General features: G+C 35.0%; 2 protein-coding genes across 2 annotated transcripts; both read left to right on the forward strand.

Annotated features, from left to right (window-relative positions):
* The first annotated feature begins 18,957 nt into the window (after positions 1-18,957).
* LOC127800286 (UDP-sugar pyrophosphorylase) lies at positions 18,958-44,911 on the forward strand. The gene is made up of 17 exons (XM_052334813.1): positions 18,958-19,327; positions 19,419-19,523; positions 19,937-20,053; positions 20,609-20,749; positions 21,028-21,127; positions 22,906-23,033; positions 23,123-23,194; positions 23,336-23,400; positions 24,123-24,183; positions 24,321-24,438; positions 31,187-31,311; positions 31,517-31,593; positions 39,788-39,893; positions 39,984-40,043; positions 42,609-42,689; positions 43,943-44,182; positions 44,265-44,911. The coding sequence occupies exons 1-17, from the start codon at positions 19,211-19,213 to the stop codon at positions 44,430-44,432; spliced, it is 1,881 nt and encodes a 626-aa protein (XP_052190773.1). The 5' UTR covers positions 18,958-19,210; the 3' UTR covers positions 44,433-44,911.
* A 21,139-nt stretch (positions 44,912-66,050) lies between these two features.
* On the forward strand, positions 66,051-67,575 carry LOC127800434 (probable calcium-binding protein CML44). The gene is made up of 2 exons (XM_052335035.1): positions 66,051-66,263; positions 66,419-67,575. Exon 2 carries the CDS (start codon positions 66,459-66,461, stop codon positions 66,930-66,932), a length of 474 nt encoding a protein of 157 aa, XP_052190995.1. The 5' UTR covers positions 66,051-66,263; positions 66,419-66,458; the 3' UTR covers positions 66,933-67,575.
* Positions 67,576-72,089: the final 4,514 nt, after the last annotated feature.

The following is a 72,089-nucleotide window of genomic DNA, read 5'->3' on the forward strand; positions in this document are numbered from 1 at the left end:
GGACAACACGTTGAGGACAAGCAATTATGGTGTAACCACTCTAATACACTATATTACACCAAAGGCACGTGTTGAGAGATTCATGACAAACTAGTTAATTAGAACCCTTGAAGTCAGAAAAAACCTAATTGGCCAGTTTATGTGATTGAGTTTGTTATAATTATTTTATTATTGTCGGAATATAATAATTAAAATTTATATTAAGAGAAGAGGTTCGAAAATTGGAAGAACTTGACTCAAAAATAAGACTCATCTAGGATAAATCAGTGATAGTTGTGAAGGGGCTCGATCTGTTGTTCGGGAGAATCAAGGTTTGTCTAAGAAAAATTATCTAAGAAAATTAATTCACGAAACCAAATGCTCCCTATTGATTTTAGTTTTTCCACACTCTCAACTAGAGGTCACTCAATACCACATTTTTTTAATTAATCACTAACTCACTCCTAGTGATTTTTCCCATTATTTTCTAGCTCATGTTTAATCTCAATAACTAGCGAGGGTGAACTTTGGAAGATCAAGCCAAGTTATATTAAAATTCATTTCTAATATTATTTAAATATATAATTAAAATAAAAATAATATTAAAATTTAAACAATTGACAAAATGCAATTAAAATATCTATAATTAATTTTAAAACATCCACAAAATAATGCTTTAAAATTTAAATTTAAATTAAGATAATATTTTTATGCATTTTGATAATTTACGAATTTTTCTTATGTCAAGACTCTTTCTCAAAGATCCCGCTATTAAAGGAATCTGAGAAAAAAATCTCAAAAAGATTGGTACAAATAAATATTCAAGTAAATAAATTACCCCCTTTTTTTTTCCAGAGGAAGTGTAACACCCCACTCTCTCGGGTATGTTATAACTTAGGAAATTTTAACTATATTTTTTTTTTATATAACTCTCCATGATATAATTTCAAAATTGCCCTACTACCTGTCTGTTATTAACTTTATTTACTCCATATATGTTAAGCTAGATAATCATCAAAGCAAAAGTAAGAATCGAACCTCAACATACCTCAAACATTAATAATATTACATGATCACCTCAACATAATTAGTAACACAAGATTATTCGTCACTAGTACATAAGTCCCTCAACATAACATGAAACATGACATGAGTTTTTTTTTTTTTGTTTAACATAACTTGAAAACATAACATATCATGACTTAAAGCATAACATAGCACGACTGATACATGATCGGGTCCTCATACAAGAGCTAAATGCAGAAAATAACTTCATAATGTCTTGCGTCTATACATTTCGCCCACTTCTATGTCTTCGATGCAAACCTCATCTGGAACATTTGAATGTTTCAAGGGCAAGACCCACATTAGATGATGAATCATCTAAATAAGAGTATATCATAATGCATATATATGAATGCAATGCACATAACATCATAACTCTCATGTTTGGGTTGATTGCATTTTAAGATTACCCGTCATTTTTATAGTCTCCTTGCCAAACCAGGGTGTATGGGTGCACCCTTGGCAAAGCAACGGCGTTAGTACCTAATCCCAAAACCCATGCAACATATGATCGTGAATCTCATCGTGCTCATATGCATATATCATCATTAGAAAATATAAATGTAACATACGTGATGCATAGCATACCATGACATGTCAACATGATAACTAAACCTTTCACGAATTGAGTTTTGTATTGAAAAATGCTTCCAAGTCCTTTTCATAAATTATGTCAAATTGAGTAGTATCATTTACCTTGCAAAAAGATAATTTTGCCCCTAGTGTAATTTTGCTTCAAAATTCTCGTCGGACTTCAAATCGTACTCAAATATGAGCCTTAATGTACCCTGGTATCATAATTTCTTAAGAAGATTAGATTTCTAATTTTCTCTAATTTTTCAAATTTCTCCCATTTCCTCCTATTATTTCCTCAAGATTATGAAATAAATACTTTCTCATAAAATTTTCACAATTTCTCTTCACAATAATTCCTAAAAAAATATTCCTAAACCCCAAAAATTCTCTTATAATTTTCAGAATTCATATTCTATTTATTTCTCATTTTTCCTTTGATTTTTAAGCAATTATTGCCTCAAAAATCCATAATAAATATCAATCATTCATTTCTCTTCCAATTTCATCATCAAAAATTCTAAAATATCATTATCATATTTCTAAAATTTTTGAAGAAATTTTTGAAATAATTTATCTTTTCGTGTAGCGATTCAGTATTCTTCTATACTGCGACGAACTCTCGATTTGTGTATCTAACAATGCCTTCTGCTACAAATTTTCACACAAATTACTAAACCCAGCCTATAGAATTTTTTTAGGAATTTTTGATATTTTTATCTATATTTTTTTCTATTTCTTTATTTCTCTTTTTCAAATCTCTCTCTCATTCTCAAATTTTTCTTTCTTACAACCTTTCTCTTTCAAATTTAAGTCCTCCAACCTTTGAAGTGTTCTATATTTATAGAAGATTGTATTAAGTTTAGCATAATTGTACTGACCCACTATCTTTAATTATTTTGTCATCTTTCTGAATTATTTTTCACTAAATCTCACCCATAATTTTTAATTATTTGTCCACACCCTACTTTATCTCCCACATTTCTCAATTATTTCACCCATTATCTTTGATTATTTGTCCACACCATACTTTGTCTCTCACATTTCTCAATTATTTCACCCATTATCAATAATTATTTTGTCACATTTCTTAATTATTTTCCACTAAATCTCACTCATAATCTTTAATTATTTGTCCACACCCTACTTTGTCTCTCACTGTAATATCCGAAAAACTTTCGGGTAAGAAATATGAGATTTCAAAGGAAATTGGTATCAGAAGAACCCGAGAAAATATCCGAATCGATTAGAAGGAACGCCCGGGTGCTCATATACTTAAAAAAATAGGCATATACCTTTTAAGAATTTCAAGAAATGATTTTTAGCATCGAAAGAAATTGGATCAGGAATGATTTTCAGTACAGCTAAAAATATAATTATGATTTTGACTGAAAAATTGAATCAATGCAGGAGACCTTCGAGAGGTCAACGGTACTGCAAGAAAGTTCATATTTAGTATGTAGAACAACCCTTTAGTGGTTTCAGGAAGAAACAAAAGGATTTACGATCAAAATGAATATTTGAGCCAAAGTGTAATTTCTCAAATTTGCCCGAGGGAGGTCTAAATGACATTTTTTTGGAATATTAGAGGAAGAAATGAAGATTTCTAAGCTTTACAGACTCAATGGAAGTTATAGAAAGTTCAGGGGCTTCATGGAAAGTCAAAAATGTAAAGAAATCAAAATGAAGGGGCAAAAGTGCAATTTCCAAAACTTGGAAGCTGCCATAGCAGACCAAGCTTCTGGTCACCCTTCCCATCATCGAATTTGGTGGCGAAAGACCCAAGAAAATGGCAAGGGACGTCGGGGCAAGTCCCCAGAATCGATCTTGGCCGACAATTGGCCTTGGCCTTGGCTTGGTCGAAAACGACTAAATTTTCAGCCAAAAACAACCATAATTTACCTTAAGTAAATCGACTTTTGGGCAACTTTTGGTGCGTTTTGGACCGATCTAGGGCACGGGAAGGCTTTAGTGGCTTTGGGTGAAGCAAGATCCGTCGTTTTGGGATTCGAATTTGGCTATAAATAGAAGATGTAGTGGTTGAGAGTTTTGCAAGATTTGAAGTACCTCGTTTTTGAACAAATTGAGGCATCAAACCATATGGCTTTTGTTGCCCATGAGGTGAGGATCATTTCTGGAAAGTTTGAGGAATTTTGGAGTTCATTTGAGGGATGATCGGAGATTCGCTAGAAAAATCGAACCTTATCAGAGCTGGACAGATTTTTGCTTGGACGAAGGTCTTCCAAGTGTTGTTTCAAGCTCAAATTTGGCCAGAATGATCGACTCAAGGTAAGCTATCTTCTGGTATAGTCATTTTAACTTTCTGGTGTGCCGGTGCTAGAGAAGATAATCGGAGATAATTTTTATTATTTTTAAATACTGAAAATAAAGAAAAATAGATTAAAAATAGAAATAAGAGGGATAAAATTCTAGAAAAATATCCAGAAATATAGGAAAAGAGAATAGTTTACTTTTATGAATTTTTATTTTGGAAATTTCATGATAAAATAATTATTTTAAATTTTCAAAAGGAAACTTAATTAGAAAAAAATATGAAGAGGTTTTGGAAAATTCCAAAACAATTTATGGAAATTAGAAATGTTATTTTAGGAATTTTTATGAAGAAAAATTGAATAAAATACTTTATTATAAATTTTGAAAGAATTTATGGCTATGAAAAAATAGAGGAAAAATAAGAAAAATAGAGAAAAAAAAAAGAAAAGTCTAGAAAAATTAGATTATTAATTTTTCTTGGAAATTATTGGCCAGGAAGTGATTTGGCAAAGGATCTTAACAATTTGTATTATTTTTTAGGTTAGCACACAAAATTGAGGGAAGTCGAATTTCTGTTTTGAGCTGAGTGGTTTTGTCCCTATAACTCATATACGATCTAATTATTTTTCTATGCATGATATCTACGCATGTTATGATCATCTTCATATACTGTTGCATGAGAAGTCGTGAGGTATGCATGACATAATATTATTATCATATTAAAACTCATACATGGGATTGGGATGTCATCCTAAGAGTGTAGCCGTAATTCCCCAAGGGCAATTGATGGAACAACGTTAGGATTATCCTGCAGAGGTTCGAAATTCTGCCCAGGGTTCCGTGTCGGGCTGGTAGGATAGGGAAGTTACACTAAGGTATTTATTTATAAATGTCCATGCATCATTCATTCATTTATACTTATATAACCCTCACTTGAAAATTTTCATCTTTTAATATTGGACTATGTCCCTAGAATATTCCACGTTCCAAGTGAGACAAGCGGCTGAAAGAGCAAGGAAGTGATGGAGGCATGAGCTTGATTGAAATTTGTGGCCCCCAAGTGGGGCTAGGACCATCTATTACATTCAGTTGTATTGTTTAAGGTTTTAGCAATATTTGTAATATTATGTTTGGTGAACGATGTGTATGTACCTACGTATGTTATGTTTTCAAGATTTCTTGCAGGTTCTGATCTTGCTTCCATTTATGTTTAAAGTGTATCACTCTTTCACCATATTTGGGAGTGTTAATGTATAAAGGTTATGTTGAGGATTTATTGTTGGTTTATGTTTGATGTAAAAAAAAAAAAAATCCTAGCATATATTAATGCCCTGTAAGGCGGGGTGTTACACTCACATTTCTCAATTATTTCACCCACTATTTTTAATTATTTGTCCACACCCTACTTTGTCTCCCACATTTCTTAATTATTTCACCCATTATCTTTAATTATTTTGTCACATTTCTTAATTATTTTCCACTAAATCTCACCCATAATCTTTAATTATTTATCCACACCCTACTTTGTCTCTCACATTTCTCAATTATTTCACCTACTATTTTTAATAATTTTGTCACCTTAATTATTTTTCACTAAATCTTATTTTATTCTTTCATTTAATTCATTAATTCTAAACTCATTTACTTAATCTTTCCTCTCACTAACTCTAAGCCCATTTACTTAGTCTTTTATTTTTCAGTTTAGCCCACTAGCTCTAAGCCCATTTACTTAGTCTTTCATTTTTTAACTTACCCCACTAATTCTAAGCCCATTACTTTTCTCAATTATAATATCTAATGGATGTAAAAAGTATACAAAAATTAATTATTATTATTCTCAAAATACTAGGATATTATAGGAAGCAAAATAAATATTAAAACCATAAATTCATTTAATACAAACATTATGAACTTATTTATTTACAACTCTCAAAAGGTTCAATTACTACATAACAGGTTGTGACAATTTTGTCCCTACACTTGAAATATACTCCCAAAAACCTTTTCAGTCGTGATTGCTCCATACACAATACTACCCACAAGAATCAAACTCTACAAGGTTCACCCTTAACCTTTGTTTCCCCTTTTCTAAAATGATAAGTATAATTTAAGAGATTTACTAAAGGGCTAGACGCGCTTGCTGAGCGCCTTATAGAAATAGGGCAAAAAGACAAAATTGCTCCATCAAACTTTGCAAATTTGCAAAGCACTACCATTGCCCTTACTTTCTCCTCACTCTCCTTTCATGGCAGCGCATCCGCTGCCTTCGCCTCGCCGTGGCACCTCGTTGCCATGCCGTTGTTGCCTCGCCTCCGTTGCCTCCCTGCCATCGCCGACTGTCGCTGAAAGATAGAACGACGATCGGCGATGAGAGGTAGTGATGGCAACGAGGCAACAATGACATGGCAGTGAGGCGCCACGGGGGGGCGAGGCGAAGGCAGCGAAGGTGCAACCATGGGAGGAGAGCGAGGAGAGAGCAGGGGCAGGGGCAGTGTTTTGCAAATTTGTAAAGTTTGAGGGGGTAATTTTGTCCTTTTGCCCCTTTTCTGTAAGGCGCTCGGTAAGCTTCTTGGGCTCCCAAGACTTTTTCATAATTTAAAAGGAACATGAAGCAAAAGGAATCAAAGCATTACAGAATAACTTAACACATTATGTGCACCCATGCCATACTTTTACCCAATCACATAACCTTATACATATGCACAAATGCACACATATGGTTTTTAGGGCCTACATAAGACATTTTGGCAACCAAGACCCTAAAATACAAGTAAAAATACATATCTATAAACAAATCATTAAATTATGGATCGAAATCTTTCCTCGCGTCAAACTTACACCTACAGAGCTTATGGCATAAAAACCATCAACTGTGAGCTGAAACTCCCTCGCGTCAGACTTTCATCTACTAAGCTTAAGAGTACCCCGTGAACATAGTTCGACATACAAAATAATAGATAGCAAAGTAATTATCATGCACATATATCAACTCGTAAATATATAATAAATTCGTGTATGATCACATGTTCCCAAATATTTCATGCAGGGTGACCATATATGACCAAATGACATATACACCACCATGCCCATGCTTGTACATTAACAATACACATGTAATCTCAATGATAATCAACCATAATATTAAATTAGCAAATGCGTGTATGATTGACTGATACCTATATAAAATGTAACCATACTTATTTTAAATATGAGGACCAACATGAGAGAGACATTGTTTCTTTGAAAATATAGGGTGAATCAAACCCTATTTAAAGCTTTTGGATGAGATCGTCAAGTATTCAAGTAAGGATAAAAATTTAGAAATAATAATTAATTTTTTAAAATAAAAATAAGTTTAGAAACTTGCATATGAAAAAAAATTGATATAAGAACTTGCATTTAAAAGAAAAAATAGATGTACAACTTGTCTCCGAAAATAAAATAAAAAGAAAAGAAAACTTGTCTTAAATGCTTTTTTATTATTATTATTATTGCTTGAATGGAATTGTTGAAGTATTGAAAGTAAATTTGAACTATAAAAATAAGAGAAGAGAGAACTACGCCTTATATAGACGCGGGGGAGGAGGGATAGCCAACTCCTCTTCTTTTTTTTAATATATATTATATAATATATATATATATATATACACAGACGCACACAACACCCGTGACTCCCCTGGTCTCTCTTTTGTTTTTTTTAATAATATATAATATAATAATAATATATATATAGGGCCCTCCCCCTCAAATCAATTTGCTTGCCACCGCCTTCGCATCTCAACTTCTCTCTTTTTTTTTTTTTAATAAGAATATATAATAATTTATTATAACATTATATATATATATTTATTTATATATAGATGGGCAGCTTCACGTGAAGCTGCTCTTCCCCCAATCTTTCTTTATTTTTATTTTTTTATTTTATATATTAAACTATTATTATATAATAAAATATTATATATTATATATACACACACAAAGGTTCACGTGTGAACCTTCCCCACTCCCCCAATCATTCTCCCATTTTCTGATTCTTATAATTGCATGCGCCTTCCATTGTTTTCATTTCCTTTTTTTTTTAAATTAAATAATTCTTTACCTTATTAATTTTTTTAATAATATATGTATAACTATTACACATATAATATTATATAAAAATTAATCACACCATAAGAATAATTCTCATAAATAATATTCAACTTTTTAATAATATATATTTTTTATCAACACTTTTATACTTAATGGTATTTTGATTCTAATTCTTAATGAAAGAAGTACAGTCATTTTGTTCAGAAATGATGAAATAGTGATCAAAACACTGTAAAAGGTCAACAATTCTAATTATGCATAGAAAATGTCATTAGGGTTCAAAAACCTAAATTTTCAAATTCTTCATTATTTACACTCTAGTCACTAAACTTTCACAAAATTATAAAATATGTTCAAAAATTAATTTTTATGAAATTTCACACACAATTTTGGTTGATCATATATAATCATGCATATTCTATTTTCAAACATTAAATATAGTGGCTCAAATTCATTGATCAATAAAAATGTGCAATACATGTGAAAATATTGACAAAGTGACCCAAACCCCCCCTACGGATCGTTACAACTTATTTATGAGTTGAAATATAAATAATAATTTAAAATATCAATATATAAATAATTTTTAATATATATATGACATGGGGATGTCATTAGTAGACTTCTAGATGATTGTTAAGGAACAACTAGTCGAATATGATGGTGATGATTGACAACATGGCATAGTGGATAATGGTCAGGTTGTCAAATTATGATAGTGTGTTGATCATTTGACTGGAACCAGTATGATTGTTTTGTGTATTAGTGTACGAGATTTGCTAATAAGTTGAACCATCTAATTGGGAGGTAAAAACGTTCATCTATGTAGTTCCGTATTGTTGGTATATGAAGACAGGCGCTTGGGATAAGATCAGTCGCTTTCGTCGGTATTTGATGGAGTAAATGTCCTATGTGATCTACTGTTAGTGTGACATAACAGTCCCTGGCCATAATAGATTGATTATTAGGAAATGAGTTTCCTCAAGAGTCATCTACTCACATTGATGAGGTCAGACACATAATTATTGAGTTTGTGAATTTATCCCTCTATGGTTCTCTCTCAGTCAGAATGTTAGGTGATGGAAGAATTATAGCACATGATATCGTTAGCCATAATAAGTTTACTTGAAATGAGACTTGATTGCCACCTATATTGTCCTGAGCTGCTGCTAAGCCCTTCTCAAGAACTCTCAAATTGTCATCGAAATATAGAGAGAATTTGGTGATAGGTTAAGGTGTTAGCCAATACTGAAATAAGTTTTGGTGTAACGACTCGTTAGAGGGCCCAGTGTTTATTTAGAATTATTTTGATATTTAGTTATTTCTTGAGTTAAAAGAATTTGTCAATTTAATTTTAATGTGGCAATTTAGAATAATTTTAATTGAGAAAATAGCATTTAAATAGCATTTAATTCTTTTTAAATTATGATAATTAAAATAAGGACATGTTGGTCTTTTAAGAAGTTCTTATTAGAACTTAATTAATTAATTAGAATTATTATCTTAATTAATTAATTAGAATGATTATCTTAAGGGATTGAGATATCCGAGCGTGAGAAGGCTTTGGCTTGTAGTCTCCTAGTTGTATTAGGAGAAGGAGATTGAGTTATGGGCTAGGATTTCATAGTATATATATATATATATATAGCTTGATGGCCAATAGTTCTTCACGCCGTGTGAAGAACAGAGGAGAAAAAAAGAGGCAGAGAGTTTAAGAAGCATTGGCAATATCTTGCGTAGGGGTTTTTCATTGAAATCAGTTGAGTTGATCCGTTCAAGATCATAAGACAAGTTTCTTCTCTTTGTAATCCTTTCTTACGGGAGTAAATTAGCATTCGATCTTAGTTATTCCAGATTGTTTATCAAGTTGTATCAGTTTCAGTTTCAGATACGTTATATATATATATATATATATAGGCGTATATAATAAGTTTATATCAGTTCATGCATGATTTCTTTACAGCGATTCAAGTAAATATCATCGTTGAATCATCCCTAGAATTGTTTCATGTTGATTGGGACTTGTTTTCCCAAGTTTTAATTCGGAATGGTGTAGTTTTATTAAGAGTTGTTTAAGAGCAAAGTCTCTGTGTTTGTCATTCTGGGTTTAAAAGTTGCAGACATCCGGATAGGTTCCCTCATATCCGGATGGGTTTTTCAAAGTATGTGAGTGACATCCGGATGGGCTAGAGGCTATCCGAATGTGTCAAAAAGATTTATGTGAGTGATATCCAGATGGTTCTTATTTATATCCGGATGGTCTCAGTGATATCCGGATGCTTTGTTCTCGTATCAGGATGTGCCAGTGTTTATTTTGTGAGTGATATCCGGATACATCGAGCCATATTCGGATGTGTCTATTATAAGTGATATTTGGATACCTTTCTCATACATCCGAATGTGTCGAGTTGATATCCAGATATCTTGTTTCATATCCGGATGCCCCTCTCGGAAGTTGGAATTTTTATATTCGAATAAGCTCCAGTTATATCCGAATTCCTCGTGAGATATCCGGATGTCCAGAATCCTATCCGGATATCCTATCTTGTATTCGAATACTTTCCAGTATATTCGAATAGCTCATTTTTTGTGCTTCCAGTATATTCGGATGACTTGTTTCATATCTGGATGTCTCCACTCATATCCGGATGACCTTATCCATATCCAGATGGTCTTTCCAGAATTTCAAATGGGCTTATAGTGAGTCCTAATTCAAGTTTAATTCATTAAAGTATTCAATACCTTCCAATATTAAATTCATATGCCAGAATATGACAAGTTAAACATGCCTATACCATAATTCATAAAATCTTCGTCTTCCAATATGATAGATCAGATTGCATGATTAGTATTTGATATGACATGATCAACAATATTTCGTGAGATTATGTGCATACATTTTGGTATGAGCATTGAGCATGACTTTCTATGGATCACTATATATCGTGTGCTAGCATGTATGTAAGCATTGCATTATGCGCGCCAGGCGGCTAGTCCGTAGGGATCCCACTAGTTTCAATTTTAGTTTATGTTTTGCTCGTCTAATGTCGACCAGGGAGCTAGAGGCACATTGCCTACAGTATGTGCTTACAGTTTTTATGTTTGCAGGATTCAAATCAGTCGGGATGTATTATAGTTATGTGGACCTATGAGCTAAAGTTGCATACCTGCATTTAGTTTACAGTTTATGTGCATTACATCTTGTAAATGAAATCCAATGGATATTATATCTTTCAATACAAGTTCAGTAAGTATTTTATCAGTATCGATATTCTTCGATTCAGTTTCAGTTATTCTTTCCAACTTATTACTTGCTGAGCTTTGTAGCTCACCTTGTACTCTTTACCATTCCAGGTCCTAACGGGGTAGTACTAGATGTGGGGCCTAGCAACAGTGTTCAGTAGTGTGTGTATGTGACGTCCCGTTCCTACTTACGAGTGCCACTCGTGAACAATCAACCGAATTGCTCCTATGCCCGGCCTTACGTGAAGGGTAGATAAGGGTGAGTAATTGGTTATAACCGAACCGAACCGGCCAAAAATTATGAACCGAATCGAACCGAACCATATGTAATAACCGAACCGAACCGAACCGAACCGAACCGAACCAACTGACTAACCTCAACAAACCGAACTAACCGAAATCGAACTAACCGAAACCTAAACTGTGCTAACCGAACCGAACCAAATAACCAAACTGAAACACAAAAATAACCAAGAAAATAGCCTTGCTGTTGCTACCGGCCACCTAGTTGGTCGGCGATTCCAATGATCAGAACCGATCATCGGATTCCCCCAACCACGGTGACCCACATACCAAAAAATTAAAAGCATCTAATGGTTGGATTTCAGTAGATCTAAGTTTTAAAGTTTCAATCTAAAAGAGAAGTAGCTGGAAAACTTACCAAAAAATCATCGGTGTCGTCTTCGTCTTCGTCTCCGGCCTTCATCTTCTTCTTCGCCATCGACGACGGCGATGGATGGTGGAAGGAGAGAGAAGAGATGAAGACGAAGAGCCTTCGGCCAGTGCTGATCTACGAAGCAATGAAGAGCCTTCGTCTTCGTCTTCGCCATCGCAAGATCTGTGGGCAGCCAGTGCTGATCTACGAAGCATCGAAGAGCCTTCCTCGTCGTCTTTGCCATCGCCAGACCTGTGAAAACTCGAACTCGAAGAGAGTCTTCATCTTCGCCATCGCCAGAACTCGAAGAGAAGAGAAGACGCGAGAGAGAGACAGAGAGAGAGAGAAGAATGAAGAGAAGACGAAATGGGGTGTCGCGCCCGCGTGCTAGGGGGGCGGTCAGTTTGGTTCACGTGGGAGGGGGGGTGGTGTGGCCGGTTCGGTTCGCCTATTTGCTACATATACGGTTCAGTTCGATTTTTGAGTATTTTTATCAAAATAATCGAACCGAACCGAATAACCAATTTTTAAAGAAAAATATAACCGAACCGAACCGTTTTTTATGAAAAATCGAACCGAACCGACTGTTCGGTTAGTTCGGTTTAACCGAACATTTGCTCACCCCTAAGGGTAGACTATGTTTCAACACGAAACGCTCTAGGTGGGAACTAGGCTTCATCATTCCCTTCCCTCACCCCCATGATCCACTAGCAAATTTGGGCTTTAACCATAGCATACTTGTCTATTTAATTTCCATTAAGATTGCCCTGATTGCTATTTTTATTTATTTTAATTCTTTTTCTTTCTAAGAATTCTACCAGGCTCAAAAAAAAAATCACTATTTAATCAACCCATTGATTTTTACCAATTTTTGGAGGAAAAACTCATATAATTTAAATTTCCAAAAATTTTGGTATTTCTCCAAAATACCCAAAAATCCCTTTATTTTTGAAAATTTCTCCGGGGCCCACAAACAACCAAGTCATGCCCCAAAAATCCCCATTTTTTTAGAAATTTAAAAAAATTTGGCTGGCGGGGCCTGCTGGCGCTCCCAGGGCCAACACGGGGCCTCGCAGGGCGTTTACTGCTCGGGTTGGTCGCGGGCCGTGCGCGCCCTACAACCGCTATGGCCCTGCTGCTGCTGCCTCTCTCCATTTTTCTTTCTTTTTTTTTTTTCTTCTCTTAGTTTCCCAGTCCAAATTTTCAGAAATTTAATTTAATAAATAGATCCCACTAACTTCACATTTCCAACCCCCAAACCTATTTTTTTTTTACAATACCCAAAATAATCTCAACATACATCCAAAATTTCCTTCCATTTCACAAATGAGCCTTACACAAACCTATTGTTGCTCACATAACAACATCTAAATAAAAATACAACACATGATCAAATACAACAAATAGGTTTCCCTAAGCCATAAAACCACAAATGAAATAGCCACATGCCTAGGCTTCTTTAAGCCATAAATTTACAACAAAAAAAATATACTACACCATGAGCTTCCAACCACAAGCTTGCAACTTTTCCTTTCTCTCTTGGCATAAGAACAAACTACAAGGGGAAGATAAAACCTCATGAGCCACAAAACACATTAAGGGTGCAATGAACATAAGTATGAATAAAAACATAATATGTGATGCCAAATGCATGTATGTAACATGGTTAGGGCTTTTACATCCTCACAACCACATTGGTTTGAGGCTTTAAACCTACCCTATCCCACACAACCTCATGGCCATAGGTTCTAGAACACACAAAGGAAACATGCTAATGAACACATTTGAAAGTTTAAGCAAATACTTACAACTTGCAAGCCACTATCCCATGGGGCTATTCCTTACCTTAACATCCTTCTTTTAAGCTTCAAGAACTTGCTTTGAAGACTCTTCATGCTTCCAATCCTTCTTGCTCTTTCTTTCTTACTCAAAGAAGCCTTAATCTTTTTCCTTTCATTTCCTTCTTCTTTTCTCCTCCCATTCTTTCTTTCATTCTTTCTCCAAATGGCTAAAGGGAGACAAGTCTTTCTCACTTGCCATTTTATATTAGATCTTCATTTTCAGGAATGAATCTAGACCATTCACTAAAAGCACAATCCATGTGCTTAAGGAAGACTAAATCTCAACCATCCATTTCAAACAAACCAATCTCTTCTCTTGGAGAAAGCATAATCCATATGCTCTTCTCATTTAAATCCAAGCCCTTGGATTTTTTAAGAACTATCCACCACCCTTGGATCAATTCTTCAAATCCCAAAATTAGCCAATTTCCTCTTTTATTTAATTTGACTAATTTCACCCCATCACATTTGAGAGACATAAATAATTTCTTTCCCATTTAATAAAATCTCCATATTTTTCAAACATTAATGGGTGACTAATTTTTCATTTTTTTTAGATTTATTTAATTCACCATAATCATGCTTATCATTAAATGTTTGAAAGACTACTTATCCTTTCTTTTGCACTTATTTAATTCCCTTATTTATCTTGGATCACATTAAGTCATGTGTCACTCTAAGACACCAACTTTGCCTCCCAAGTTCCATCTCATCCATCCATGTGGCATCACCACATTAATTCACCATTTAGGAAAAATTAATTATTTTCACAAATAATTGAATATCCACTATTTTCTCAATTTTTCATAATTAAATTCCTTTATAGAATTTACTCCAAAATTATCAAAATACCCTTTGTGAATCATTAATCCCTTTTATCTCCACATAAATACAAAAATGAGAATTTAATTCATTTACATACTTAATTCCACCTAGAAATTATTTCTAATTTACCAAAATACCCTTTATTGGACTTCACTATCCAAATTACCAAAATGCCCCTCTCATAGGGCACCATCATTCTCAAGAATCTAACACATTCTCAAAGGCATTTTTAGAAGTTTCTCACATTTCTTTTCATTTTCTTAACACCAGTAACATCGGGTGTTACAGTGTACTTGGAGCCGCTCAAGACCAAAGATGTTTGGGATTAGTTGGTGTTTTATCAATTTAGATTTATTTTATATTTCAGTTTAGGAATTTTCCCTTAGATGTAGTTTATGGTTTTTAGTTGATGTTGACCCAGAGTTTTTATTTCAGTTGATTGAGGTACTCCTTTACAGTATCATATTTCAGTTTATCAGTTAATTTTATTTTTATTTCCCGTAGCACCTCTTCTCGGACAGTTCTAGGAGATGGGATGTTACATTTGGTGCTAACTGATTGCTATCAAGTAATGAAGCTAGAAAGTCACACATCCTATAGTGTTGCGTTTGATATTGATATCGTGTGCCCGGAGTGTCTTGGGGATTGGTTGGTCAAAAGTTGACCAGCAAAGCATGAGAGTTGCCTTGAGAGAGTAGACTTTTAAGGGGCAACGAGAGTCGACTTTTACCATGTGGAAAGTTGTCACTTAGTGCCACTCAACTAGCTAAATTGAGCGCCATGTGACACAAAATTAGAGAGGGCTGGGAGCTTGGCAATGGCTAATTTCTGACAAATTAAAATTGAAGAAGGAAAGAGTTTTACTGATGCATTCTTCCGCATCTTCTTCTTTTGTTTCCTTTGTTATTTTGCCGCTGTAAAATTAATACACGTAAGAGTTACTCACAGGAAAAATTGAGATGCGTGTACGAGTGATACGAGGAACCTCTGTGTTTAGCACGAGAAAAGGTGATCGAAACGATACTAGATAACATAATAGGTGTGGATGGACTAGGATTACCATAGCCTGAGGTGGATATGGTCTCAGTATAGAAATCAATTTTGTACTCCATCCTTACATCGAACTGCAGGTATATGTTTATCTATATTCATGTGATGAATATGCTTGTTACTTAAATACCCAAGCTGTATATGGTTTGTGTATAATTAATTTTGTTGTGTGTATCTGATACGTGTAAAATTTTTAATTTTACCCATATTGTCATATGAGATTTCCTTCAAGGTCGAGATGTTTCGACCAGTGCCAAACGAGTTTTGGTTCTATCTGTTTGCTAGCGGGTAGTGAATCTAGAAAGTCACACACCATATAGCATGGCATTTGGCATCGACACTATACACTTGTTGTCTCTTGAACATCATTAATGGTTAATGATGATTTTGACTGTCATTAAGAGTTAATGATGGCGGTTCATTAAATGTTAATGGGTTAGTTTTAGTTTGCTAATTGTTAGTGGATCGAGCTGTAGTTTTTTTTCTAAAAATAGCATCAGAGTCACTGGCCTATTTGGATAGTCAACTCTTTGAGGCTGCTAGTCGAGTCTTGCATCGCCTTAGCCAAAATTAGTGCAGTACACATGGTATGAACTTAGAAGGGGGTAGGGTGGCTAGGCAGAGGAGAAATTGGGGACGAGGAGGAATTTTAAGGGGCTGTTGCTTGGTGTTTGCTCTTTGTTTTTCTTCTATCTTCTTCTGCTTCTAATTAATTACACAGATGTGTGAAAGTCAAGCGCAATAAAATCCAGAGAGTTCAAAGAGACGTACAGGCGTCAGTGAATTGAAGCCATCAGGCTAGCACGAGACGAAAGTCACGTATTGGTACTAGGTAGCTAGCTAGGTGTGGGTAAATTAGGGCGACCACAACTTGAGGTGGGTTCGGTCTCAGTAAAGAAACTATTTCTGTACTCATCCTAACATCGGGCTATATGTATGTCATTTATTGGATTTCATGAGATGAAATATCTTGTTGCTTAAATACATAAGTTGTGTATAGTGTGTGTGTTTATGTATTGCGTTGTCTATCTCTGATGTGCAAATTTTTTTAAATTTTCCTACATCACCATACATGTATTCCAACACGCGCATGCATGCCACATATCCCAGTCACGATCAACAGGTATAAATACCCCAAACCTTCGCATTCTGGACTTGCCATATTCTTTTCGCCTTCACAACTGCTGTTGGTTTCTCCAAAAAGAGTCTTGTTCTTCTGCTAGGTTCTACTAACTTCCAGAGCTCTTCCCTCAATATAAATTTTAATTGTTATATTTAAGAAACAATAGTTGTTGAATGTTTACCAAGGCTATAATGTTCTTTTTCACTCACCAGAAGAGGGCAAAATAAGTAAGAAAACTCATCTTCAATTCCTTGAAGGAATAGATCGATAAATCTGGTACTGCTGAGTACTAATATCGAGCATTATTGTCAAGCATTGTTGAGAAAGCTAAGCACCACATCTTGTCTGAGGTAGGTTGAACCAACATATGTGAATTGATAAGCTAGATGTGCTTGGACAAATTTGTGGTTCAATCATAAAGTTTGATTGTTGAAAATTAGAACCCAGAGGAATTTTGGCCATTATTGCTTGGCTAAGGGTTGGCTTAGACCCTTACCTCTAGTTTCTTTTCATTCCTCCACACATTCTATCTTCCTTTCTAAATGTCAGAGGCATCTTTTCCTACGGAGTTTTGCCTTTTTATATTTGGGAAGATACTGAGCCTTCACTTTTTGAGCATTGTCGATTGTTCCTTTCCCATTAGGAATGGTGGATTCTGTCCCTCTAGTGTTAGTGTTAATCATGATGCCTTAAGTCTAGTTCCCTATTCGATGGCCCCATTTCTTGTGAAGGGTGGGGGCTATTTCTCGGGATGATGATCATGATGCTAAAATGGCTTAATTTGCCTCTACCCCCTATTGCTTAAGGAAGGTTGTTAACAACTCCGTAAGATGTTGCACTTGGTTTTCGAGTTGAGCTACTCAATCTAGGGGAAGTTGATTCCCTTGTTGTTTATGAGATGATTAATTAACCACATTGGGGATTTGAGCCTTTTTATGAATAGGATTTTGATGCTCGAGCTCAATAGTGGCGTTTTCCTATGAAGGCATATTATATAAGGAGTTGGATAATTGCTCGGTAGATAAGTGCATCACCATTGAGGTAGAGCAAGTTTGAACTAAAGTTGAAGTTGGCCCTATGGTGGGCGCGAAAGTGATGAGGTTGAAGGGTTGATCACCACTTAATTTGTTATTTGCTTGTCCACTCCTTGTGTACTTCTTTCGTTTGAGATAACTTAACAATTCTCGAGCCTTAGCATGTCTAGCAAGGAAAAAAAAGGGTAGGGTCTCATCTCCCGATAGGTCATCTAACATTCAAGTCAATCATTATACTTAAGAATGACACAATAATAATACAATAGAAGCATAATAAATGATGTATCTCATTCATTGACCACTATGCCATTGTATAGGTATCCTATGTTGATGAGGTGGTGTAGATAGCGTCACGTGATCAATATATAGGCTTTATTATTAATATTGATCATTCATTTCAATTACTAATTGAAAAAGATAAGATGTTTTTTAGTTCCCTAAATAATTACACCTAAATTATCCATAACCAATTAATTATCCATTCTTGATGAAACACAGACTAATGCCTTATTTTTTGGTATTTTGATTCTACCAACAGAAGCCAACGGTGTCTACTTGGATTGACCATTTTCAAAATTAAACATGTTGACCAGCTTTTCGTAAAAATCCTAACATAGCTCATGTGTTATTTGAATTATATATCCACTACCCCCTTTGACTTCAATTGACTTTTACTACCAAATTCATTATTATTTCTGTACACAGTTTGCTTGACCAAGGGACTCGGCCTCTTGAGAGTGAACAACGTTTACTTCACCTGTTTCTCTCGCTCGACTAAACCAATCCAACCTCGTATATAAGCTCTTTAGTTTAGAGCAAATATATAATAATTTAAAATATAAATCGAGTAATTGGATGAATAATATATTAATATCAATTTGGTGGATTGCGAATTCGATTCTTCCTCCCATGCATTGTGCAAAGGTAAAAAATTTAACTTATAATTTATCTCTCTTAATAATTTAAAATATTGATATCACAAAAATAATAGTCTCGAAAGAAAAAAAAATAAAAAGAAGAGTGAAACAAAGAGACAAGAGACCATAGCCAAGGGATAAGTAATAACTCATTAAATTTTATTTTTTAAAAGATAAGGGTGGATAAAGGTGGTTATTTTTATTTTTAAAATTTAAAAAATGTTCAATAATTTATTCTCTTATATATATATATATCTATATGATTCCTATCATATATACTGCCAGATAAGCCCGCTTGTTGATGTTCTACGCAAACGCGAACAACCTGCTTGCACGAGCTCTTCTTGTTTTCCAGTGAACGAATCGAATCCCAATCTCCGATCTTCGCTTCGAATGAAAGAGGATTCCGCTTTAGGCCCTAAAGTTCAAACCAACCAAGAGAGCTAAAGAAGTTCTGCCACTCGATTGAAGCTGAAAAGACTCCATTCATCGAATTATTTCGTCTGCGAGGTTTGCATATCCTTACCATTCACTCAACCTCAATGGCTTCGACTGTGGGATCGACGGCGGAGGGTCTCTCGGCCCTCGACATCAGCGGCGACTGGGCTGCCTCTGCTCCGAATCTCTGGAAAAATCTCTCTCTTCTCTCTCCTGATCAGGTTCGCACCAATGCCGTTTCTGTATTGGGAAAAATAGGTTTATGTAATTGGAATGGTGTTTGATTGGGGTTTTGAGTGATTCTCCGTGCAGGTTCAGCTGGCGAAGATGTTGTTGCAGATGGGGCAGAGCCATCTGTTCGAGCGCTGGCCTGAGCCCGGCGTTGATGACGATGAGAAGCGGGCCTTTTTTCAACAGGTAATGTCGTTATTTCTGGGGTTTTCTTTGTTTATCAGGTTGAATTTGCTGTGATAGTTTGGGAAAAGACAAGTGGTTGGTTTTATTGTTGACTGAAATTGGAACAGGCTGGCTGTGGTCTGTGGATAAACTGTACTCAAGTTTGACTGCATAAATTATTTGCAAGGACACAACCTTAAATAATTACAGAGTACACATGTTGACCATAATTGACTATGCATTTACTAACCACAATTGACTATGCTTTTACTGCCGTCTGAGTTTTTGCTTGAGGTTTTCTTCTCAGCTATCTGAAGAATTTGAGTTGTGTTCCTTATTGTATTATTATATTCATGTCAAGAAAAATGTTTCAGTATTTTAATTAAAATATCGCCGATCTGGTGAACTTAATGACTCACTGCTATTTCTTTCAGGTGGCCCGACTTAATGCAAGCTATCCTGGGGGCTTGGCTTCCTACATCAGAACTGCTAGAGAACTCTTAGCAGATTCTAAATCTGGGAAGAATCCGTTTGATGGATTTACACCTTCTGTAAGCCAATATATCCATAGTCTTAGTAATTTTTGAACCTTGCACATAATCTTTCTTTTTTCTTTTTATATTTTATTAGGCTAATGTTAACTTTAGCATGAGGTCTTTGGTGCATTGGTCTTGTCATTTTGAATTTTTTCTCAAATTAAGCACTCCAGTCTGTACACATGCATGGGGAACGACTGTATTCTTATAGAATGTGTCTCTCTGAATTCCATTAACAAATGAACATGATTATAACGAAGGCAGTCTTTTCTTTTGCTGATGAATCCCCTGATGCAAAATTTTTTTACAGATGGCACGATAGTGCTTGCTCATATATTAATCTGTGAACAAATTCTTTAGATAGAAATAAAAACTTGATTCTTTTATTGTTACTTATACTTTTCCTAGCCTAATTTCTTATTTGTCCAACAGTGGATGCTTGCTTATTTTCTTTTTGGGGGTTGATATCAAATTTTATGCATACTTCCATGCATAATGTCCTCAATTTTCTAAAAAATGTATGCCTAACTGTGTATGGACTTAAGCACAACGGCGACTTTACTTTTTCAGGTCCCATCAGGAGAGTCTCTGACTTTTGGTGATGACAACTTTATTCATTTTGAGGAGATTGGTGTCAAGGAAATGCAAAATGCTGCATTTGTTCTTGTTGCTGGGGGACTTGGCGAACGTCTTGGATATAATGGAATTAAGGTAAATAAAGTCAGTACATTCTTGGGATTTGGTTCTTTGCTGGAAGACAATCAAGCTTGTTGCAAATTGCTACAATTCCTTTCATTAATTCCTGCTCTTAGATTGATTTAATATTTCTATATGTTATTATGTTTTTAAAGTATATTTCTGTCTGATATTATCTTTATGATTGATACACACATCCATTTGTCATATGGAGGAAGATGCATCCATGTACCTGATACAGAAAGAGACAGCTTCTTACTTGTAGATTTAATTCTTTTTGCTTACTCCTGCAGGTGGCTCTTCCTCGAGAGTCTTCCACTGGCACATGTTTCCTACAGCATTACATTGAATCGATTTTAGCATTGCAAGAAGCTAGCTGTAGACTTGTGGAAGGTTTGTTTTTAACTGATGGCCTATTACCATGTGGTATATATCCAAGTTGTCTGTTCTTGTGAGATCATATCTGATCATACGTGGTTTTTCATGGGTTCAATATCTTTTTGGGGCCCTATTTTTGTAATCAAAATCATTTCGTTGAAGCATTCCACAATGCGACAGTGGGTTGAATTTCTGTGGGCTATGAAAATAAAGTCTCTGTCTTAGTTCTTTACGTTTGAAAGAGCCATGGAGACATCTCCTTGATCTTTGAATATATATGCGTTTGAGCAGTCTGGAAACATCTCCACGAAGATACATATTGGGGCAGGCAATAAAAAATTAGGAAATGCTTTCCATAGACATGTATTAATATGATTGTGAAGAAATTTATGTCAATACCAGGTTGTTTGATCATTTGTGAGGACTGAGGATGCAAGTGAAAACATGATTTTTTTGGCTAAGAAGTGACATGATTTCAATCAGGCAACAGTTCAACTGAGACGAACAGAATATTGTAACCTGGTGAAATATATGGACCATAACAATGGACATTTATGGAACATATTTTGCGCGTCTGATTTGGTGTTAAGACAAGAATCATAAACAAGAGCTGGATTGAACATAATATTTTTGGAAGCTTTCTTTTGCTTTTCCTTCCCTTTCCAAATTTTATGTTTGATTATGTTAAAACCGAGACTATGATCTCTCAAGAATCACTCAAGAATCTCACTGAATTCAAACCAACATTGAATACTGAAAATAGAAATGTAAAACAGAATGTAAGAAGGAGAAATCAAACCAGATTGCAGCACACACAAATTACCCTGGTTCATGCCATTTACATGGCACTACATCCAGCAATCCAAGAAGCAAACAATCCACTAGAAACAAGTCTGAAACCAGTACAAGAATTCCCCTTTATCCCTCTTCCTTTACTCTCGGATACAATACTCAACCGAAGCTAACAAGAACTTGAAACACACAGCTCTCTCTCACGCCTCTCACTGTACCCGAACCCAAGGAATAAAAGATATGAAAAATGATTGATCTATAAACCGGCCTCCACACCCTTCTATATATAGACTAAGGGAGGCGGAAATATCTAAGGGAGATAACTAACTTTACAAAAGTCAAAACTACCCTTACTAAAGCAATTAGATACACTTAATTCCTATTAACTAACTGCTGCCGCATCATCTTTAATTCTTTCCTTGTTTCTTCAATAAATCCAGCTTTTACTTTAGGCAAAACAGTAACAGATTACATTGGAGAATACTATCGAGCAACCTAGCAGATGCAGAAATTTTACATTTTCCAGAGAGTTTCTTAATACCGTCTGTGAAAGCCATTAAACCACCTGAGTCTTGGTATTATACTTTTTTTGGCTCACACTATTGGTAAGAAAGTGAAGGCAGTTGCGGGTTTTCTTTGCTGGTACAAACTGAGGAATATTCCAGATGCTTTTCTGGGAGTTGAGTAAAAAAGCATTTTGAGGTTCCCTAGGTGTGCTGCACTATTTTTCTTTTTATCGGATCTTAGTGCCTCATGTGGTTGTTGGCCAATGAGATTATATACATATATTATTGCAGAAAGTACTCGCGTCGAACAATGCTGTATTTTGTGGTAGATGGGGCATGCTACCATTAGGGGAGGTTATTGTATTTTGCTGTTTATCCTATTGGAGGGCGATTTTTACAGTCCCTCTTTGTGATTGTCACTGAAGGCAGTGTGTAGGTTAAAAACCAAAGGGCTCTGTGTCTTTTTCAACCAACACTGTTGCTTTGTGTTTGTAGGGGCATGTCAAAGACAGATTCCTTTTGTTATAATGACATCTGATGACACTCATGCACGTACTCTTAAGCTTTTGGAATCAAATGCTTACTTTGGAATGAGTCCTTCACAAGTTACACTTCTAAAGCAGGTATACCGCTGAACATGAGTAAAATTTGCTTGACAAAGTTTACAATTGTTGTCTAATGAACCATAAGGCATGTTGCCTTTAAATTTCAGGAAAAAGTTGCTTGTGTAGATGATAATGATGCGAGACTTGCTGTGGACCCACATAATAAATACAGAATTCAGGTTATCTTATATATCCATCTAATTTGTGTAATTTTTTTGCCAGATATTGAATTTGAATAATCATGCACACTTCTCAGCAATATCATGTGTTCTTGATACTCTTCATGATGATTTTTCTCCTATCACTTCTCTGTTCTGTAGACAAAACCTCATGGTCATGGTGATGTTCATTCACTGCTTTATTCCAGTGGCCTTTTGAAGACATGGTAAGCTACTTTGTCCATACTTCTGAATTTTGATCTTCTTCTACATACCTTTTTTTTTATTTTTACATGAATTCTGCTATCATAACTAGCCACTCAAGATTTAAAAGCTCTATTGTTGTGCAATCCTCTTTACATGAGGATGATCTCCCATGCATGGCTATGAAGTTTTTTAGCTAGAAAACAAAGTTCCTCATTGTTATGTTTTGTTTGGAACTACGATTTGTGACAAGAAAGGAAAATAAAGGTTTTCTATATACATTTAAAATTGCTGAAACAAAGCTCCTTACTTTCAATTTTTCTTTCTATTAAAAAATCCTACTTCCAAACACACACCTTAGAAATATACAGTTATGATATAGACAAATGGGTTGTCCCTCTCTCTCTCTCAGTGTGTGTGTGTTTTAGAACTATGATTTGTGACAAGAAAGGAAAATAAATGTTTTCTATATAAATTTTGAAATTACTGAAACAAAGTTCCTTACTTTCAATTTTTCTTTCCATTGAAAAATCCTACTTCCAAACACATACCTGAGGAATATACAGTTATGATATAGACAAATGGCTTGAGTCTCTCTCCTTGTTTGTGTTTGAATTCTAAAGCTTAGAGACTAAAATTTATTTATTGGACATTAGTCATTAAGGTCATAGTTGTCGAGTTCCATAATTTCAACTTTTTTTCGTTTGTGCATTTCATCATTTTCACTGTATCCATGATTTATCAGGAGGGATGCTGGCTTGAGATGGGTTCTGTTTTTCCAAGATACAAATGGACTTCTCTTCAAGGTTCATTTTGTTATTGTTATTATTTTTATTTCTTATCATTATATATATATATATATGTATTTGCTTTATTCCGTCCATTCCCTTGGTTTCCCTGTGAAGTGAATGCATTTATCTCCTTTTCTTTTCCACTTGTTTAGGCAATTCCAGCATCACTTGGTGTGAGTGCTTCCAAACAATACCATGTTAATTCTCTTGCTGTGCCTCGCAAAGCTAAGGAAGCTATTGGAGGAATTGCCAAGCTTACTCACAGTGATGGTAATATCATCCATAATAATCCTTCTCTTTTGTGCACTGCTGCTGTTAAGTTTCTATGAGCAATGAGGTCTATATTTAAGAGGGATATTTTTACTAATATGCTAGTACGCCAATTCTTTTGCACCTGGAACACGAGCTACTAAAATAACTATAGAAAATTTGTAATTATTCAGTTTTGAAAATTCTATTTTAGTGTACAATTTGTTATAATTTTATCCTTAGGACATTTCTTTTCCCACTGCCTTGTTTAGCAGTTTCTAAAACATAACCGACTCCTATGGAGTGGTTATATTTGTACCATACATATGACTTTGTCAATTTCAAATGTATGGATGTTGGTTTTATGTCAAAAACTACTTGGTATCAGAGCAATCCTAACACCGATTTGTTCATTCCAAATTTGCATTTGATAACTTCGATTTGTTCTTCTCAATTCTGTACCTGATTCCCTTTCTATTCCACCAAACATTTGGGTCCTGTTTCTCTTGTGTTTTCATCTGCAGTGGCATCCACTATTGAAGTTTCTTCTTCCTCTCAAATTCCCTCAGTTTCTAGCCCAACAAGAGGATCCAATTCGTTTGCTCTTCTTATTATTGGACATAAATTGAATGGCCACAATTATCTGCAATGGACTTATTCTGAGGAAAGGATGATTATCTCACTAGTGTTGGCCTTAAATTGAAGACTGATGGTCTAATGTACAAGGTGTGGAAAACAGAGAACAATATGGTCATGTCATGGCTTATCAACTCCATGACAAATAAGGTTGGTGAAAATTTTATTCTCTACGAGATGGCACAAGAAATCTGGACAACTGCCAAGGAGACATACTTCGACATGGAAGATGCAGCAGAAGCCTTCAAAATTGAAGGAATTCTCCATGATTTCTCTTAAGGGGATCTCATCGTCACCCAATATTTTAGTCGACTGATAAGATATTGGTAACAACTTGATATGTATGAGACAACAACATGGGAATGTCAAACCGATATTGGAAAGTACAAGAAGATTGTTGAGAAGAGGCAAATTTATAAATTCTATTGGGTCTCAACAAGAATTTAGATGAAGTCGGGGGGTAGATATTGGCCATCAAACCTCTACCAAATTTGCGTGAAGTTGCCTTAGAAGTGCGATGTGAAGAAAGTAGAAAAAAAGGTGATGATGGGCACTACAAATCAACCACTAACTACTGAAGTTTCTGCCATGCTTTCTCGGGGAATGGATGCTCACCGCACCAAGAAAGTAGACCCTGGTGCGATCATTACAAAAAGGCAGGACACACCCGAGATACTTGCTGGAATATCCATGGAAAACCCACTTATTGGAAACCAAGAACTAAGAAAGAAAGTCCTGGACATCACACCACAATAGAGGAGAATTCTATTGTAGTTCCAAATGGTCAATTCTGCAAAGAATAACTGGAAATTCTTCAATAGTTAATTTCATAAGCTCAACAAACATCAATCACTCCAACCACTGCCCATTCAACAACAACTACAATAGTCCGAAAAGGTAATTTTCTAACTGCACTTAAGGCTAAAAAGGTGGACAACAATGGTATTTGGATAGTTGATTTTGGAGCTTTTGATCATATGATTGGTAATATACTCTAATCCAAGATTTCCAACCTTCTGTTTTAAAAATTACACTATGCGTATTGCTGATGGTTTCGTATCAAGAGTGTCTGGTACAAGTTATGTTATCCTTTCCAAGAACTTTACACTTGAATCAGTTTTATTGGTTCGAAAGTTGGATTGTAATCTACTATCTATTAGTCATCTTGCTCGGGAAAAGAATTGTGTTACTAAATTTTTCCCAAATCATTGTGCTTTTTAGGATTTGAATTCAAATAGATGATTGGTAGTGTTGAGTTGCATTTGGGACTCTATATGTTCAAAGTGACCGAGTCCTCTAGAAGACAGACTCAGAAGACAATTGATGGGAAATGTTCATTTTCAACTCTTAGGTCTAGTAATGATAGTGAAATAATGTTATGGCACTATCATTTGGGTCATCCTAGTCTTTTGTATCTCATAGAACTCTTTCCATCCTTATTTAATAAAAATTCAGTTGATGGTACATGTGAAGTCTGTCAATTATCTAAGCATGTTCGTAATTCTTATCCACATCAAACCTACCAGGAATCTCATCATTTTTCATTAATTCGATATGATGTTTGGGGACCTTCTAAAATTAAAAGTGTAATCGGGGTAAGATGGTTTGTTATGTTCATAGCTGACCACTCTCGTGTCTCATAGGTATTTCTCATGAAAGAAAAATCCGAGGTAGGCTAACTATTCAAAAACTTCCACATTATGGTTCAAACTCAATGCTAAAGATTATTTTAATTCTATTCTTGGGGCATATCTAGTTCAAGAAGGTACAGTCCATCAAAGTTCTTATCCTAGTATCCCTTAACAAAATGGAATTACTGAAAGGAAAAATAGACATTTGTTAGATGTTTACTCGAGCTCTTATGATTTCCTCTCATGTGCTTAAAATTTTTTTGGGGGATGCTGTTCTTATTACTACATATCTTATTAATCGAATGCCTTCTCGAGTTCTCAAATTTTAGACTCTATGTCAAGTCTTTCTCAAGGCATATCCTACTAGTTGTCTCATCTCACCTATACCTTTTAAAGTGACTGGTTGTAATTCTTTTGTCCATATTCCTCATCAAAATCGAGATAAATTTGATTTTAGAGCCATTAAATGTATCTTCCTCGGTTATACTCCAAATCAGAAGGGATATAAGTGTTATTCCCCTCTCATAAAGAAATTCCATCATTTTATGGATGTTAAGTTCTGAGAAAAAGAGTCTTATTATTCCAAAACCAACATTCAGGGGAAGAGTGAGAATTTAGAAGAATTTTGGTTTTGGGATTTTGAATCATCTCCCACTACTGTCCTTCCTTCTACTCCTAGTTCAAAGTCTTATGTCATTGAAAATCGGTCAAATTTACAACCTACTCCTAGTCCAAAGTCTCATGTTACTGAAAATCCGTCAAATTTATAGCATTTGAGTGTTTCATTATAGCAGTTACAGCCTTTGAGTACTCCTTCAAGTGTTAACAACAAAGAGTTAATTGTCTATTCTAGAAGGAAGAAAGATCAAGGACATGTAGAAGAACAAGTGCAACTCACTACTAACCATGAAGCTGAACCAAATTCAATTCCAAAAGAGACACAAAAAGGTAACACTATTTCTAATTCTAAAGAGGTGAATTTAGATGATCTTGATTTACCAATTGTCCAAAGAAAAGGTGTAAGGTCCTGCACAAAGTATCCCCATCTGCAATTTCCTATCTTACAAGAGGTTGTCCCTAGAATATCGTGTTTTTATTACTAAACTCACAGATATTCAAGTTCCTAATAATATACAAGAAGCTTTCTAGATACCTGAATGGAAGCAAGCTATAAATGAAGAAATTAGAGCACTTGAAAAGAATGAAACTTGGGATGTAGTCAATTTGCCTCTTGGAAAGAATCCAGTTGGATGCAAATGGATTTTTACCATTAAGCACAAAGAAGATGGAAGTGTTGAAAGGTTCAAAGCCCGATTAGTTGCTAAAGGTTTCACGTAGGCTTATGGTATTGACTATCAAGAGACGTTTGCTCATGTTGCTAAATTAAATACAATTTGAGTACTTTTATCTCTTACAGTGAATCATGATTGGAAATTACATCAATTAGATATTAAGAATGTTTTTCTCAATGGAGATTTAGAAGAGGAGGTGTACATGGAGATACCTGTAGGTTTTGAGAATCAAACAAATTCAAAGAAAGTCTGTAAGTTGAAGAAATCTCTTTATGGTTTCAAACAGTCTCCTAGAGTTTGGTTTGATAGATTTACTAAAGTAGTAAAGAAGTTTGGTTCTTCACAATGTCAGTCTGATCATACTTTGTTTATAAACAGTTCTCCTAGGGGAAGAATATGTATTATTATTGTGTATGTGGATGATATAATCCTAACAGTAGATCATGACGAGGAGATTAGCAAACTCAAGAGGTTTCTTGCAAATGAATTTGAAGTCGGAGACTTGGGAAATCATAAATATTTTCTTGGGATGGAATTTGCAAGATCCAAGACAGGTATTGTAGTTTCTCAACATAAGTATGTTCTTGACCTACTTAAGGAAACTAGAATACTTGAATGCAAACCTTCAGATACTCCAATGGAGATTGTAACTAAAGATAGAGGAGAGAAAAAATGCTCTTGTTGATAAAGGAAGATACTAGAGACTAGTTGCTAGACTTATCTATCTATCACATACAAGGCATGATATATGTTTTCCAGTAAGTGTAGCCAGTCATTTATGAACAAGTCCACTAAAGAGCATATGAACTGATTGTGTCACATTTTGAGATACTTAAAGAAAACTCTTGGAGGAGGTCTGTACTTTAAGAAGAGAAAGAAGATGTGTAATACCCTAAGAGCCCAGAGAATGGTAGTATATATCGAGGATAAGTAAGGAAGGAAACAATACCAGCTGGATACCTTTTAGTTTGAATGTAGACAAAGAACTCCCGGTTTAAGCGTGCTTGAGATGGGAAAACTTAAGGATGGGTGACCCCCTGGGAAGTTCGTGTAGGCCCATTAGGGTAAGTTGTTCTAGTCATTCCTATCGCTCGATGCGGGATGTTACAAGAGTAATATTGAGGTATTCACTGATGTAGATTGGGCTGGTTCTATTACTGATCATAGATCAACTTCTGGATATTGTACTTATGCATGGGGAAACTTGGTAACTTGGCACAACAAGAAGCAAATAGTTGTGGCTCGAAGTAGTGCAAAAGTTGAATTTCAAGCAATGGCTTATGGAATATACGAAAGAATGTGGTTAAAGCAATCGTTTCTTGAACTTAAAATTGTATCAGGTAATCAAAACTAACATATTGTGTGATAATCAAGCTGCTATAAACATAGCTAAAAATCTAGTTCATCATGATTGAACTAAACATGTGGAGATAGATAGACACTTTATAAAACAAAAAGTTGAAGATGGAACTATCAATATTTCCTACATATCTATTGCTCTTTATATTGTAGACATTTTAACCAAGGCTCTGCCGAAGATCAAGTTTGAGAATATAAGATTCAAGTTGGGTTTACTTAACATTTACTACCCAGCTTGAGAGGGAGTGTAGAAAATGTGTAATTATTTAGTTTTGAATATTCTATTTTAGTGTACAATTTGTTATAATTTTATTCCTAGGATATTTCTTTTCCCACGGCCTTGTTCGGCAGTTTTCTGAGACACAACCAAGTCCTATTGAGCGGTTACATCTGTACCATACATATGATTTTGTCAATTTTGAATGTATGGATGTTGATTTTCTGTCAAAAACTACAATAACTATGAAGTTTTCTAGTGAAAAGGAAAGCAGTGGAAAATAATTCCTGAAAGAGTTAAATTTGCCATCTTTTTCTCTCCATATTAGTAACTTGCAAACTTCCTTTAAGAATTTATGGTAACTGAAAATCCCAGAGGAGGTGAAGGAGGTTAATGTAGGTTGATGATCATAGTGTAGAATCTGTCTGTCTATTTGGATCTCCTTAAATGTTTTAAAGGCAAGCCATTTGCCATAACTAGTATGCATTCTTTTTGGAAACGTTCTTATGGTTATTAAAATGTTTTTGTTGATTTAAAATGTATTTTTTATACTTCATGTTCGGTTTCCTTTCACCACGGTTTTGATTTAAGAGCTATGGGTCTAAACTTGTGCAGCCTGCCTCTCCAATTGATTCATTGTAGTGCTTCCAGAGAATGTTTGTTATTACCATTGTTGGAAAGCTTGATGTAAACTTTGGGGCCTTTTTTTTTTTCTCTTGTAGTATCACAAGCTTTAGGATCTGGGTAACTTACATGGTATGAAAGCTCTAGTTTGGGTTGTCTTGGATTGAAGTGTTGCCATATGTGTTTGTTTCCTGTTTTTGGTGTGCATTCTTGTTCTGTGTCTTGCTGTACCTTTGTTTAGTCTATTCATATGTTTTCATGTGAGGCTGAGTGTAGGAAAGCTTGATATACATTGTTTGGTCCCTTTTCTAACAAGTTATTTGGAATTAGTGGTAAGGCAACAGTCATTATTGAACACATGACAACATTTTTTCTACTTCTGTACAAAGAATGAAAACAAAGAAAAGGTATTGTGCCTCATGGGGAATTTATAATCCAGCCTTTTCTTACAATAACTATCTTCTTATAAAACAAAAAAGTTGGATCAAATATCCCCATGAGGCAACCTGATCAAGAGAGAGAATTCATTTTCTTAAGGTTTGTAGATGCCTTTTCTCTCAATATTTGTAGTACAAGATTTAGATTTTATACATGCATGAGGTTCTCTTTCAAGCACTTCTTATGTCTTGCACAACTTAGATTTTTAGGGTCTGTATGGTGAAATGGAATTTACTCTGAAGGCCTGTGTTATTGGTCTGACATTGTGTTTGCATCAGCTTCCATATGAATACCGATTTGGCAATTTTTTTTAATCTTTCCATTTACTTTATCTCATGCATGTGCATGCATGCTTACATAAGAACAACTCTTTTAGATTGTTTATGCCGTTGGTTATTTTATTTAGTTATTTATTGATTTTTTCTATTTCTTGAACCCAGAACTGTCTGATAAAAAAACAAAAGATCCAGAACTGTAATCATGGATTGCCATATTCACTTCTATGCATCATGTTTAAACAAGTTTATAATCAATACTAAACTTACTAATTAGTAAAAAATACTTGGCTTCAGGTAGGACAATGGTGATTAATGTGGAATACAATCAGCTAGATCCTTTGCTCAGATCAACTGGACACCCTGATGGTGATGTCAACTGTGAGACAGGCTATTCTCCTTTTCCTGGAAACATAAACCAAGTATGTTTCTACATGCATTAAAGTGCTACTGTAAATACTTTCCGAAAGCATGTGGGTCTTTATGACTCTTGTATTTTAATGACCTCAAATATATTATGCATGTGGATGCATTTGTAGATTAATAGATGATTTCTAATGATTCTTGTCAGCCCATTACTATAGTCTATGCTTGGCCTTGACATTTACAGTCACACTTGCCTTGCAGTTGATTCTTGAACTTGGGCCCTACATTGAGGAGCTTCAGAAAACTGGCGGTGCTATAAAGGAGTTTGTGAACCCCAAGTAATTTCTTTTATATTTTTTTGCTACCCTTCATTTAAATCTATCTGAATTTTTTGTTGCCATGATATTAACCAAATTCTTATTGAATTTAACTATTTAAGTTCCTTTCTTTTTATTGCCTCTATTTTGGCTCTGCAACTTTATCTTCTGTATTCTTTACCTGCCTAGAAGAGAAACAGTAACAATGTTTCTGATGCGGGATTAAAATGTGTTCCCTTTTTAGTTATGTTAAGGTAGCTCATAAGTCCATAACTTGTTGACTTACTGCAATAGAGACATCATAACTTATTTGGTCAATAACAGATATAATACACTATTTAAGGCCTATCTGTTAGGTGACAAGCTTTAGTGCTAGAGATTAACCTTTTCAGCATTCAATCCCTGAGAGTTGAAACTCCTGAAAACATTGTGTTGTGCTTCTTTATTGCTGCTGAGAGGTTGACCATGTACTTGTCCATCGCGTGGTGGCCATATATCTTTGGTCTCTTATTCTTAACCTTTCTCACACTATTTGAGTGTTTGCAATAAAGCAGCTTGTTCTAGCTTGGAGGGGTACTTCAATGGGTTTGTAGGAAGGAAAAAGCTTCACTTTTACTGCTTCATGTTCTTTGATGGACTCTACAGAATGCTCCAATTGAAAAGCAAGTTCTTGTCAATTTTGTGTAGTTGGTTCTTGATTGTGTATTCCCTATTGTTGCAAATTTTTATTCATATTTATATTTTTGGAGTAGTAGTGTCGTATAGGTTTCTGGTTCTGTTTTAGTTCTGAGCCTCTTTCAGTCCTTTTGTGCAAATGGATGCCATGCCCTTTGTGCCTTGTTTATAATGTAACTTGTAAAATAGAAAGACATTCTTTATCAATGCTCAAAACTTTGAAAGCGACTTTCCCCTCAATTTTCATTTTCTGTGAGTCTAGATGTAAATTTGCTAGAGGATATGCTAGTCATTTTGCACTTCTTGATGGAAAATACCTTGATGCCGTATGGGAGGCAGGATCAGCAAATACAAGTGCAAAAATTGGCCAAAAACAGTGTAAGATCAATTTTGGAATGGAGATCTTAAAATTAGGGTTTAAGAAATCCTCAAAGTTGAAATAGAATAAAACAGCTGCCTACAAAGTCTCTTAAAAGACTATTTATACTAGGGTACAGCTATAATAGATCCTAATCCTTAATCCTTGATCACAAAGGAATCCATCTAAATTTAGGAATCTATCTATTTTAAAAGTCACATGCTAGTCACATGACTACTTATTAAAGCTAATAAATAATGAAGTATTTAAAACCTAATAACTTAAATAATAAGCAGAATTAAACAAATAAAAATAAAATACAAATACTAATCACAAAAAAAAAAAAAAAAAACTGCTCCTGCATAAATCTCCCTGGCTTGAAAGGAACTCAGTTCTGAGGAGAAAATTTGGATCATAAATGCTAGGATCAATTTTCTGCAATTCTTCTTCAGATATCCGAGTGCTTTATGTTGGAGGTTTGTCAAAACACTTTACAAGAAATCAATGATAAATATTGCCTCATCAAGAACGAGCCTCTTTCTTGTCAAGCACTTCTTCAATAACTTCTCTTCTTCGGCAATTGATTAACCCATTCGGCCATTCCTTTTATGGTAGCTTTGTCATTCTCTCCGTTAAATCCATGGAAATCATACAAGTTAGCAACATTAAAAATAGGATTGATTTGAGGATCATCTGGAAGCTCTACCGTATAAGCTTTGGAGCTAATCTTTTTCAAAATCCTGCGTGGTCCGATTTTTCTAGACAAGAGCTTATAGTAAGTTCCTTTAGGAAGCTAAGATGCAGAACAACCAAAAGAGTAGTGAAGAATTAGAAGGAATTAGGGAAAGAAGCAGCGTAAGAAAGAAGTAAGCTGCGTGAGCGCTCAAGAGATGGGGGGGGGGGGGAGGAAAACAATACAACTTGTACTCAATAATCAAATGTGTGAATCTTCTAAACACATAGTGTTCCTATCTAATCCTAACTATTACATGATTATGAATCTTATCCAAATTGTATCATAACTATAATCTTCTCAGGAAAAAAATAAAACCTCGTAAGAGATAGCAAGATAAAACTGAACCAACTATAACTCAAACATCTAAAAAGATAAACTAAAATAAGATGAATATATCATCTAATATACTATTGATGGATTCTAGGCACAATGATTAGCAAGCTAGTATCCAATTAGCCAACTGTACCTAGTGAGATTGAGACTTGGTGATACATACTCTGTTTTATTTAGCGTGTCATGATATGTTAATGTTGAATAAGATAAGTAAAGGGTATTAGTGTAATTAACTCTAAATACTTGTATGTATATATATACTCTTGTATTGTACACTTAGAGAAATAGATAGATTATTTTATTCACATAACATGGTATTAGAGCCACAGACCTTAGCCCAACCCTAGACCCAACCGCAGCTGCAGCTGACCGATGTCGCTGCTGTCGCCAATCGCACTGCTGCTTCTCAGATCGCGTGGCTAGATCTCGCGCACCCAGATCGCGCTGCCCAGATCTGTTGTCGCCTAGATTGCATGGTCGTTGCCTAGATCCGTCGTTGCCCAGCTCGCGCCCAGATCCGCCGCACACGGCCCAGATCGTGCGGCCTCTTCTTCTTCCAGCCAGCCGCCCCTAGCTCTCGCGGTGGTTTCTCTAATCTTTAGTCGTTGTCGCCTCGCCGATCCAAATCCGACCATCCTCTTCCCGGCCGACCCAAGATCTGACCGATGGTCTTCAGATTAGGTTGCTCCTGCTTAGATCCAGCCACTGTTGTTCCAGATTTGTTTTTCCTTCTCTTCAATTGTGCGACTTGACTTGCTCCAAATTTGTTGTTCTTTTCGCATCATGTCTTCATCTCCAGCACAATCTTCACCCACAAGCTGCTCCACCATGTCCACACCTATAACCATTCCCCATTTTTCGGGCACATCAGTTATTACCATGGAGAAGTTGAGTGGACAGAATTATTCCGCTTGGTCATCTGCAGTTGAAATTTGGTTTCTTGGACATGGTTTTGAGGATCATTTATCAAAGACTATTTCAACTGTTCTTGAGGGAGATCAACCTCTTTGGCGGAAAGTGGATGCACAATTATTGAGTTTACTGTGGCAGACTATTGAGCCGACCTTGATGCCGATATTTCGACCTCTTCGGGAGTGTAGTGCCCTATGGATTCGGGCTCGTGAGCTGTATATGAGTGACATCACTTGTATTTATGATGTGATTGGTGCTTTGTTCAATTTACGATAGGCTGATTTGGATATGACCACGTATTTGGGTAAGCTCCAAGCTTCTATTATCGATTTTAACGAGTTGATGCCATTTGATACATATATGAAGAAGCAACAACAACAGTGTGATCACATGTTTATTGTCATCTGTCTTTATGGAATTCGACTGGAGCTCGAATTTGTTAAGACACATATTCTTGGCAGTGCTTCTCTCCCACCTTTGACAAAGGTATTTGTCGGGCTATTTAGAGCCTCTTCTGTTATTGTTGATCGTGGCGTGTTCGTACCTGGAGATCACTCCGCCCTTGTTACTACCTCGATTGATCGTGGTCGTCGTCGTGGTTATCGGGGCGGTGGTCGTCCTCGGCCCTAGTGCTCCTATTGTAATCGTCTTGGTCACACTAGAGAGACTTGTTATCGTCTACATGGTTGTCCACCTCAGATAGCCAGTACTGCTACCATGGTTGTTGGTATTTTAGAGGGTCAAGCATCTATCACACCTAGTGATTCCTCACCAGTGACTATCTCCGAGGGGGAGTATGCTCTGTTCCTTCAGTTCCAGGCAGCACAACAAGCTACTTCACCTGTCACTTCCCTTGTTGACACTGGTAACCCTACTGCCTGCTTTACTAAGTCTTCATCTTCTCTTGGCCTATGGATCTTCAACTCTGGTGCCACTAATCACATGCCTGGTAATCGTTCTCTCTTATCTCATTTTCAAACTTTGCAGTCTCTACGTCCTGTTACATTGGCTGATGGCTCTCAAGCCTTAGTCACGGGTATTGACATAACATCACCGCTTCCTTCTTTACCCTTGTCATCTATTTTCCACTTACCACAATGTTCCTTCAATTTGCTCTTTGTCAGTCAACTCACTCGTAATCTTAATTGCTCTATAACTTTTTTGTCTGATTCTGTTCTTGTGCAGGATCGGAGGACCAGACGGACGATTGGTAAAGGGGCTTGAGTCTCATGGCCTCTACTATGCTATCTATCTTCCCTTGCTTCCTCAGTGGCATGCACAACGACTACTTCCCCACTATAGGTCCATTGTTAGCTGGGGCACCCATCTTTTCCCAATCTCAAGAAGATGGTTCCCAATCTCTCTCGTATTTCTTCCTTAGAGTGTGAGTGTTGTCAACTTGGGAAACATAGTCATAGTTCTTTCCCAAGTACAGTCAATAAATGTGTTAGTTCTCCTTTTTTAGTAGTCCATTAAGATGTATGGGGTCCCAGTCGTGTCAGTTCAAAAGACGATTTTTGGTATTTTGTAACATTTATTGATGATTTCTCTTGCGTTATATGGCTATATTTAATGAAAATGTGTTCATAATTATTTTCAATATTCACTATATTTTGTGCTGAAATTAAAACTCAATTTAATTTGCCTATCCGTGTTCTTTGTAGTGATAATGCTCTTGAATATTTGTCTCTCCCATTTAAATCTTATATGGCATCCAATGGGATTCTTCACCAAACTTCGTGTTCTGGAACCCCACAACAAAATGGGGTGGTTGAATGCAAGAATCGTCATTTAATTGAGACAGCCCGCACGCTCCTTCTTCATATGCATGTTCCGATTCAATATTGGGGCGATGCTGTCTTAATTGCATGTTACTTAATTAACCGAATGCCATCTTCTGTCCTTAATGACCAGATTCCTCATTCTGTTCTTTTTCCTCGGGTTGACTTATATTCTCTTCCCCCTCGTATCTTTGGGAGTACTTGCTTTGTTCACCATCTTGCCCCAGGTCGCGATAAGCTATCCGCTCGTTCCATCAAATGTGTCTTTCTGGGTTATTCTCGCCTTCAAAAGGGGTATCGTTGCTACTCTCCTTTATTAACTCGATATTTTGTTTCAGTGGATGTTACCTTCTTTGAGTCATCTCCTTATTTTCCCTCTTCGTCTGAGGTCTCTGAGTCCGCGTCTGCTGGCTTACCTTTGCCTGCTCCTTTTCTTGACCTTTCATCATCTCCATCTCCACCGCCCTTTACCTCTCATTTTGATCACCCTGATCTTTAGGTCTATCAAGGGCGTCCACAACCTGTGGCCCAACCATCACCGTCTGTCGTCTCTAGTCCGAGGGAGCCATCTCCTGACTCATCCTCTATACCGATTAGTTCTTCCTCCTCTAGTTTGTTGCCTCCAGCTTCTGATCTTGACTTACCTATTGCTCTTCGTAAAGGTACTCATCATTGCATCACTTTCCATCCCATTTCACATTTTGTTAGCTATGATTCTTTATCCCCTGGATATTCTGTTTTTGTTTCGTCTTTATCTTCTGTTTCTCTTCCTAAATCTGTTCCCGAAGCTCTTTCCCTTCCAGGGTGGTAGGCTGCTATGGTTGAAGAAATGTCTGCCTTATATTCCACCGAGACTTAGGACTTGGTATCTTTTCCCAAGGGTAAGTCTACTGTTGGTTGTTGTTGGGTTTACGCTGTTAAAGTTGGCCCTGACGGCCGAATTGATCGTCTTAAGGCTCGGCTTGTTGCCAAAGGCTACACTCAGATTTTTGGTCTTGATTATGGTGATACTGTTGAATGAATCACGAGCATGATTTGGAGAGGAAGATTGCAAGCAGCCTTTCCAATAATATATTGGATTCTCTCCAAAGATTTGGAATGTAATCATAGTTTTAAAATAGTTTCCTAAATCTGTAAAGTTGTATATATGGTTTCCTGATTGGGCAGGATCACCTATTGTGTATTTGTGGATGAAAACTTAGTCTCTTGGAAAAGTAAGAAGCAAACTGTTATTGCCAGATCCAGTGCAAAAGCTGAATCTAAGGCAACGATCGTAACAACATGTGAGCTAGTGTGGTTGAAACAATTAATTGATGAGTTAAGAGTTACACAAGTTAAGTCTATGCAATTGGTTTGTGACAACCAAGCTGTAATGCATATTGCTTCTAATCCTGTGTTTCACGAGAGAACCAAGCATATTGAAATTGATTGCCATTTTGTTAGAGAAAATGTGCTCTCTGGGGATATAGTTACAACATATGTGGGTCAATTAGCCGATTTACTCACCAAGTCACTTAGAGGTTCTTGTGTGAATTATATTTGTACCAAACTGGGCATGCTCAATATATATGCTCCAGCTTGAGGGGAAGTGTTGAATAAGATAAGTAAGGGGTATTAGTGTAATTAACTCTAAATATTTGTATGTATATAAATACTCTTGTATTGTACACTTAGAGAAATACATAGATTATTTTATTCACATAACAGTTAACATTGCAGAATTAATGTTTGTCAGGTTTTCTGAAAAACATCTAGGTAACAGAATGAAAAATTGGGTTCCGTGTTGACTAGGTCAGTTGTTAGGATCTCTGCAAAAAGGCCATGGCTGTTATCACATGAATTATGGTGGGAGTGTAGTCCTATTGAAAAATATTAGCATATACTTTTTCTGAAAAAAAAAAAACTGGTAGCTCTTAATCTTGAACCTAACTCTGTGTTTTATTTTCACTTCTTATTATTTGTTTATGATTTAATTTGGATTCCTAGAAGGATAAACAATTCAATTCTAGCTTACCTGACTGTTGGAGTAATATTATGTTGGAGGACTTTATTTTCATATATAAAATGCTTGTATTAACTGCTATAGGGTGTTTTTTCTCTATTCTTGTGAACGTATTGTTGGTACACTCTTCTTTATTCTTTTATTACATTTACTTTAAGGATTTTCAGAACATTGAGTTTGAGTCTTGCATACCAAGATGTCTCTTGGGTGATCTCCTAACAACCTACGGAGCCTTCCCCAAACAAAAGGCAATGAATTTGAGGCTCATTAATTTAACTATCCACAAAAATACTAAGACAACTAGGGATGTGACTTTTTAAATTTATAGATTATCTCTATGTAAGTTTATAATGCATGTATATATGTTCAGCTGAACATTCTCTCTCGGCTCTTACATGTTTGTGCTTTAGGCTTCAATGCTTCTGCCCAGTGGTTTCATAAACGTAGAGGGCCAGCCTTGGCGAAGTGTGTATTTTGGTTTAAACATTATGGGTTTTTAACAGGAAAATGAGTCATGTGCACAGATTAGAGTTGTACAGGGTTGATCCTCTTGTAGATTTTAAGCAATAGGACCCTTGTGCATTGGTCTGATGACTCGAAAACCATTATCAAATCTTGATATACTTGAAATGGCTTTAGTGCAATTTTGCCACTCTCTTTTAAAGTGGTGCTGGAGATTATGATGGAGAGTGGTAAGCACGGTATCAGGAAGGCAAGTGGTCTTGGGAGCAGGTCATATTGCTAGCAGTACAAAATTGGAAAACAATGTTTAAGATAGTGAATGAAAGGGAATTAAATCTTTCTTTAGCATTATTATGTGCTTCCAGTACAAGATATGAAGAAGGAAAAAACAAAAAAAAAAAAGTTACTGTGGAAGTGAATACCAGCCGGTCTAAATATGTTTTCAATTTGGAAAATTGTCTACATCAAATGTTATAACTGCAAGGACAATAAATGCCTTTTCACTGTTTTGGGATCTTGCTTGAAGTTCTGGGGAGAGCTGTAACTGTTTGGGAGTATTACCACCCACATTGTCCTTTCATTTACCATGATTTGGATTGTCTTTTGATTCCTTTGAAGTGCTTGACATCACAAGAACCCATTTTTCTTCTTCCAGTGCATGCATTAGCTCTTGGTCTATTATGGTATAGAACTTGAAGTTGTGCTGAATGATACTGTTTCTGTTTTTTAACAAATTATTATGCCTATGGCTCCAAGCACCGGTTATGGGCAAATCAAGATATATGAAATATTCAGCCACTCATTGTTTTTTATGATGCTTTTGCCTTATATTTATAATATATATATATATATATATATATTAGTGATGCCAAATCATCTTTCATTGTAATTGGTCAAAGGAGAATGGTAGATTTTTTCCTTTTTCATAATTCTACTTTGTGTCCCTTTTCTCACAGATACAAAGATGCTACCAAAACATCATTTAAGTCCTCTACTCGACTGGAGTGTATGATGCAAGACTATCCTCAAACATTGCCCCCAACAGCTAGGGTTGGATTTACGGTGGGCAAAGATGCCTATTGCATTTCAAATTTGACTCTTCCTAACATATTTGTTAACCAGTTTTATTGATTTAATGACGTTAATTTTTAGGTAATGGATATTTGGCTTGCTTATGCACCTGTGAAAAACAACCCTGAGGATGCTGCCAAGGTACTTAGTTGTCCATTAATTTATTAGTGTGTTGCTAAGTTGTTTATTTATTTATTGGTAAGTACAAGTATAATTGTAATAGAAATACAATTGAATAATTATGATTATCTAACTGTAATACACATATGTGTTATTATTTTTAATGGGAAAATGATTTATGATAAATTGCTTAAGTGGCTCCAGATACTGTGCCTTGGTGTCTTTGTGCCCTCAGGGAGTTGGGGGTAGATAATGTCTATGGTTCTTCACCATATGCCATGGGAGAAGTATTGGCCCAAATGTAAAGGTTCCACTACGTACTAAGGTTGTGCAAATTTGAGGATTAGGTTAGATTCATACAGTTTATTTCAAAGACTGGTGTACAATTCTTTTTTCTTATCGTTTTTAACAAATTGGTACAGTTTTTATTTTTTTTTTCCTAATTGCAATTAATTCAAATAAAATTTCAGCAAGCAAGATAGATCCAAAAGGACCAAAACCATCCAAACTATGCTCAAAGATGTAGGAAAACAGAGGTTCCCTTTCATGCTACTACAGCCTCTTAACGCATTCAGCCTTCAAATCTCTTAACACTTTGGCAGAAAATGTAAGTATCAGGGATTAAACATCTTCCAATTTTAGTACTCAGTGTTCAATTTGCCAATTCGTGTACTGCTACATTCTCTTTCCTAGCCACACTAACCCAATTCCTGTCTCCCTTTCCCTTTATGAACTCCATCAGATCCTGCAAGATGGCTTGAACTGTCCAGTGTAAATCTTCTTGACTATTCCAGCAAGCTTCAACAGTTTCAAGAGAGTCACTTTTTAGGATTATTTTCCCCCACTTCTACTTCGAAGCCCATTCTCTGGCTGCTGTAGCACTAAAAACTTCTGCTGCCAGAGGAGATCCTATTTTTCGAAAACATGTCTTTGCCATGAGAACTTGACCTTTCTGGGTTTCTAATTCCCCCTCCCATTTCACGTCTGCAAAAGACAGCATCAAAGTTTAAGTAGTTCCTTCAGGTTTTGACAAATACATTTGGGACAAAGTTAAGTTCCTGTTTCTTGTAGTTTCCTTACCCGTTTTTTCTTCCTTGTACTCTTCATAGTCTTAATTACTAGTTTAAGTTTGAGTTTGATTAGCTTTTGCACCACCCAACTATTTATAAGGTGTCCTGGTCGTGGAACCAGGAGCCCTTCCCTGAGGTTCTGACAAATAAAAAGATAATGGGATTTAGCCATTTTGGTTTGTTTGCACTACTCCAACTACGGCTGTCATTTTGTAGTTCACTTTCCAAATCTCCACTTTAATATGACAAGTACATATATTAGCTTACCACATTCTTTTTTGGAACAAAGAGGCTATTCCAGATGCATAATTAAATGTGTGCTAATTTACCAAGTCTTGCTTTTCAAAAGATGAGAACTTATCAGCCGGTACCAAAACCAGTGAAAGGCTGAGGGTTGCATTAGGCAGTGTCATTCAACATAAAAATTCATTGGATCTAACAACATGAAGCCGGCCCCACAGTGGGATTAAGGCTTGATATGCTATTGTTGTTTGCTTACGAAAAGATGAAAGTAACCACACCAGTGGCTTGTCTCAATCAAGAATTCCTGTGTGTTTTTATGGGTTGGAAGTCTAGTTGTTAATGAGATTTAGTTGAAAAGTAAAGCTTAAGTTTTGCTAGATGATTTTCCAGATAGAATCCATGTAGCTGACTCCACCTGGTGGGATTAAGGCTTGTTCGTGTTATTTTTGTAGTTAAGTTTGAAGTTTGCCTGTTTCAAACCAGATAACAAGGTTCCCCCAACCTACCCCACTCAATTTCTCAAAATCACCTTATTTCTGTGGAAATATTCTAGGTTCATACCTGCTGATGACGGTTTGGCTTATTATCTTAACAATATTACTTATTGTCTGCCCTGTTGAGGCCTATTTGAACCTGGCTTTCAGTACACAGTCTTCTCTCTTTTGTGTTCAACATATATCTGGATTGAATTGGTATAGTTGTTTAAAGTGTGGAGAAATAGTGTAGAGAATGTTCACAGATAGTAAAGTTAGATTTAGAATGGACAGATTCCACTGTATATTTTCTGAAGAAAGAACAGTAGTGACATCAATGTTGGCCATACCCAAAAGTTAAATAGATTTAGAATGGATGGGCTAAATCATATTAGCTTTTCAAGGCAAATTGAAGCTTCTGAATTTTTTTTTTTTTTTTTTTTGAATTCCATTTCTTTTTTTATTCCTTGAAGGTATCACAAGTAGGGAGAATTTCTTTTTCAGTAAATCTATTGTCTACAGAAATTTGAAATTTGAAATCAGAATATGAGAACTTCATAATCTGGCACAGATTCACAAGGCAAGAAAATATTTCTTGGCTTAAGTCTCCAAAATTCAACAAGTATTAAACATAGCAATTTTCTGCTGTGCCTATTTTTTCAATTTCTGTTATTTTTAACTGTTCTTGACCTTTGGCCTTAGGGGCTTTCTGACTGTAAGCATTTCTGTTCCATTCTTTAGTCCTGCAGTTTGATGTTTCTCTGCTGATATTCATTTGCTATAATATGTTTTAACTGAAGGTACCAAAGGGAAATCCATATCACAGTGCTACTTCAGGCGAAATGGCCATATATCGGGCAAATAGCCTCATGCTCAAAAAGGTACTTTACTCATGTATTTGTAGTTGTTATCAAATATTGCCTTAATTGATGAAGATCCTAAGTTACAGTGTGTTCACTGTAGTCCATCTTCTTTTCTTCAAGAATCTGGGGCACCAGAGGAAAGTTACAGCCCTACTTATTTCCTTTTTCAAGGTTCTCTAATTTTAGTTTTTTTTCTTTCATTTTTGAGGTTTCGAAAACAGTAACAATGAACATTTCGAGAACACCATTCTTAAGGCCTGTTTGGTTGGGCTTTCATTTTCAAAATTTTAAACACCAAAACCAGAAAATTATTTACTTATTTTCACTTTCAAAAAGACTTTTGAGTATAAGAAAAGAATGAATTCCTTCAGGAAAAAATGGAAACACCTAAATTATATTTCCTGAATTTTCATTTCATCTTCTTTTAGCTCCCATAAGGCGGCAAACCCTGGTTTTAGCTCCTAGGAAAAATTTTCATTTCATCTTCTTCTAGCCATTTCACCAGAAATCTTCTATATTGACTTCTCCCCCTTGACTTCACTGCCTTGACATCTACCGCATCTTGAGTAACATCTTGCTGCACTCTGCCTAAGCACTTCAGTTAATCTGCAATTGTAGTCGCTTGACATCAAATTTCTCAAAAGCACAGTCAGAAACATTAAAGGTTGGGCTGATTTGTAAATCGATGGTAGCTCTATCAGGTAGGCGTAAGAGCTGACTTTCATAACCACCTTACATGACCTGACTACTTGTAACTTGAGTTTGTGAGAAATAATACACCTAGGAAACCTTTCTTGCCTTGTGTGCGCAGGTACAAGATCCCCCTCTTGAAATTCCTTCACTGGAACAAGTTTGTTAGATATACATGTTAATATGTCCAACATTCCGCTCCCGCATTGCGGTTTACCCTTAGTAGACTATTGGGTTTCTTGGATTCAGAGCCAAAGTGCAGTTATTTTTTTTCTGCTTCTAGAATTTTCTCGACAAGACTACACTCTTGAATTACCAAAGTAGCACTCTTGCTTTCTTTACTTTCTTATCCCCTCTCTTTTGGGTGCACCAAAGGGTTATTCAGAATAATGTAAGCCACACTGTTGGGATACACAGTTGCTTTATGATTGGCAAAAGTGTAATTTACTCCTGAACTTTAATGCGTAGGTGTGATTTTCATGTGCAGTTGTTTCTATTTGCATGTAACTGTTTGAAGTATGGATTGGTTCTGCTTCAGGAAAGTCTAAAATATGCCTTTGCTACTTTGGTGTCTGTTACAGGCTGGAGTTAAGGTATCCGATCCAGTCCTTCAGGTGTTCAACGGACAAGAGGTGGAAGTGTGGCCCCGTGTCACCTGGAAGCCACAATGGGCACTTACTTACGCAGATGTTAAAAGCAAAGCGAGCGAGAGCTGTTACATTTCCCAGAGATCCACCTTGATCATTAATGGCCGTAACATCTTTCTTGAGGATCTCTCCCTTGATGGGGCTTTTGTTATAAACTCGGCTGATGACGCAGAGGTATGCCATGACAAAGAATAAATACAAACCAAAGAGTAGTCAAATGAAAAGTGTTATAGACGGTGCTTTTGTTGTTAAACAGGTGAAAATCGGAGGTTCAGTGCAAAATAAAGGCTGGCTCCTCGAGAACGTTGATTACAAAGACACTTCAGTGCCCGAGGAAGTGAGGATCAGGGGTTTCAGAATAAACAAGGTTGAGCAATTGGAAAAAACATACAACGAGGCTGGGAAGTTCTCCTGGAAGCCTTGAAGGCGAATATACCCAAGAGATAATGCATTGCCCAGTCTTCTTTCTCGACTCGAAAAGTATTGGTTGATGCTAATAAATATTTTCCTCTAATAACTCAAATAAAATTTACCACCCTCTTCGTAATTGTAATTTTTCATTAGGCGTGGGTTATGTGCGATACGAGGTGAGGTTTTTGTAAGTTATAGGTTGGAAGAGAGATTGGTTTTGTGCTTTGTGACAATTGGTCGATTCTTGATTGGGATCCCCATTTGACTAAGTCTTATCTCATGAGCTTGTGGTGCATTCGATTTCGGTTCTGGAAACTGTTTTGTTATCATCACTGGTGGGAAGAGCTGTTGGAAAACGCCCTTTTCCAGTTTTAAGTTCTAAACAATTTCTCTGCATTTTGGGCACCTTTTTGATACACGAAGAGAAATTGCATGAAACCTATGCGAGTTGACTTGGCTTGGTAATAAAAGGGCATAACGTTTTCCTTTGCAATTAGGATTACATTTCCTCAATGCGAGTTTACACATTTTGGTGTACTTATCTAGTGGATCATGCGAGTTATTGTGCATGCATAAATTAGTTGTAAGGTAATGGTTGAGATTGTCAAGAATAGTCAAAAATAAAATAAAAAGTATAACTATATGAAACATTATTGTTTCTAAGGAAATGAATTAGGAGGAGGTGAATTGGATTTTATAAAATTTTTAACCAAAATTTGAAAAATTAAGGTCGTGTTCTCTTTATTTTTTATTTTTTAATTTTAAGTTTTAAATTTATTTTTAATTTTTTGTTTTGATAATCTATTTTTAAAAAATTAAAAACGTATTTTTTTTTGTTATTTTAAAAAATTATTTTTTAAAACAAAAAAAATTAAAAAATGCGTTTTGTTTGAAATTTTAAAAATAAATTTTTAATGATATTTTATTTAATAAATTTAATTATTTAATGAATTAAAAATATTTAATGTTTATATATATATTTAAAAATATATATTTTTTAAATTTAATGAATTTTGTAATATTTTTTCTCATTACAAAAATAAAATAATAAAATCTGAATAAATAAATAAATAAATATGTTTTGAGTTTAAAGTTTGTTTTGGATTAAAACACTGAAAAGAACTTTTTGTTGTTTTGAGTTTTCTTTACAATTTTTTTTTTATTTTCAAAAATATAATTTTAAAAAAAATAAAAAGAATGCGTTTTCATTATTTTAAAAAATCAAAAACTAAAAATAACTTGAAAACAACAAAAAGAACGCAATCTAAGTTTTTAACAGTTTTTAAATATTATTTGTTGTATCTCAAATTTTCCAAGATAAGCAATAGAAGATCAATAACAAACAACACAATGGTTATAAAAGGTCCCCCCTCTCTCTTTAAAACTAAAATTTACAAATTTCAATTTAACAATTTAACCTAGCTTTTGATAGGAGTTAACAGTGCTTTAAGTTACAATCCTATTATTTAGTAAGAAACATTCTTGAAGCAATTAAAAAATTCATAAATGTTAGAGCCCTTTACATAATGATATAATGTAACACCTTTGCCCCCAAGTTACCTTATTCTCGGGGGAATCTAGAAGAGAGAGCATTATGGATCATGAAAGGACCAACAACCAGCCACAAGCATACATACATCTTACCTCCTCCCAAAACTCAAATCAAAATAGAAGACCTTAAGGATTACAAACGCAGTTCCATTTAGGTTACATAATACAAAATAAGTTCTATACAATCACCACGACATCTCCCAAGACCTTTTATGTGAGAGTAAACCCGCGCACATACATATCTATCCATCCTTCTTGCACATAATACAAAATAAGTTCTATACAATCACCACGACATCTCCCAAGACCTTTTATGTGAGAGTAAACCCGCGCACATACATATCTATCCATCCTTCTTGCTCGGCTCCCCATCAGCTATTCCCTTACCTTTACTTGGAATGTAGGAGGGTACAAAGTGACCTACAAAGCTCAATAAGTATAAGAAACATGAAGGAGAAACATGGCAGATAAAAACATTATAATACCTCATATCTTCATGAAGTTGTCATGTAATTTAGATGAGTTTAAAATATCGAAAAATGACTTGATAGTAAAAATAAATCGTCGAATTGACTATAGGGAGTACCTCGGGGCTTAGATGCCTAAACAAAATGGTACATTAGTAGCGAGTGTCTAGAGATAAGATTTATGGCATAGAAAGAAATCGGATTTGAAACGATTTTTAGTACAACCATGATTTGGCCGGAGAAGCCGAATGGTCGTAAGGGACTTCCGAGAAGTCAACGGGACCCTAAGTAGGCTCATATTTAGCATAAGGAGCAACCCTTAAGTGGTTTCAAAAAGAAACAAAAGGATTTTTGGTAAAAACACGATCTTAGTTATATTCGGGCCTAAGTGTAATTTATTAATTTTGGATGGGGGAGGTTAATGATGGTTTTTCTGGATTTTTTGGGGTGAAATGAAGATTTTGGAACTTAAGGGACTTGATGGAATTATTGGATAATTCAGGGGCTTGAGAATGAGGGCCAAAATGTAAGAGGAAGTTTTAAGGGGGCCAAAGTGAAAATAATAGAAAAAGAAGAAAGAAGCTCAGCCATGGCCGCCCTTGGCCACTGCCATCATCGGCTAGCCTTCGGGCGGTGCCGTTAAGGCCGTATGGGGGTATGAAAATGGGCCCCACCACGTGGGGTTTGATTAGGATCGGATATGGGTCAAGATCGGCTAAGTATGGCCATGATTTGACAGAAAATGGCAAGGCATGGCCGCGGTCGTCGGATTTTCAGGGAAGGATGATTTGTATGAAATTATCACGATTTGAGGCCATAAAATGGTCGTAAGGATGATAGAGGTGTTGATTTGACCAGATATGGCTCGATTGAGCTTCGAAAATGAGTATAAATAGAGGTTCGAATATGGCTGAATGCATCAAAGATTTTACTTCGGATTTCTCACGTTTGGGAGCGAATTAGAGGTCGAGGATAAGGGGCTTTTATTCTTCATGTATTGAGGATCATTTATGAAGAATTTCATGAAGTTTCATTAAGGTTTGAAGGTGTTTCGAAGCTTGCCAAAAAACGCGAAGCTTCGTTGGAGCTGGACTGTAAATCGACCATTCAAGCTATTTTTGATGGGTTTTTCAGCCATCGGAGTAGGCCGCCGGAGAAGATGACCGGAGGTAATTTAAGTATTTTTTTAATGCTGAAAATAAAGAAAATTTGAGAAAAAATAGAATTAAAGGAATAAAATTCTGGAAAAATGTCCAGAAATTCAGGAAAAAAGAATAGTTTATTTGGATGAATTTTTATCTTGGAAATTTCTTGAGGAGATAATTATTTTGGATTTTTTAAAGGAAAGGTAAATGAAAAATAAATATGAGGGATTTTTATAAAATTCTGAGAAAATTCCAGAAGGATAAAAAATTTATTTTATGAGTTTTTGTGATTTTCATGGAGGAAATTTGAAGGAAAGCTAGGAGAAATAAATTTTCTCAAGGAAAAGTAATTATGGAAATTGGAGAAAATAGGAAGAAAATCTGGAAAATTTCTAGAAAATTCCAGAGGCTTATAAATATTGTTTTATGAATTTTTGTGGAGAAAAAAATTTGGAAAAATTCTTGAGAGGTATTTATTTGGAATTATTGAGAGAAAAATAGGAAGAAATTAGAGAAAAATTATAAAAAATTTGAGAAAATAGATATTGATTTTCCTTTGAATGCATAAGATGTCTAGGATATCCTTGAGGCTCGAGGTTGAACTATAGTAAGCTTGACAAAAAAATCGAGGTCAGACATGCATTTCGAGGAATCTTGAATTTAGCCCAAGGTGAGTGGTTCTACTTGGAAAACTTGTTTTGTGACATATGAATGGTTTACTGTGAGTTTTTCAATCCAATTCTTGTGCATATTCTTATTACTTTTGATCACTTTGATTTATAGTGGGTGGTACGACCCTATACTCTATTTTGTTACATACAAATGGTTGACCCATGATAGGTTGATTTCATGTGGATGGTTCATCCAAAATGTTTTTGCATGTGCATTGAAATGTTATTGTTCGTAATTCATTGATATATGTTGTGGTTATGGCATTGACATATCTTTTGTGTTATTCATGTGGGATGTCGGGATGTCAACTCGTGTTACGGCAGTTGAGTGATAGCATTAGGGAAACGTGCCAAGAATCAATGCCCACCTATGACGGGGGCTGAGAGTGGACACCACCCTTGCGAGTCAAAAGTGGCGGGGTTGAGAGTGTACACCACCCCAGGTTCCTTTGAGCGACATCATTGTTTCCAAGGTTAATGTGGATTCTCAGGGATAATGTTTATCATCTGGTGGCCAGGGTTTATTTTGATGAGACCCGGAATGCCTTTGAGTGGAAACGTAATGATGACGGGGTGATTCCCGGGTTCATGCATTGATGTTGCCCCTCTTAAGCTAGGGTTGTGTTATGCCAATATGTCAGTGTGGTCTGATTGCCTCTAGAGAGATTTGCTCTTTTCCCGTGGTATGGGTTAAATGCTGTATGAGATTCTCTTGGGCTGGGGTGTGTCGAGATATGTCGATTTTGTTCACGGTCTTGCATATATCATGAAAATGTTTTTGAACTCTCACTTAGATGATTCATCATCTAATTTGGATTATGTCCTTGGAATATTCAAACGTTCCAGGTGAAAGTAGTGGTGCCAAGAGAAAAGATGTTGTCGAGATGTAGCCGTTATTTGCATATTAGATCTTTTGTAGGTCTTCGGTTATGTACGAGATATTCAGTTGTATGTATTTAGTTTTGATGATGTCATGTTGATCGATGATACGATTTCTACGATATAAATAAAGGCATCACGGTGACGTATCTATTTGAGGTTACGATCTTGCTTCCACGTTTGTAATATTGTTCTTGTCTTAACTTACTCATTTTTAAGTTTGATATGCTGAGAAGGCATAATCGGGATTGTCAGGAAATGATTATGATCGAGAGACATATGTTTTGTGTGTGATGTTAAAAAAAAAAAAAATTCCTGAAATCTCAGATTAACGCACGCTTGGAAAAAGCGGGGCGTTACAAATGTGATACAAGTATGGTGGGTGGTATCCGATAAACATATATATATGGATGATAGATCATAACACATGGACCACACACCCACCCATGATGATAATGTCATGCATAACACATAGAAAAGCCGGTAAGCACATAACTGGCCGATGACCTCACATAACAATATAAAATGCATCATAACACATATTGATCTGTAGTTGATACTTGCAACCAGAGAAGTTGTGATAACATGTGGACCATAGGTTCTATCTCATATACTTAGCTATAGTCATACATATATAATCTCACTCATGGTCGTTACCACTGGGCGCACCCCTTAGTAGTCACCGCATGAGAGTAATGCCGGTCAGGCATACATAGGCCTATCAATTGTTGGGGGATATATCCCGGCGGTACACAACCGCAACGGACATCAATTTCCCATTGCTTCCATGCAAATGCAATGCTACAAGTTGGTGGCCACACTCAATGCTCATGCCGCAATAATTATTCGTGCTCTATGAGAATGCATATAATGTGAAGTTAAATGTCCACACACAATAACATGACCATGATGCACAAGTATCACACTGTCAAGACATACCATGTTAGAGATTAACATGCTCAGCTTAAAATTATACATACTTCATAATTATGGCCATCATGGTGAGGAAATAGCAATAAAAGATGAACACGTAACACTTGGGCCTCACATACAAGACAGGGTATTTTATTGGGAGTTCAAGGCAATAGTAGGGCATGATGAAGAGACAAACTTCTCACGCCAAAAAATCCAACATAGTCACCATTCCTTAGGAATAGTGGGGAAGAACAAGTCCCACCTAGCTGTTAGAAACATCCCCAATGTCACAACCCTAGCCAAGCTCTCAAACCCATATTCCACATAAGAACAAGAAATATTCCAAGAGTAGAAAGAAACTTGCCTTCTTACACATTCTCTGTCGCTTAATAGCGGCTAAGAACTCCTTGGACGGTGAGGTTTGGCTTGCTGTTGAAGAGAAGGAAAAGGGTTTGAAAAAATATAGAGATTTATAAGACAGGGAGAGAGAGATCTCTGTTCGAGTGATATTTTTCTCACAAATTCTTCCTTTTATATTTTCTCCATAAGTCATGTTTATCCATTCGTTTATTTTCCTACATTTAGAATTTTCTGTGTTTCCCGAGTCGATTGCGGTTCGAATGATATATGTATATATATATATACATGTATTCATAGCATTTGAGAGACATTTGGGCATGACATTCAAGGAATGTGAGAGTCATTCAGATGCTACAGCAGGCCATTCAAATGCATTACTGAAAAACAGAGCTAATTAAGCAATTCTGGGTAGTTTCGACATCTCCTCAAATTTTGGGCATAACTTTCATGTCCAAGCTTCGATTGAGGTGATTCAAGATGCTATGGAACTACAAGAGAAAGATATACAACTTTCATGTTTTGAGTTTTGAGATATTAGGGCTGCATCATGGTCGAAATTGGGCTGCAAAGAGAAAATCGCACACAGGAAACATAGGTCATCTAAATGCGTCACACCCTATCTGGATGACTCACTGTAGCATTCGAATGACACTCACAAAAACAGCCATCTGGATGTCCTTGCTCTCATCCAGATGCTTGCTCTCTCATTCGAATCCCATCTTCTAAACTCCAACCATCTAGATGCTCCTCCACCATCACTCTTAAACTTCAATTATTATTTTTCCTAAGTCTCCCAAAACACTAACATACATACTTATTCACATAACACCAAATCCCAAGCTAACTCAACAAATAATTCTACTTAAGAGACACAAAATTATACCGAGTTATCCATTAATATCGGCCCCCATGTTTAAACTGTTATGGCAAACACCAAGAGGGGGATGAATTGGTATAGAAAAATTATTTTGATAAAAATGGAGATGTTGTCTATGAAGACCACGACTTTGTTAAACCTCAAGACCTTGAAATGGAACGATGAGGTATCAATCATATAAGACAATCTTGTCTTGACAATGGAGAACGCAAGATTGGAAAATATGAAATCTTTTTCAATGAAAGGTTAAATATATGAATCAAGTGGGGAATATAGAGATGCTTGAAAAGATAAATAAACAAAGAACACAAGCACAAGAGAACACAAAGTTTATAGTGGTATTCGGCTTAACCCAAGCCTAATCCACTACCTTAGCTCCTCACTAAGGATTTTGCAAACAATCCACTAAAACCCCTCCTATCACTTCGGATAGGCCCTTTAGCAACAAGATATGAAATATACAAACCTTCTACTTACACAAGTAGGCTCTCTAGCTACCAAAGCTAGGAAAATAAGAATGATACAAGTGAAAAAGAGAAGTTAAGAGTTAACACTCTTAGTTACAATTTTTTTCAAAATGAAAACAAGGCTTAAGAATAAATTTACAACAATAGAATGAAGCCTTGGAGAGAAAAATACAACAATGAAAGCACAATCTCTTGTAAGCTCGAATAAAATGATTTGTAATCTTTAGATCAACTTGTTCCTTTCCATTAGCCTCCTCAAGATCATCTATGACTTGTATTTATAGACATTCTAAAAGATCTAAGAGAAAATTAGCCATTTGTGATTGTTAGGATTTGAAAAATTAGCCGTTATGCTTTCTGAGAAACGAGACTTAGTCGACAGATAAAAATGATTAGTCGACAGAATCAGACAAAATAACAAGTTTCGTCAATAGACAAAATAGGTTGGTCGACCAAGTCATAAAAACAACAGAACACTTAGTCGACCAAGACATAAATAACCACGGCACTCAGTCGACTAAGCTATTCTTCTGTTGTCAGACTTAAGGAGTTAGTCGACCAAGTCATCATATAAGTATTGTTAGTCGACAAAGCTTATAGCTTAGTCGACCAAGACAGAATCATGCATACTATTGGTCGACATAGCCTATAGCTTAGTCGACATAATGAATGCATTTAGTCGACAGATGCTACAAAAAAGATTTTAACTTCATTTTCTAATATTTTAAGATTTAATGCATTATTTTTTCAATCTCCTAAATCATAAACAACTCATATATATTAAAAAATACTTTGATCACATACATTTGAGATTGCTTAAAGTATCATTTAAATTAGAGCATTAAGATAATAAACATCATCAAAATATAATGGTTTTTCATCATCACAACTATATCAAAGGCAAAACATCATAGTGAGATCCCACACTTTCAAGACTTTAGCACTTCAACAAACTCCTTTTCTTGTGATCAGATATTCAATATTATATGTGTATCTTTAATGAAGCTAGTTGTCCTCTTTAAAGACTTCTTGGAAGAAATATTACTATTGGAGCCTATTTCTTTAGCAATTTGAAGTTCAAAAAATAATAGTGAATTGATAGAAAATGATTATTCAACTTTGTACAAAAAATATATATATATCTTTAAGGTTCTTTATATGCAAATCAACATATTTATTAATCAACAATTAGATTGAGATATATTTTGTTGAGGTGATTTCTAAGATAGGATAAAATTGGAATATTTTTTGAAAATGAAAAACTCTCTCATCCATTTAAAGTCCATAACCTCAAATTAGGAATATAACCCCTTTTTTAAAGGATGCCCCATTGTGTGTTTAACCGAAAAGGGAAAAGAAACTTTTGTCTCATTTTAATCAAGATTAGATACACACATGTATAAGGTATATATGTGGCATAAGACTAACCAAGAGTTGAATGGATGATGCAAGATAGAATTCTATAATGAATGAGACATGCATGTTAAAATTCCCGACAATCTTTGGTTGACTCAACTTAATGCTTCAGTCAACTAAAATTTATAAACAACTGACTAATACCTTTCTTGATGGCTCCGATCAATTGAAGTGATCTAGTGAGTGGATCCAAATTTTTGTCTCACTTCAGTGGATCGAACTTGGTTAGAGAGTAACTCGATTCTTTTGTGTAACCCAAAGTGACAACTTAGATCGACCAAAGTTCCTTAAGGAGATTCAAGGTATTTTTAAGCTTTAGTTAAAAACGTTGAAACACAAAAGTTAAAAAGAATTTATGCCAAAGAAGTTACAATTTTTGTTATCATCATAATATATATGTCTATTTTTCCCTTAACAGAACATTTTGTTTTTATTATCATCAATACAATGATTAAACTATTGAGGTTAACAAATATCCTTTCTTTTATCATTTTGAGACAACATTTGGATTGATAATTATGGTTAGTTTTGTTGAGTTTGTTTTTAAATGTTTTGATGATGAATGTATCATTTTGAGATTGTTCTCATATTTCCTATAGAATGTGTTGTGGCTGCTTCATGATAAGATCAAGAAACCTTAATTGGCTTATCTATTACTTTGTTCTATCTATTAATGTTCTCATATGTGCTAAGGTTGTCTTATCTATTAATATGATTCTCTTTAGAAGTTCAAGGGATATCTTAAGTATCCATAATGCATGAGTATCATTTGAAAGCTCATGGTACTTAGAGTAAGCCCTAGGATTAAGTTGATATTCTAAGTGCTCAAAATATGAGGTAGCATTACTCTATGTTAAGAGTAATATGTTTCATATTCATATATGATGTTTATGGAGCAAACATCAAATTCTTGAGTAAATGATCGTATATTGAGGCTGTGATTCTTGAATATTCATCCATAAGAGTTTTCCTATTTGATATTTAGTATCAAATTTTTAGGATTTTTAATGTTCTAAAATATAATGGATGAACACTTGAAGAACTTAAATGATGAATATTTATTGCTTGGGAAGAAAATCAATAAAGTATTTTATAGATTTAGAAGTTGTTGAATCAAGTTTTAAGTGGTGAATCCTTAAGTAGATAATTAAGTATGTCAAAGGTGTCAAATCTTCAGGTTGCCAATTGAGTGATGATTAATCTAGTAAAGCTTAAATGACATATAGTAATAATGTTTAGGAATGATAGTTATATCTAACTTTCAAGAACTATTTGAGTATTCAATATTTATAACCGAGAAGATAATTTGTCTCAGTCAAGTAACGGGTAAGTTATTTGACTTATGTGTGATTTTGATTGGATAGATATGAATGGAAAAATTATTTTACTCATATAGAGTGATCTTCCTTTAATCTAGAAATGAAACTTCTTTGTTGAGTAACAACTATTGTACTCTACTTATTATTATTTTCATTCAAGTAAAATCCTGTGTTATTAGAATATCTTACTATATTATTTGAACTAAAACTTTTTAGTAGTTGAGTGAATGAAATGCAATTGTTAGTTTTAACCAACTTTCAAACCATCACTTAAGTGATTATATGTTAGTGATCGAGTATTGAAATGTTTGGGAATATTGTATTCAAGTATCTCAAAGGCATTGTAAGGCCCAATCGGGTACATGTTAATCTCATATATGTTCTTGTAAATTTCCGATCAAGCAATTAACATTGTATTTTAGTTGATCAGTTAGCAATTGAGCGAATTATTTGGCCAATTGAGTGAGAAGAGTGAGCTTAAATATCAAACCTCTATGCTTGTATGTTTATTTGATTGAAAGAATATTTCAATCAAGTGAAAATTAGGCTACATAAAGTTAGGTCTCTGTACCTTGATAGTAATCGACTAGGAGGTATGCTTAATCGAGTATTATGCTTTTCTTAGTCGAATAAATTCATGCTTTAGTAGTTGAGTGGATTATGCTTAATAGAGGATGATTCTTTGTATTTTCCTTGTAATCAACTAATAAGTATGTTTCAATCAAGCATTAGCATGGCCTAGGCAAAATTCCAATTAGGTGATTGTGTTAAAGAATACTCTTTATTTCATATATCTCTTAAAGTCAAAGGTGTTAAGTTATCAATGATATATCTTTATTTAAGTTAAGAAAATGGCTTGACTCAAGCATCAAATGTGTTTGGATTGAGTATCTAAGATGGTTGAAGTATTTGAGTGAAAATAGCTTTGCAATCTAGTAACAAGTGTCCCAATTGAGTGAAAAACATCTAATAGAGTGTTATTATCTATTTTTGGGAAATAATTAATTAGAAGAATTGTATAATCAAGTGATGCTATGTATACTCAAGTATTAAAAATGTGTAATCGAGTGAAAATGCTTTGGCAATTGAGTGAGAAAAAGGCCCTACTTGAGTAGATTTTATTTGGTAGAAATTGGTCTTTGTTTTCACAAAAGTAATCAACTATCATAATCTACCAATTGATTGGATGATGGATCCACTTGATTATCACAAGTCCCCACTTGAGTGGTAGTATACTGAAATAAAAAATTATAGTAATTAACTTAGCTATTACTGACATTTGAAAAGTGCATAATATTGATTTTAACCATTGCTAAAAGGCCTTCTAAACATTCTTTGAGCATAATTTACATATCTAACCATTGGGAACAAAAAGAAAAATATAAATCTTGAAAATCATGTAGGTTTTACCCGTTAGACCAAAGGCTAGTAGTTATGAGGCAAGGAAAGCTATAAAAGGCCGAAGTACTTCAAGAAGAGCAAGCTGATGCTGAGCTATATTTTCTACCATCATTCTTGAGCAAAAAGAGATTCCTAAAAGAATACATCTTACATTCGAAAAAGAAAGAGAGTGTGCCTCAACTTCCTATTCTTAAATCTCTATATATTGTGATAAGCCTCATTTTTCTGTTGTGAGCTTTCCTTATAAGCTAATCCTTGAAAATACATTCGTTTCAGTGGATCCTAGAAAAACCATATAAAGTGGTTGTAGTTGATCCCATTTTTAAAATCTACCTAATAAATTGGTTTTTTAAATCCTTAGTGAGGAAGCAAGGTAGTGGATGTACACTGTTGAGCTAAACCACTATAAATTATGCGTTCTACAATCTTTAATTCATTTTCATTTTAGTAGTCTTATTTTCAACAAGTTCAATCCTTTGCACATTCATTTTCATTTTGTTTTTCATACATTGTTCATTATATATTTCATACTCATAACATCAGTTTTTCAAAGCCATAGAGATTCAAACAGTTTTTAGCTTAAAATGTTTTCAAACAAAAAAAGTTTTAAATCACCTAATTCACCTCCGCACTTGGATATACATTATTCTTACAAGTTTCATGCATAATTAGGAAGTAAATTCACCTATGGGCAATTCTAAGATATTCTAGGGTACTAGTGCCCCTACTTCAAAAGTGTACTATACCATCTTTCTTTTTACACTACATTCTTTCATATTCTACCACTCTTACCTTTTGTTTTTACACATATCTTGCTATTACACCAAATTCCTATTTATTTTTACACTGCACCATTTGAGCACTATACGTGAGAGATATTTTAGCAATGCCCTTCGCTCTCTTGCTGTAGTAAGTTGATGTGCAACCATAGTCTAAGTTAGTTAATAGTCCGAGAAAAATGAGAAGTGTGCAAGTAAATATCCAATGTATGTATGTAGAGTGCCTTCTGGTGTCCCAAAGAGGGTGTTCTGGATGGGGTTTAGATAGAGAAAGAGTAGGGGTTAAATGATTCATTTTCCTTGGAGGATGCAAATATTTATAGACGATAGGTGGGACCCATAGTCGAGTCTTTAGACTCTTCTGAGAAATGCATTAAGGAGGTCGGAGGGCCTATAGATGTTTTCGGGGTTAAAGTGCCCCATTGGTCGTCTCTTGGTGGTCCCAAAAAGGGCTTCGAGGCTACTGGGAGGTTTTGGTCTGGGAGACCCAGAAGGTGTCTCCGGACTTAAGCAAAGATAAAGTCGGACCATTCCTGGGGGACTTGGGAGAATACTTTCTTGGAGACTCTCTGGGAAGCTTGGATGCATCAAGAAATTACATCAGACTTAGAAATTTTAGGGCATCCCAGAATAGTAAGTTATTGAATTTCATATGTTGGTGCTACCTGGCCTTCCATCTTTAATAGTTGGATTAGTTGGATTTAAAAGGTAAAAAAATCTATAATAGTTAGTGTGGATGATTGTGCATCCATTACACTATTAGAACTAACTCACAAGGTCTCTCCCCTTATGTTTATCCCTTTTCATTTATTTTTTTTTTCATAATTAATCAAGCAACCTATCATCTAATAAAATATTAAATAATAGGAACTAATCTAAACATGTAAACATGCTATCATGCTAATAGACACGTGGGGAACATCTTCTACATACTTGAATTAATCAACTTCCCCCCACCCCCCTAATTCGAGTAAGAGATAATACTCAAACCATGCTGCGTAGCTTCTGAATTTTACTCTCACATAATGCTTGTTGAGTTGTACAACTTCTACTTCTATATTTGTGCTGGAAAAGATACAAAAAATATCTTTAACAACTAGCTAATCTCTTTTGAATTTTAGTTGCTTAGTTTGAATAATTCAATTCAGTTTGAGTTCAAGTCAAATTAGTTTCTATTTTTTAGGAGAAAATCATGTTTTCTCTATTGATGTATTGCTATAAAGTCAATTTATAATGAGAATTGATCATTAGTTTTTCAATCATCTGTTACATCCTTTGTTCTCTAATCTCCTTGTTAATTCCTACAAATTGGTATCAGAGCCTTACTGATCTTATGGGTCTGTGTTTGAGAGTGAGTGAATCCAGTGAGGAACCTTTTCTTTTACAAAAAGCCAAACACCTAGCCTTCAACCTAGATTACAATTATGGTAGGAAACAATTTCATGTCAGCACCACCTATGTTTATAGGTGAAAATTATCAGATTTGGGCTGTGAAGATAGAGTCAAACTTGCAAGAAAGTGATTTATGGGATGTGGTAACAATTGAAATACCACCATTACCTGAGGATCCAACCATTGCCCAAATCATAGAGAATAGGATAACAACAAGAAAGGGGCATAAGGCCAAGACCTGCATTCACTCAATAGTTTTAGATGATGTTTCACAAGGATTATGGCTTGCACTACAGTAAAGCAAGTTTGGGATACACTCAAGGAGACATTTCAAGGAAATGAAAGAATTAGGTGGATGCAAATATTAAATCTCAAAAGGGATTTTGAGATTCTAAAGATGGAAGAACATAAAGTATAAAACAGTACTCGAATAAGTTAATGTCTGTAGTAAACAAAATCAGATTGATGGGACAAGAGTTAACTGAAAAAAGGATTGTGGAGGAGGTGCTAGTGATTCTACCCAAAAGATTTCAGGTAAAAATCTCATCTCTTGAGGATTCAAGAGATGTTAATCAAATGACTCTAATAGAGTTAGTTAGTGCATTACAAGCTCAAGAACAAAGAAGAGCTATTAGGAAAAATAGGGAGATTGAAGGTGCATTTCAAGCAAAGGAAAAGGCTCATACTCAGTCAAGTGGCAAAGGAAAGAAACATTTCTGGAATAAGAAGAATAGAAAGGAGGATGAAAACAACAATGATGGTGTCAAAAAAGGGAAATTCCCCTTGTCCACATTGTAAGAAAATATCACACTTACAGAAATATTGTTGGTTTAGACCTGATGTTAAACGCAGGTCTTGTAATTAGCTAGGCCACATGGAGAAAGTTTGCAAAAATAAACAACAAGGCACACAACAGGCACAAGTTGCTAATCAACAACAAGATGAGCAATTGTTCGTGGGAACCTATTTTGCAAGCAATAGAACTATTGAAGCTTGGCTTATTGATAGTGGTTGCACTCATCATATGAATTATGATGAGGACATATTCACAGAACTTGACAGATCATATGCTTCCAAAGTCAGAATTGGGAATTGAGACTATATTGATGTTAAAGGCAAAGGGATTGTAGCCATTGAAACTAGTTTAGGAATAAAACTCATGTCTGAAGTTTTATTTGTACCTGATATTGATCAAAATTTGTTGAGTGTGGGATGGCTGGTTGAAAATAACTATTCTTTGTCTTTCAAAGATAAAGTATGTGTGCCTTTTGATTCTGCTAGAAATGAGATGTTCTTAGTTGAGATGAAAGGAAAAAGCTTTATTTTATATTGTATGCAAGCAAATTCTTGTGCATATCCTAGTTCTCTTGACCAATATTAGCTTTAGCATTAAAGATTGGGACATTTTCATTATTCTGCCCTCACCTTTATGCATGAGAATCAACTTATACAGGATTTACTTAGTGTTGAAGAAGAAACAAGAGATTGTGAAGTCTGTTAACTTGGGAAGCAATCTAGATTTCCATTTCCACAAAACAAGACTTGGAGAGCAATGGAGAAACTTCAACTTGTTCATACAAATGTGTGTGGTTCAATGAGAACTCAATCCTTGAATGGTAGCAGGTATTATGTTGCCTTCATTGATAATTTTAGTAGGACGTGTTGGGTTTATTTTCTAAAACAAAAATCTGAAGTTGCTAATGTGTTTTGGAAGTTCAAAAATTGGATTGAGAATCAAAGCAATCACAGAATAAAGGTGATTAGGTTAGATAATAGAACTGAGTATACTTATGATAAATTCAAGAAGTTATATGCAAATGCAGGTATTGAACATCAATTAATAGCAACTTACACTCCACAACAAAATGGAGTGTGTGAAAGGAAAAACAGAACAATAATGAAGATGGCTAGGTGCTTGCTGATTGAGAAGAAACCACCTAAGTAATTCTGGGCTAAGACTATCAATACTGTGATTTATTTGCTCAATTGATTGCCAACAAAACACTGAAGAACAAAATAGCATTTGAAGTTTGGAATGGTTACAAACCTTCTGTACAAAAGCTGAAGGTGTTTGGTTGCATCTGTTACACACATGTTCTTGATGTAAAAAGAGATAAGTTGGATCAAAAGGCTAAGATTAGGATACTAATTGGCTACAGCAACATCACCAAAGGCTTTAGAGTTTATCATCTTGTGACAAGAAAGATTATTATCAGCAGAGACATCAAATTTGATGAATCTGCAACCTAGAATTGGAATAAGTCCAAAGTAGAGCATGGTAGAGAACCAAATTTTAAAAAAGTTTAGGAGGAGATAATTGATGATATTATAGTTAGAGATACCAAACCACTTTCGGACATTTATCAGAATGTAATGTTGCTGTGCTTGAGCCTGTAGGTTTTGAAGAAGCTGCTAAGGGTCTAAAATGGATTTCAGCAATGGAAGAAGAGCTAAAAATGATAGAAAAGAACCAGACATGGACTTTGGTAGACATGTCAATTCATAAAAAGCCACTTGGTGTAAAATGGGTGCTTAGAACCAAGCTAAATGCTGATGGTTCTATCAACAAACACAAAGTAAGGCTGGTGGTCAAAGGGTATTCACAATAGTTTGGGGTGGATTTCTCAAAAACACTTGCACTTGTAGCAAGGCTTGACAAAATCAAAATGCTTCTAGCACTTGCGGCTCAGGAGGAATGGAAAATTTATCAGCTTGATATCAAGTCTACATTCCTAAATGGTAATTTGGAGGAGGAGATTTTTGTTGAGCAACCTGAAGGAGTTGTCGTGAAAGGTAAAGAAGAAAAGGTGTACTTTCTTAAGAAGGCCTTGTATGGCATGAAACAAACACCAAGAGCTTGGTACAGCAGGGTTGATGATCACCTACTGAAAATAGGCTTAAAAAAGAGTTTGAGTGAATTAACTCTATATGTGAAGTCTGCTAACAATGATATTGTTGTTATGTCTTTATATGTTGATGATTTGGTTGTGATAGGAAAAAATCCAACTTTGGTGGAACAATTCAAACATCAAATAATGGAGGCCTTTGAGATGATAGATTTAGGAGAGATTTCATACTTTCTTGGCATGGAAATTCAACAATCAAATGGGGAGATTTTCATTGGGTAGCAAAAGTATGGAAATAAAGTATTAAAGAAGTTCAAAATGGAAAATTGCAAACTTGTAAGCACTCATTTAATGCAAAATGAGAAGTTATGTAAAGGTGATGGGGATGAGAAAGTTGATAGAGGTCTTTATAGGAGTCGTATAGGTTGTTTGATGTTCTTAACTGCTGCAAGGCCTGATATAATGTATTTTGTGAGTCTATTGTCCAGGTTTATGCATTGTGTAAGTGAATTACACTTCAAAGCTGCAAAAACGCTACTAAGATACATTAAAGGTATTATTGAGTTTGGAGTGTGGTTCGAAAAATAGGAGAAGTTGAGGTTACATGGGTTTTCTAACAATGATTGGGCAGTGCTATGTGATGACATGAAAAGTACGTACTTCTAGACATTTATTCAGTTTTAGTGTAGGTTGTTTCTCTTAGAGTTCAAAGAAGCAAGAGATCATTGCTCAATTAACAATAAAAGCAAAATATGTTGCAACTGTTGTTGTTGTGAATCAAGCCTCTTATGGTTGAGGAATTTACTATCAGATTTGAAACATGATCAAAGGGAAGCAACTATGATTTTTGTTGACAATTAGGCTGCTATAGCCATTTCAAATAATTCTGTATTTCATGGCAAGACAAAATATTTTAAAATTAAATATCACTTTAATAGAAAAGTTTAGGAGAATAAGGAAGTTATAGTGCATTGCAAATCAGCTAGCTAATATTCTGACAAAGGCTTTGCCTAAAATTAGATTTAAAGAACTAAGGAAGAAAATGGGAGTTTGCAACAAAAGTGGCAAGAATGAGTGTTGAGCCGTGCAACTTCTGTTGCTATATTTGTGTTGGAAAAGACACATAAAATATCTTTAATAGTTAGCTAATCTCTTTTGAATTTAGTTGCTTAGTTTGAATAATTCAATTCAGTTTGAGTTCAAGCCAAATTAATTAGTTGCTATTTTTTAAGAGAAAATCATGTTTTTTTTTCTGTTGATGTATTGCTATAAATTAAATCAGTTTAATGAGAATTGATAATTAATTTTTCAATCATCTATTACAACCTTTGTTCTCTGATCTACTTGTTAATTCCTATAATGCTTTTGTCCAGATGTCTTCAGCTGGTCCCTTTTCAATAATGCAATGACGTAACTCAATTTCTCCTTTAGAAACCAACTCTCTTTTGAAATGATATCAAGTTTTGATATGCTTGGTTCTTGATGCATTGAATTCTTTGTGATATCAATGGTGGATTTGTTACCATAATAAATTCTTGTTAGCTTCTTCTACTTCTATTTCAAATTTTGAAAAATTCTTCTCAACCAAATCGCTTGACAAGCTACACTTGTAGTCGCAATATATTTAGCTTCTATGCTAGATAAGGCAGTAACTTGTTTCTTTGACATCCATGAAATAGGTCCACCGCTAAGATAAAAAATGTAGTTTGTGGTACTCTTTCTGTCATCTACACATCCAACAAAATCACTGTCAGTAAAAGCTAAAAGATAATTGCTTTCACTTTTCACATGCCTTATCCCATAATTGATTGTACCCTGAACATATCTCAAAATTCTTTTAGCTGCTACAAGATGATGTTTGCTTGATTAATGCATATATCAAGAAATAAGACTTATTGCAAACATGAGGTCCAACCTAGTTTGAATCTACTCTTTTAACTCCATCTTTCAAAGATAACTTATCATTTGCATTAAGATGAATGATGATTGCTTTGCAATTTGATAATCCAAATGTCTTCAAAAGATCTGTGGCATCCTTATTTTGACAGAGAGATATACCACTTGCATCTTGCACAATTTCTAAACCCAAAAAATAATGCAATGGCCCCCAGTTAGACATGAAATGCCTCTATCATTGACTCTTTAAAGGCTTTCATCAGCTCAAATATTGAATTCCCAATATATATTATATCATCCACATACATTTACATATTTTTTAACATATAAAGTGGGTTCACTAATTTACTAACACTCTTTTGAAAATCATTTTTCACAACATAATAATCAATTTTTCCATACCATGTTTGTGGTGTTTATTTGAGCCCGTAAAGAGTTTTGTTTAATTTATACACTGTGTTTAGCTCCTTCCACTTCAAAACAATTGGATTGTTCAACATACACATCTTCAACCAAATCACCATTAAGGAAAGCTGATTTAACATCAAATTGTAAGACAAACCAACTATTATTAGCAACTATAACTAGAATCAGTCTTATCGTATCTAGCCATGCAACAGGAGTAAAGGGTTATAAAAAGTTAGTGCCTAGAACTTGAGCATAAACGTTCACAACCAATTGGGCCTTATTTCTACTCATGATACCATATGGGTTGAACTTTGTCTTATATATCCATTTCAGGCCAATTCCATCTTTTCACTCAGGCAAGTCTACCAAGTTAAGTCTGATTCTTTTTAATACTTGCAATCTCTTCTTCCATTGATCAAACCCATTCTTTGCTAGCAACTGCATCTTCAAAACAAGTGGGTCCCGCAACAAAAGAAGCAAATTCACAAGAAGTATAAATATTTGATAAACCTCTTACTCTTCTTGAAGGAGAATCTGTCATAGAGTCAACTATGAAGGGAGCAAGTCTAAAAGAGTTTGTTGACTCCAGATCATGATCTACAATTTCTATGGTGGTATATGTAAAGCATCTTCTTTTTTCCAATCCCATGCTTCAATATCTTCATTAAAGATGACATCTCGATTGATAATTAATTTGTTAGTGATGGGATTAAAGAGTCTCTAGCCTTTTGTTTCCTCGTTATAGTTGATAAAGATGCATTTGACAATTTTCTCATCAAGCTTCATCCTTAATTCTAATGGAACAAAAACATAAGCAATGGATTCGAAAATCCTTAGGTGACTCACATTTAGACTCTTGCCAAACCAAGCTTCATAGGGAGTTCAAAATATATACTTACTTCCATTCAATGATGATGTTTGCATAGGGTCACAAATATCAACATGGACAAGCATTAATGGTTTGCTGGCTCTCCAAGACTTGCCCACTTGAAATTTGTCATGATGTTGTTTTTCGAAAATGCAAGGCTCACATTTGTTGTTGGACCACATCAATGGAAGGCCTAACACCATCTTTTGTTTATGCAGCAAATGCAACCCACTAAAATTGAGATGAGCATATCTTCTATACCAAAGTACGTACTGCATCATCACTTGAGGCTTTGAATGCATTAAGGCTAAGTCGGAAAACTTGATAGGAAACATTTTATTCTTAATCTTTATTGAATACACTAAAATCAAGCTCTTTTTTTATCAAAAATCATGCATTCACTATTATCAAACATTGTATAATAATCATTTTTCAACAATTGACCCAAACTCAAAAGATTCAAATCTAAACCAAGCACATACATAACATCATGAATAAGTTTCCTACAGTTTTGCAATCCACAATAATTGTCTAAACCATGCATTTGCACTTGACTATTGTTTTCCAAAGTTACCAGTGAATCCCATGAATCATCAATTCAGGGTCGGCCCATGCGAGTTGGGGGCTTAGGCCATTTAAAATTTGGAGTTCCTTTAAAAAATAATAAAAAATATAAAAATTTTATTAGAACCCCTTTTTAACACTAAAATATTTATCATTAGAAATTTGTTGGGCTCCTTTTGAATAAAAAAATATTTTTAATATTAAAATATTAAACTATTTTTATTGTTAAGCTTGACAAAAAAAAAAAAAAAAAAATTATTAGGCCCCCAAAAGGGGGCCTAGGCATAGGCCTCATTGGCCTATGCCTTCAACCGGTCCTGCATCAATCTCCACAAAATAATTTGTTACCAATCATGTGGTTACTATAGCTATTCTCTAAATACCAAACTTCAGAAGACGCATCAATATTAGTAGTTGAAAGATCACGTAGAAGTGTCCACCCAAGAGCGGCTGAATTGATTGTATTTAAATTTTTTCTATTTTTAAAAGATTATGCGTCAAAACTAATTTAAAGATATGATTTTTGAGAGAGTTAAAAGAATGCAGCGAAACAATAAAGAACATTTCAAGAAATGAACTATAAACTGAAAACAGAATCCTGAGGCCTTTTATAGAATCTTAAGGTTTGATTCGGCACCTGTAATTTGCATATACTCATAACTTTTTTAATTTTAATGATAACAATCAAATTTAGTAAATAAATAATATAAATAGGTAGACACTTATTTCAAAAAGAGGTACACCTCTAATACTGGTTTCAGTACGACCTTATCATTTTCATTTTCAGTCTTTGACTTAAACAATATCAAAGTATTTGCGTTACGTACCTCCCGCGCCTTTTGCTTATGTTCTTTCTTGTAGAGTCAGGTGGTTAGACAATGACGTTTCTTGTGAAATAAATTCATTGTTATATCTTGTCAACGACAATAAATAAGTTAATTAGAGTTTATTTAGATTAATTTAACTTAATTAAATTCTAATTAACAGTGTTTGTGAGAACAGGTATCTATAATCATTTTTAAATTACAAAGAGTCTGTATCAAAATAGGTTAAACTACAAAAAAAATTTGAATACAATTTGACTTTCGATATATATAAGATTGATATTCTATCAATCCCTTAAATCAACTATATCCAAATTGGTATCTGTACAATATTCTACGGATGATGAAGCAACCTATCCTCTAAGATGCGTACACGAAGCATTCTTTGATGTCATACACACACAAATAAAGGAAAACAGATATCAGCACCAAATATAAACAATACTGTAGATTTGACGGCTTCTTAGCCACACCCCAGAAAGAAAAGGGAAAGAAAATAGAAAAGACAATTATAATAACTCCAAAACGTAAAGCATATAAATTAAGATTGCGGCTTAACCAATTGAGAAAAAGGCCAAGACAAGAGCCGGTGATGGATCTATGAGCTCTGCAGACTTGCTTGAAGTAAATAAAGATCTCCACATCCTTGTCTTCCTCAAGGAAGTTAAACTTTCTATTGTTGGTCTTTTTATATAAATAAATGTATATGTATAGCCCCTTGAAACCTAAATTAAACGTCTTTTTTTCTTTGTCTACTTCAACAATTCTTCTTCCTGGAAATTTCCTGCAATCTTTCAAGGTAATTGTCAACCCTCGAACTATTTTCATTTTTTTACTTATCCTGAAGACTAGTTCAGATTAATTTTCGCACATCCTCTCTCTCTCTCTCTCTCTCTCTCTCTCTCTCTCTTTGTATATGTATATATATATATCGAGATTGTTAGTTTGATGCAGGCTCCAAGATTTTGATTCAAGGATTGCATGCGTCGGCGCCATGTCTGCTCTCAACTCCGACGACTTGAACCGGATTTTCGACCGGCTAGACCTGGACGGCGACGGCTTCGTGAGCATCGACGAGCTGAAATGGCTTCTGGAGAGAATAGGCGTGCACGCATGCCTGGAAGAGCTGGCGCCGCTTGTTGGGCAGGCCAAGCTGGACCGCATTGACTTCGTGTTGTTCTACGACTCCATTATTATCCGGCGAAGCTCTGATGAGGAGGAAGACGAGGGCGCGGGCGAGGAGGAAGACGACGGCGTGGAGAGCGATCTGGCGAAGGCGTTCAAGGTGTATGACCTGAACGGCGACGGCTACATTTCATGCGAGGAGCTTCAGAGCGTGCTGTCGAGATTAGGGTTGTGGAATGAGCATTGCGGGAAGGATTGCAGGAGCATGATCAGCAAGTTCGATACCAATTCGGATGGGGTGCTTGATTTTGAAGAGTTCAAGAACATGATGTTTCTTTCCTAGTCGTGAATAATGGATTTCTCTTGTAAAAATTATTAAAACCAAAACAAAACTTAGCTTCACAATTTCATTTTTTGTTTTTAATTTTAGACTGAACGTTTAATTTTATCTATTGAGACATCTAACTTTTCTTTTTGTTTCTATTCTAAACTACCGTTTGCTACCCTTATATTTTAGCTCTAATTGTTGAAGTAGCAAGCTATGTCAAATAACTTGGTTGATAAGGTGACAAGATATATAGATGTTGAATCGATGCTTGATTAGAACTTTATCTGTTAAACAAAGCTATGTTGGGTTTTGCCGCGTTTATAAGGCATCAAGTTTTTGTTGCATCGTCAACCAAGCCATCGAATTAACATAGCTCGTTACGTCAACAATTAGCCATAAAATGTAGCGGCAATAAACGATAGTTTAAAATAAAAATAAAATTAAAGTTGAATTACCCAATCAATAAAATTAAAAATAGAATCGAAGTTTAGATATAATTTTTGATAATTTACCCTAAAATGAATCATCTTGTCCTGGTTTATGAACATTTGTAAAGATGACTGTGTGGAGCATAAAGTCTGGATTGTGCTTGGTGTAGTTCATTAATGCATGGTTGTTATTGTAGAGTTGCAGAAATGAAGTTTAGAGAGAAGAAAGACGGCCCTGGCGTCCTTAAGAATTGCTGCTTTGGCTGCGTCTTCACGTTGTTCTGACGATTGCACTTCGGAATCAGCAAGAAAGAAAATATGCATTGATTAGTCGCCAAAGAAGAATTGGGGGATTAAAGTAAAGTCTATTTTGTATTTTTTTGTTCTAGATAACTTGTCCGCAGGAATAATAGTATAAACACGCGGTTTCCAACAAGCTTGATGAGTTGAATTGAAGGTTTAAATGTTCGTTGAAGTTGACACGGGGAAAATATTAATGGAGAATAATTCATTACAGAAATCAAATACGGAAACAAAATAAATCAAATATTCCTACTTCTAGAGATTGTTTATTAAGGAAAAAAATGTATAAAATATTGTTTATTTTGAAAGGGAGAGGGCTTGACGTACGTATGCCTATAATCAGTAACTTGTGTGGAAAGACACAAGCCCTATTTATAGCTAAAAAGAAAGCTTATTATTTTAGATAAAAGATAAACTCTCCTCATCCATATCTAAAAGAGGAAAACTCTTCTGATAAAGGATAGTTGTATTCCAACACTTGAGAGAAACAAAATTCAAATAATCGATCACCCTTTCAAAATTGTTCAAATAATTATCTAATTATGATTATCCTTTTTTTTTTTTTTATCAAAAATGACGATAAAGAAGGCTATATAAACCCCTTATTTGGATGGGGTTAGGGAGGGTGAGATCAAGGGATTGAGGGGGTTAAGAAGTTCTTTCCTTTGGAGGAGAGTTTGATAGGGGAACATCACAGCCATGTGCTTGGGTATGGGCTAAAATTAAATGGAAAAATTTCAAAGATTCTAGTAAAAATAATATGAAAGAGTTTCAAATTAAACTTTATAATAAGGATGAAGAAAATCACACTTTAAAGAGACGAATTATAGAGTTTGAAGAGAGATTGTCAAGGGTTGAATATTTCATGTTACAAAACCCAAATGCTTCAAGTGAATTTCCCCCATCTACTTTGACGAAGATCTTCATGAGGTTCTATTTTCACTTCATAGTTCCATAGGGATTTATTTATTTTTTATGACTTTGTGATGTAAGATTATTTTTAGATGAATGATTACTTCTATTCATAAAGTTTTTTTTTTTTTTTTTTTACTAAATGATTTAAATTTTTGCAGAACGAATGTTCAAAGTTGGAACATATGAAAGTTTTTTTGACAGCTTTTTGTTACATAGGTATTACATTCTTAAACCTCTTACATGACATTCATGGTGATCCAATTTGATTGCTAATAATATTAATTATTGATTAGAGATAGTGTTAATCATGGGATTAATGTACTTTTGTTTCTATGGAGTTTTATTTTGTTTCTTTATATATTTTTGTTTATTGATATATTTTTTCATGATTCTTTTGTCACTTTTGAAGTGGTCACTGAGATTGGACAAATGAAAGTGTAATACCCAAAAATAATTTGAGGATATAAACGGTATTTAATGAAGGGCATAAATGAAATTTTTAGAAAAATGAGATTTTGGGATACGCTAATGCAGCTTTAGGCAACCGAATCAGTCAAAGGGAGTACCCCAGACCCTAGATGATTAAGGAAAATATAATGGTATTAACGAGTAATATGAGTTATGATTTTAGGAATAAAAAAAAGTTGAATCGGGAACAGTTTCCGGTATAACTGTCTACCAGGTTGAGAAAATCGGATGATCGTAAGGGATGTAATACTCGAGATTTTTAGATTCAGATACGTGAGGAAATATGATATTTTAAGGAATTGTTGATGTTTGGAGATAAAAGTTTAATTTTTGAGCCAAGGGGAAAATTGTAATTTTTTTAGGTTCGGGTAAAAGTGTAATTTACCTAAAAATTAGGGGTATTAGCATAATTAATCTATTTTTCAGGGACTAAAATGCAAATAAAAATTAGCCCGGGGACCATGTTGAAAAAGGGTCTAAGTGCAATTATCTAAAAGTTCGGGCCAAAGTGTAATTCTTAAAACCTTTTTACTAGAGACATTTGGGAGATTCAAGAAAAGCCTCATAAATGACTTTAGAGATAAGGATGAAATCTCATGATAACGTTAGAGATAAAATGAAGACTCATGATGACTTTAAGGATAAGATTTGGATAAGAGTTGGTTGGATAAAATTTTGTTGGATATGATTTGATTTGGATAAAGATTTGATTTGAATAAGATTTGATTCGGATAACAATGACTGTATAAAATCTTAGAAGATTTGGAATGATTACATAAAATCTTAGAAGATTCAGAATGATTGTAGAATATTTTAGAAGATTTGGTAATGATTATATAATATCTTGGAAGATTTAGAATGATTGTAGAATATCTTAGAAGATTTGGTAATGATTATATAATATCTTGGAAGATTTAGAATGATTGTAGAATATATTAGAAGATATGGTAATGATTATATAATATCTTGAAAGATTTACAATGATTGCAGAAGATCTTAGAAGATTTGAAAAAGATTTTGGAAGATTTGAAATGATTGTAGAATATGTATTTCTTGGTGGCTAAGTTTCCAAAACCTATAAATAGGGGGTTCATGGCTAAAGGTTTCTCATTTAAAATTGTGAGAAGTTCGTGCTAGACAAGAGTGCTTTGGGTTTAGTGGAGGCTTTTTAAGCATACACGAAGCATCACACGCATAGAGCATTTGGGCAGCGCGTGAGGTCAAGTAAGAGGTGGTTTGGTCAAAAGACTTGAGGAGTTGCACGAAAATCGAGGTTGGGCACAAGATTCGAGGTGTTTTGAGTTTCGTTTAAGGTGAGTGTTCGCCCCAAAAACTTGTTTACTGTGAGTTGTTCACTACAAAAACTTGGTACTTATTCTATCTAAACGTGTTGTGATTTCATGCAAAATGATTTTGTGCATTGAAACGGTAACCGATGACGATTGGTTTTATGAGGGAGGTTCGTCTCTAAATATTTTGAACTTGTGCATTATATTTTATAAATTGTTGTTTATATGATGCATTGAATTGTGAAATGTGGCATTGTCTTGAGTTTTGTGTGTACGTATGGAATGTTAGCCTCGGATGTTGTCTAGATAGTGTAGCCATAATTCTCCAAGGGCGTGACGGAATAATAGGAGTATCTGATGCTAGTGTGCATGTCAGGATAACTGCCTTGGTTTTCGTGCCAGACTGTTTGGTCAGGGAAGTTGCACTAGGACGACTAGGTGGTCCATACTGTGTTGTTCATGTGGGATGTCAACCTAGGATGTTGTCTGGATAGTGTAGCCGTAATTCTCCAAGGGCGTGAAGAAATAATAGGGGTATCTAATGCTAGTGTACATGTCAGGATAACTGCCTTGGTTTTTGTGCCAGGCCGTTTGGCCAGGGAAGTTGCACTAGGATGACTAGGTGGTCCATGTGAAATTTTGGAGTTGGGATTGTGTGGTGATTCTCGGATGCTTAGAGTGAAAGCGGAACCTAGAGAGATGTGTTGGCTTGCCCCTCTTAAGCTAGAATCGCGTCGTGTCGTCGAGTCGGTATGGTGGCATAGCTTTTAGAGAGATTGCTCTTTTCCCGTGGTAGGGTTAAGCGCGTGGGATTCTCTTGGGCTAGGGCTTATCAGGTGTATTGGTTTATTTCATGTCTTGCATTCATTCATGAAAAATGTGATTTTGAACTCTCACTTGGATGATTCATCATCTAATTTGGACTATGTTTCTAGAATATTCAAACGTTCTAGGTGAATGTTGTTTTACTTTTGTATACCTAGTTTTGATGATGAAAAATAATATTTTATTCAATCCCTAAGTCATGAATCAAGGTTGTGGTTTTCAATATAAATCAATTTCAATATCAAGTATTATTTTGTGAGAATGAAAATCAAATGAATTTCAAGTATCGAGATTTCAAAGTCATATTTCTCTTAAGTCTTGAAGGTTAGCATCTTATAAGCAAACATATATGAAAATGTTTTCGTTTTAGAAAACTAACTCCCGGTATTTCAATAGCTAACATTCATTAGTGATAAAATGATTTTTAACGAATTTTTCAAGAAATAGAAATTATATATCTTGGAGAAGGTAAAATCGCAAAATCCTAAATTCGTACTAAAACCCAAATTCTACTTTTTTATTCTTATGGATTTTGATTTTTAGATGTTTTTATTGAATCCAAATGGAGGGTACTTTCTTATTTACATTTATGTATTAAAGTAAATGGAAGGTAAAATATAAATTAAACAAAATGAGGACATTTACTTAAACTAAAAAAATGTAAATATGTGGTGATGTTTTGTATCAATCAAGTGTGCTTCTATATGTTATCTGTTGAGTTTTCAGATTTTTCAAATGGATAGTCGACTATGTTGTTTAGTGCTGTCGATTGTGCTTGCATAATAGTCGACTATGTTATAAGGATAGTCGACTATGCATAAGGATAGTTGACTATGCTTGTTTAATCTGTCGACTATATATGGCCTCTGTCGACTATCATGTAAGGATAGTCAACTATTGTTTTTCTTCTGTCGACAATGTTTGTGCATGATATTTGAAATTCT

The sequence above is a fragment of the Diospyros lotus genome, chromosome 4, assembly GCF_014633365.1.
Source record: "Diospyros lotus cultivar Yz01 chromosome 4, ASM1463336v1, whole genome shotgun sequence".
NCBI classification, from domain to species: domain Eukaryota; kingdom Viridiplantae; phylum Streptophyta; class Magnoliopsida; order Ericales; family Ebenaceae; genus Diospyros; species Diospyros lotus.

Bases quoted from the DNA above. Each gene is read 5' to 3' on its own strand.
- LOC127800286 (XM_052334813.1), top strand. From the start codon at position 19,211: ATGGCTTCGACTGTGGGATCGACGGCGGAGGGTCTCTCGGCCCTCGAC. The intron at 23,034-23,122 runs GTATACCGCTGA...TTTAAATTTCAG, and splicing joins AAGTTACACTTCTAAAGCAG to GAAAAAGTTGCTTGTGTAGA. The intron at 44,183-44,264 runs GTATGCCATGAC...GTTGTTAAACAG, and splicing joins ACTCGGCTGATGACGCAGAG to GTGAAAATCGGAGGTTCAGT.
- LOC127800434 (XM_052335035.1), top strand. From the start codon at position 66,459: ATGTCTGCTCTCAACTCCGACGACTTGAACCGGATTTTCGACCGGCTA.